Source organism: Canis lupus, unplaced genomic scaffold, assembly GCF_011100685.1.
Source record: "Canis lupus familiaris isolate Mischka breed German Shepherd unplaced genomic scaffold, alternate assembly UU_Cfam_GSD_1.0 chrUn_S1647H1840, whole genome shotgun sequence".
Lineage (NCBI taxonomy): Eukaryota > Metazoa > Chordata > Mammalia > Carnivora > Canidae > Canis > Canis lupus.
In genome coordinates this window covers 622-72,710 of record NW_023330491.1, presented here as the reverse complement: position 1 = coordinate 72,710, position 72,089 = coordinate 622, and the positions used below count along the sequence as shown (strand labels likewise).

Below are 72,089 nucleotides of genomic sequence, written 5' to 3'. Positions count from 1 at the left end.
CAAAAATAGAAATGAAAGGTACAATTCCAAAGTCATTCTACAAGGCCAGCATTACTTGATTCTAAAACCAAAGACCCCACTAAAAAGGAGGGGAGAATTATAGGCCAATAACCTTCATGACCATGGATGCAAAAATTCTCATCAAGATACTAGCAAATCAAATCCAACAGTACATTAAAAGAATTATTCACCATGATCAAGAGGGAATTATTCCTGGGCTGCCAGGATGGTTCAATATTCACAAGTCAATCAATGTGATATACCACCTTAATAAAAGAAAGGATAAGACCCATGTGATCCTCTCAGATGCAGAAGAAGCATTTGGCAAAATACAGCATCCATTCCTTATAAAAACCCTCAACAAAGTAGGGATAGATGGATAGATGGAACATACGTCGACATCATAAAAGCCATATTGGAAAGACCCACAGCTTATACCATCTTCCTGAGAGCTTTTCCTCCATGGTCAGGAACAAGGACAGGGATGCCTTGTTCTCACCACTACTATTTAACATAGTCCTGGCAGCCTTAGCCTCAGCAATCAGACAACAGAGAGAAGTAAAAGGCATCTAAATTGTCAAGGAAGTAGTCACTTTCACTATTTACAGATAACATGATACTCTATGTAGAAAACTTGAAAGACTCCATGAAAAAATTGCTAGAACAAACACATGAATTCAGTAAAGTCTCAGGATATAAAATCAACATACAAAAATCTCTTGCATTTCTATACAGCAATAATGAAGCAGCAGAAAAAGTCAAGGAATTGATCCCATTTACAATACACCAAAAATCGTAAGGTATCTAGGAATAAACCGAAGAGGATTAAACCGAACCCAAACCATAAGATGCCTAGGAATAAACTGAATCAAAGAACCAAAGACCTGTATTCTGAAAACTGTAGAACACTTATGAAAGAAATTAAAGAAGACACAAAGAAATGGAAAACATTCCATGCTTGTGGAAGAACAAACATTGTTAAAATGTCTATACTACCCAAAGCAATCCACACATTTAATGCAATCCCTATCAAAATACCACCAGCATTTTTCACAGAGCTAGACCAAACAATCCTAAAATTTGTACGGAAATTCAAAAGACCCTGAATAGCCAAAGCAATCCTGAAAATTTTAGAAAAGCAAAGCTGGAATCATCACGATTCCAGACTTCAAGCTCTATTGCAAAGCTGTGTCATCAAGACAGTATGGTACTAGCACAACAAATACAAGTACAACAAATGGTATGGTACTGGCACAACAAATACAGGTACATAGATCAATGGAACAGAACAGAGAATCCAGAAATGGACCTACAACTCTATGGTCAGCTATTCTTTGACAAAGCAGAAAGAATATCCAATGGGAAAAAAATCTCTTCAACACATGGTGTTGGGAAAACTGGACAGCAACATGCAGAAGAATGAAACTGGACCACTTTCTTGAAATAAATTCAAAATTGATGCAAGACTGAAATGTGAACCAGCAAACCACCAGAATCCTAGAGGAGAACACAGGCAGCAACCTCTTCACCCTGGGCCAGAGCAACTTCTTACTAGATACATCACTAGAGGAAAGGGAAACAAAAACAAAAATGAACTACTGGGAGTTAAGATAAAAATCTTCTGCACAGTGAAGAAAACAGTCAAAAAAACTAAAAGCCTATGTAATGGGAGAAGATATTTGCAAATGACATATCTGAAAAAGGGTTAGTATCCGAAATCTATAAAGAACTTAGCAAACTCGACACCCCAAAAACAAATAATCCAGTTAAAAAATGGGCAGAAGACAAAATAGACATTTTTTCCAAAGACCCAGATGGCTAACAGATATATGAAAAGATGCTCAACATCACTCATCATCAGGGAGATAAAATACAAATCAAAACCACAATCACCTCACCTGTCAGAATGGCTAAAATTAACAACTCAGGAAACAATGTTAGTGAGGATGCAGAGAAAAGGGAACCGTCTTGGCACTGTTGGTGGGAATGCAAGCTGGTGCAGCCACTCTGGAGAACATTTTGGAGGTTCCTCAAAAAGTTGAACTTTTTGCTCAAGGAATTGAGGAATTGCTACGCCCCAGCAATTGCACTACTAACGATACAAAAATACAGAAAGAATACATGCATCCCAATGTTTATAGCAGCATTATCAACAATAGCCAAACTATGGAAAGAGCCCAGGTATCCATCGACTGATGAATGGATAAAGAAGATGTGGCATATATACCATAGAATATTAGCCATCAAAAAGAATGAAATTTTGCCATTTGTAACAATGTGGATAGAGCTAGAGTGTTTTATAAGCAAAATAAGCTAAGCAAAATAAGTCAGAGAAAGACAAATATATGATTTCACTCATATGTGGAATTTAAGAAACAAAACAGATGAATATATGGGAATGGGGAAAATTAGGGGGAAGCAAACTGTAAGAGATACTTCATGATAGAGAACAAACCGAGGTTGCTGGAGGGGTGGTAGGAGGGGATGGGCTAGGTGGGTGATGGGTATTAAGGAGGGCATTTGTTGGGATCCCTGGGTGGCGCAGCGGTTTGCCGCCTGCCTTTGGCCCAGGGCGCGATCCTGGAGACCCAGGATCAAATCCCACGTCAGGCTCCCGGTGCATGGAGCCTGCTTCTCCCTCTGCCTGTGTCTCTGCCTCTCTGTGTGTGTGTGTGTGACTATCATAAATAAATAAAAATTAAAAAAAAAAAGGAGGGCATTTGTGATGAGCACTGGGTGTTGTATGTGATGAATCACTAAATTCTACTCCAGAAACCAATATTGCACTGTATGTTAACTAACTAAAATTTAAATAAAAATTTAAAAAGAAAAAAACTCTCAGAAAGAGTAAAAACATAAAGAGATGAAAAAAGGAAAGATAAAAATAAAAAAAAAAAAAAAAAACAGTGCAAAAGATCTAACTTCAGAATATTAGTTCCACAAAGGAATAACTGAGAAAATGGAGAGGAGGAAATGAAATGAAATAGTTCAATAGAATTTCCCAGAGTTGGAGTACATGACTTACCAGATTGAAATGATGCATCAGGTTCCCTGTATACAATGGATAAAAGTATACCTATCCACAAGATATAGCACTGTAAAATTTTAGAACATTAAGTATAATAATAATAATAGTAATAATAATAATGAAAGATTCTGTAATGTTCAGAAGAGAAAGGATAGAAAAAGAAGATAGAGTGAACAAGAGAAACCAAACATGAAGAACACTTTGGGCTTCTCAACAGTAACATTGGAAGCAAGAAGAAAATGGAGGAATGCCTTCAAAACTCTTCCAACTCTTCAAAAATTATTTCTCACCTAGAATCCTATATTCAGTAAAACTCTTAATCAAGTCATAGAAAAGACATGTGAGTCTTAAGAAGTTTACCTCCTTTGCACATTTGTCAAGAGGCTACTGGAGAGTGTGACTCTGCCAGTATCTTTAAATCTTCAAAGAGAATGTTGAGTTATACTTTTTGTTGGTGGTGGTGGTTGACTATGCATTTTTTTTTTTAAATTTATTGGAGTTCAATTTTCCAACATATAGCATAACACCCAGTGCTCATCCTGCCAAGGGCCCCTTCAGTGCCCATCACCCAGTCACCCCAACCCCCTGCCCCCCTCTCCTTCCACTACCCCTTGTTCATTTCCCAGAGTTAGGTGTCTCTCATGTTTTGTCACCCTCACTGATATTTTCAGAGAATGTTGAGTTACTCTGATTCAAACTTGATTTTGTCCTGACCACGTATTGATGAAGTTCCTGACTGCTTTATTTCCTAGATCATTTTACCCCACAAAAGTGTTCTTTGACTTCCTGCTAAAGAACCAGAGGAAAGTCATAGTGATAACCCAAGGCAGGAAATACAGAGTGGTCTATTCCTTCTACTATATTTCCATGGGACCTGCAGTAACCTGTCAGTACTACATCCTGCCAGCGTTCCCAATTGCAATGAGCCCGGTCTCTCAGGGCTCCCTCCTTTCTCCTTAGATCCCATCACAGAGGCAGAACTTGATGGGGACTCAGAGACTTTACCCTGCTGACCTTCCTCTGAGGGCCTCTTGCCTTTCCTTACAGAAGTGCCCACCCACGTGACTCTCAGCCTCCACTGGGTAGCAATAACCTGACTTCTTCATAAGAGGATATCATGCCAGCCAATACAGTGCTGAAAATGTTTTGTTACATCTCACTTGTTACTAGAATCAGAACAGTGCTTGAAGTATGTTTTCTATTAGAATAGTGCTTGAAGTATGTTTTCTATTGGAATAATAATGGCTAAGAACTAAAGAGTAGTTACTGTGAGCCAAACCTTGTTCTGGGATCCTTATCAGATATAACTTTGTCTCCTTTATGGATAATATTATAGAAAATAATAAACATGGGATTATCATAGGTGGCTTCCCCATGCACATTCCTCTTGGTCCCTATCATATACTCCATCTTTTCCCAGTTTATTACCTTTGTCTGAGAGCAGGAGCAGGCTGGGTGCGAATCTTTTCCTTAATGTGCCTTGTAAAGGTCAGGCAGGGGAAGAGACAATCATTTAAAATATTAAATTATCAGTGTACTTCATTTCGCTGTGGTCTTCTCCATGTTCCTTCGCTTAGATTGAATTTTTTAATTTCAACATCTTCCAACCCAATAGAAAGAAGTAGAAAATCTGACCAAAAAAGCATCTGAGTTCTGATCAAACTCATAAATGAGTTTATAGGATAGGGGCACCTGGGTGGCTCAGTGGTTAAGCGTTTGCCTTCAGCTCACTACATGGGGCTCCCCACAGGGAGCCTGCTTCTCCCTCCGATTCTCTCTCTCTGTGTCTCTCATGAATAAAGAAATAAAATCTAAAAAAAAATGAGTTTATAGGATAATCTTTTCCAAAATGAAGGTAGTTTTATTCAATTATTCTAATAGCAAAGGAGGTGTGATTGAGTTCTGGTTTTCTATAATATAAATTAATAAATAATACCGCTTAGCCTTAACTTTTTGTGAATATTTTGAATTATAGCCACTTCCCTATTCATCGAACTTCTCCCATTTCTCTTGCAAGCATATTCCATATCTAATGCTTTTGTCTCATTTTTATTAATAGCTACTTCATGCCTTTATTTAGCAATGGGGGTGATGTCCTTCTGGACTAGAGACTGATGCAGGAGGAAACTATAATTTGAGCAACTGATCCATCTATTACCATGAACACAGAGCTCTGCTAGTGCCACTTTCTTCCCTTATTTTTTTCACATAACAGGACATGACAAGCCCCTGTTAACATATTAATTGTCGATATAACTAGACCAAAATTATTTATTTGAGTCAATCCTACTGGAACTCTAGCAGAGAAAGTGGGCTGATAAAAAATTCATTTTACTCTCTCTACCCTACAACAAACAACTTCGCATTCCAGGTAATACCAACAATGGTAATTATAACAATCATCATGTATGAGCAAGTAGAGCAAGCACTTTACATTTGTTATTTCATTTAATCCTGGTGAAAAGGTACTACTGCCAATCCTAATTTTACTAATACGAAAAGTGAGGATCTGGGAGACTTAACCACATGTCATACACGTTAAGGAGAAACCAGGGTTCAGACCCAGACTATGAACTCAAAACCTGAACTCATAGCCACTGTACTCCATAATCTATGAGAACATGTTATTTTTTTTTATTTCCAGAGAATTTTCTTTGTCACTTTGATCTACTCAATAGCAAAATGCAATCCTCAACAGCCCTATCCTCATAAATCTTTTTATCCATTCCTAGCCTCTCACTTCTTTAGCATTCTTATCCAAGAAACTTCCATATGCACAGATATTCTTTGCATTTGATGGGAAGAAAAATTGAAGAGGAACTTGAAGCCATTCCAAACGATACCATGAATTTCTCTGCAGGGCACGCCAAGACTTACCACTTCCTTTTTCTTAAGGAATCTCCTGATGCTGCCAGTTATCGAGGCATTGTCCACTTCTAGAATTTCTAGCATTCTTTAGAGTTGTTAGGGCTTTATTATATGCCCCATTTCTACCTTCCAGTACTCTAGATCCAGCACTCCAATCTGTGTGTGTGTGTGTGTGTGTGTGTGTGTGTGTGTGCACAAAAGCTCCCTATGGGAAGGTTCATTGAAAAACAACGTGAATGAAAAACTAGAGGGTAGACCTACTCAAGTGTAAACAAACATATGCACAGAAGAGGCAGTAGATCAAACAAGTCAGACCCCACTTTCAAGCTCTGTGGACATGAACCTCAGTTCACATAAATAGGGCACACACTCCTGTCACTGGGATGCATGCAGACACCACTAGAAGGCAAACCCCTTGATTCACTTCACTGACTGAACAGAATCAAAGGTTTTGCCCCAACCAGCAAATGTAAAACGTGTTTTGAGGCCCATGGCTCTAGTGAGCCGTCATATGAAATGAATTACCAGGGCTTGAAGTCGGGATGTGAGAGAAACCACTGTGAAGCCTCAGCCAGCATGGATAGCTGGGAAGCCACTGTGCAGGGCAGACACAGTGCAAATGCATTTCTTGTTACTGGGCTGCACGTTTGTGCTACAGCCACACTGCAGTGCCTTGCGATTTGGAAAATAGCTAAAGGGTTCACAGTTCAAATGAGCTCTGGGAACTCAAAATCTTTCTGGAAAACTTGCTAAGCTGGGTGTGCATGCAGGTATTTCAGAGCTCATCCGGCTCTAATTAAAACTCATACTTCCCGTCTGTGTTCACCCAAACAATATTGAGTCAAACCACAAGAAAATCTGTTATCACTCAAATTGGGACCTATTTTTCATACAACTGAAATATTATATAAAATCATGAACTGTTAGGTATAAAAGTAAAAATTGAATACAGACACCGATTCCCATGCTACCTTTGCCTCACCTTCCAGGGGATGTGAATCATGGGTCACAGCTGCGTGCTCAGGGCATGCGCCTTGAGATCAAAGCCTTTGATGCTGGAGGAAGTATTCGAATTAGCCTGATCCACACACCACACCACGCTCTGTGCCCCTCCCCGTGTCCTCGTTCACGCCAATGCTGTAAAAACTAATGTGTTTGAATGATGTTTTAAAGTGTTCTATGCAATTAAGTTGGAAAGCAAGCAGGAGGGCTAGTTTTCCTCTGGTGTACATATGAAACTCCCAATAAATTTAAGGTCCTTGAATGTGTTTTGGGGGAGGGAAAGATTAAAACGGGGAAAGTTTTTGAAAGGAACAAACACTTCAAATAAAGTAAACCTGAGGTGTTTTCCCCCTTGTAATATCAAAACTGTTTTTATAGTTGGAAAATGTCTACGGATCAAAAAATATACACCCAAAGGAGTGTACCGATTCCATAATCACTTGTACCCAATTTGCAGTTCACTTTCCTAAGGAAAGTACTCCTTTATGTAATTATGGCGAAGTATTACAAACCGCCCTCACCTTGCCCCGTGTGTTAGTGATTGAAAAAAACCTGCTGCTCTCTCCTTTCTGTTAGCTGCCTGTCGAATGCAGAATTTTGCACTAAGTTTCTGTTGTGTGGATGTTTCTATTTATTTTAAAGCATTCCTGAGTGTCCTAATCTGTTTATGAGGCTCTTATGAAAAATAAAAGCATAGATTTCTGAGCCCGATTAACAACCAAGACACATATATAGTACATTTGTCCAGATAGTGGTTTGGGAAAGTAGTACATCCTTATTCAATTTGTAAAGCAGCATTAGTAACACAGCCTGTCGGTGTATTAATAAAGCAGTGAGTAACATCCATTTACAGCAGTAAATAAAATGCAGGAAAACCAATACATTCATAGAGCAGCATCACCAAAAGAGTCTCAGAAGGGCTTCTCAAATATCAAGCCATTCATGCCCGGAGAACACAGAAACTTCTGCACTTCCAACACTATACCCTTGATTGAGAATGTTCCTGGCTAAGGAAAATGGGTAGAGCAGGATAAATTAACTAGTGAAGAATAAATCACAGCGCCTGGCACATACTAAGCATGGTAGCTAATAAAATCATTTCACGTTGTACAAACGTTAGGTAACTTGTAGGCCCAATGCCAGTGAGGTACATTTAAGCAACTCTCACTGCCTATCACAGGTATTGTTCTAGGCCATCCTTTTCTTCTTTTATTTATTCTTTTAAAATTTCACCCTTGCTTCTACCTTAGGCCTTTAAAATACTGGACTGCTAGGTTCCACTGGTTTAATTTTTAGATTAAACATTTACTAACCATCATAGGTCATGCAGAATGAAACCTCGTGGTTAATGCAAGAAACTTAGACTAAATTAATTCCCCAAAGAGTAGTAGTCCTCTTAATGCATTCAGGACTAGAGGTTGCTCAGGTCCTAGAAAAAGTCATTTACGGAGTAGACTCATAAAAAGGACCCTGTACTGATTTAACATATTCTAATGGAAAGCATGTGAGTGCATAGTAGATCCTCCCCTCTGCAACCTTTATCTAGCTGACTCCTGGCATTGCCAACACACTGCAGGCTCTCTGTGAAACACCAAGATGCCAACAGCCTGCCAAACGTATGACTAGTACATTTCACACTCACAGTTCATTAGTTTATGTAATATGAAATTATATAACTGGCATCAAGGGTTTGGGAATAAATGCAACTGACTTGGAAAGCCAGAAGAGGGGGGAACCACAGAGCAACAAGTTCTGAGGGCATAGGAGCAAAATGCAGGTTCAGTTTGGGCAGGCATCCAGCCAAGACACTGCTTTCCAAGGGAGCCATGCAAGGCCTGGTAGCAACAGCTGATACCAAGTGAAGCCTGGGCCACTGGTGCCCATAGGGGTCAACCAGAGATGAGGTGGGGACTGCAGCAAGTGCTGACAGGGCTAGCCTGACCTTAGGGCCAAGATTCCTGCTTCCTCATTCCTCCCAAACTAACCAGGGCTGGACTCCAGGGAATAGAAGCCAGAACCAGACTTCAGAACTGGCAAAATAATCACCATGATAATGAATACCACTTATGGAGCTCTTACTTTGTACTAAGCATGGGTTTATGTGATTCAAATGCATAACCTGTGAAGCCAAGCTGCCTTGTGGTCCAGTCCTGACATGGAAATGCAGTCAGACACAAAAGCCTGGCAACTAGGTAGCAATTGAAAGTAATTTTAATTCTAGTTTCCCTCTTGAAAAACAGCACAATTGTACACTGTTAAACTTCTTTAAAATCCTCTTATCTTTTTTTATACTCAGTACATCTGTCTCACCCTAAAGTTGCTCCTAAAATAACACCCCCCCCCCATTCAAACCTTTCCAAACTCTCTATTCAAAACAGGGTGGAAGCTCTTCCCTCTCTCCACTTTCCTCCTTTCCTTCCCCATTTGTTGTTTCTTTCTCTCCCACAAAGAATCCTCTGCCCTTTCTGGTATGAGTTCTCCCTGCCTGAGTTTCTCTAGTTTTTCCTCTCACACTGCATGCTTGGGTCCTTACAAGGTTCAGGAAACAGACAAAATAGGAAGAGAGCAGGGGAAGATAAAAAATGTAAAGACAGGAAGAAGCTGTGAATACTGGCGCACATTCAACACGTTTTAAAGGTCTCTATTATCTTACTCATCTTCTCAAGAAGCCTCAGAGGCAGGTGATCCCCTTAAACTTATGAGATGATAGGGTTTACAGATTCAATAGTAACCTACCCAGTAAGTAGAAGAGTCAAGATACAAATCTAAGGAGCTATGACTTCAAAACCCACCTTTTTGATGACTGTTTGCCTTTTCTAGAAAGCAGCTAAAATGCATAAGGCAATTGTCTAGTTTCTGCTCAGATAGTCTGTGTTCACAGCTAGAAATCTATTACATCTCTTCCTAGACTTAAAAACTATCAACAACAGAGTCTACTGGAGGAGAGACCAAGGACCAAAGCAAAAGCAAGGCAGGCTGGCCTTGTGAGATAGGCATTAGCTGGGCTTGATGGAGCTGGCAATCTATGTTCCTTCAACTTCCTAAACAACTCTTCATATATATAGGGAAGTTGGACGGTAGTTTATTATCCATCCCATTTTCTTGTGGAAATCAAGATTTTAATGTAGCATCAGGCCCTCTCTCATTGAGGGCCCAGAAAAGTCTACAGGTAACTGACATTATTCATTATAATGACATGGCTATAATAAAAAAAATAATATAGTAATAAATAAATAAGCTGTTGGAACAGTTTAATGCTGTATTTATAAAATAATGGAATCAATGAGGGAATTCATGAATTCTTTTGAGTCATCTACTTAGGGGATGGAGGGAGAAAATACATTATGTAAAGGGAAATTATTAACTTGTTAAAATCCTCAAGGGATTATATAATTTACCAAAGAAATGATTGGAATGTTTTGTTTTGATTAAAGAACCAATTTAAAGTTTGGAAAGCAGAAATTGAAAGAAAAAATAGGTCCACTTAAGAATAGAGAAGTATCAATATCAGGCTCCCTTGGCATCCAGACTGGGACTGCTCTTGTTTATTGATTCTGTAACGACATACAGGAGCAAAATCTCCACATTTATAGCTAATACTCAATACTCAAGAGTGATAGAAGGCTATAGGGATGGGGGTGGACAACTAAAATGTGTGTGTGTGAAAAGAGAGTGGTGGATGAAAGTCTGTGTTGAGTATATATTTAGAAGAAGTAGCCGAAGCCTCATATAGCTGTGTCTGCTTTAGCAGCTTTCATATGATAATAAAATGAGGTACAAGAAAATAAATAAATTGATAAAAATATTGAATTGTTGATCAAGAGTTAAAAGTTGCAAGCTAGAAAAGGGATTTAAGTGTGAGTTATAATACCGAGACACCTAAGCCATGTGTTATAGTAACCAAGGAGAGCTGGCTACTCTGTTCTTCCTTCTCATTATTTTTCAATAATGTTCATAGAGCACTATTTGCTCTTTTTGCAGAGAGAATAAGAATATAAATTAAATAAATGTGTTCATAGAGGTGTGTGTGTGTATGCATGTGCACATATGTATAAAACTGCCTAACAATCTTATATTGACGTATGTTCCCATGGTCACATCCTGGACCCTGTCAATAAGCAATACAAGTTTATCTATAAAATCTTAAACTCCACATAATCCATTCTCAAACTCTAATGTCCTATTTTTCAACTTCCTGAGCTTCCATCTCACTGTTTTCTCACTTCACAGAGATCTGCCTTCCTACCTTCCTAATTCTTACAGGTCATCCTCCCAGATTATAAGTAGGCTTCTTTTTATTTTTTATTTATTTATTTTTTTTTTTAGATTTATCTATTCATGAGAGACACACAAAAAGAGAGGAGGCAGAGACACAAGCAGATTCCTTGCCGGGAGCCCAATGCGGGACTCAATCTTAGATCCCAGGATCATGCCCTGAGCCAAAGGCAGATGCTAAACCACTGAGCCACCCAGGCATCCCTATGAGTAGCCTTTTCTGTTTGTCCTTTCAGTCAGCTCAGACTGTATGACTATTCCAATGAGTTGCAGTGCTATAACCTATTTCCTCCATCTTACACCTCAGTGATCGGATGATGCTGGAGAAAAACACTAGTAATGTTATTAAAAAGATAAACTGAGGCATGATTCAAACCAGGCAGTGCCAAACTGAAAGTGGTTAGGAGCACTCCAGGAGCTAGGGGAAAGTTTTTAACAAGATACAGAAGCAAAGCAAGGAAATTATTTGATTGGCTATAGCATAAGCTCTTGCCTTATTTGGGAAAGCCTATTTGTGATTGGTTAGCCTCAGGTTTCATATTCTTAGATTCAAGTGTGTTGATTCTGGATTAGGTTTTGGTTTGCTTACATAGGCCACCAAATCTTTAGAGACACTTTATCTAATGGCCTCCTGTTTAATTACTTTAACAATGCAAAACTCTCAAGTCAGGAGCTCCCCCAAACAGCTCTGTTTCCCTTATTCAGAAGACGGTATTTCTTTCTCTTGACTCTTAGAAGACTGATCATGTCTTATTCCCTTTGCTTCTCTAGAATTTTGCCCCTTGTCAGTGAACTTCACAATTTAGGACATTACTCTGGATACAGTATGAATGATTGACTGGGGGCCAGGCAAGAGAGGGTGCAAGGACAGTGGGAAAGTGCTGTAGGCTTTACAGGGGTGATGACAATGGCAATAGAGAGAAGCAAATGACTTTGGAATAAGTGTAGGCAGTTGAATCACAAAGATATAATTGTTGGATAGAAGCAGGGGAGATGAGGTGGGAGTGTGAGGTGAGGAGATTTCTGGCTTGAGCAACTAAGTGGTGATATCTTCACTGATATAGGAGAATAATGGGGATGGGGGACCCAGGTTTAGATAGGAAAAAAATTAGAAATTTTATCGGTAATATATTAGGTTCGAGATAGTTCTGAGATTGCCTAATATAGAGATGTCCAAGAAGCACTGGTGGGACTGTTGAACATGATGAAAAATAAGGACCAGGATGTGACCCTGGAAGTGGAGGACAATTCCATGGACAATGAGGAGGTCGAGGACCTGAGTTGCCAGACATCCTTCAGTACCTCAATTTTATCAGGGTTTTCTCAACTCCAACTTTCCAAATGTTTTATATTTTTCATTTTTATTTCAATCATTAATTCACCTGGACATAATGTTTATGTATGATGAAAGATTACCATCTTTATTTTCTTCTTTTTGGATAACCAGATATCCTTGGGCCATTTGTGTTCAACACAAGCTTAACCCCCAAATGTCCCTTGAATTCATTTTGCCCTGAAGGACTTCAGGATCCTTCCCTTTCTTTTCTATAATCCATATTCTGCATGGTGTCATGAAATTTGTCTTTCTAAAATACAAATGTGATCATGTCACTCTGCTGATTAAACTGTTTAAATAACTTCTTTTTATTGCCTACAGAATAAAAGTCCAATCCCTAAGCCTGTCATATTTAAGGTATTTCACATTTATCTTTACAATATCTCTTTGCTTATCACATCTTTTCTGTCATCAACATTTGTACCCAAATGCTACTGTGTAGAAAATAGATGACTCGAATTAAATTTTCAAATCCTTTGTCAGAACTACTCATCTGATTCATAACTGATAGACTTTTTTAAAGTTCTAATTAATTTCTTTGTCAGTTTTTGGTGTCTACATTTTTTATGTCATTTTTTGGTGTATTAGGCATGATACAGTATTATAAGTTTTAGAGTTTATAATCTAAAGGACAGAAAGCATTAATCTACATATCTATTTAATAGGAAAGATATAGGGGCACGTGTCTGGCTCAGTTGGAAGAGCATGCAACTCTTGATCTCGGGGTTGTAGGTTTGAATCCCACATTGGGTGTAGAGATTACTTAAATACATAAAAAACAAAACTTAAAAAAAATAAAAGGGATGATATAAGGATAGTAATAGGCATTTGAGTAAACTGCTATGATAGTTCTGATAAAGCAAAGATAGCATCTTATTTGATGAAAATCAGTGGAGGCTTCGTGGAAAAGTTAACTGGGTCATGAAAGATAGGTAAAATTTAGAAATTCAGAGAAGAGAATGAGAGGGCCTTTTAGGAAGAGGGATGGCATCAATCAGGGCAAAAGAAGTGGAGAAGTGTGTGACCTTGGAGTACAGGATAGAGCAGGAGAAAGATAAGCGGCTAGAAAGGTAAACTGAGGCCAAAGCACAAAAATCCTTTAAAGGATGAGTTAACAGACTGTTTAACTCGTTAGTTAACTAACTGTCCCAAGCTGTAGTTATTTAGCACTGGGAGTCAATGCAGTTAGGGGATTGACATAATTAAGTTGTGACATGATCAAGTGGGTTGGAATGCAGAGAAATCATATCTAAGAGGTTGTACTAATAGCCGAGGCATGGTGTGCTGTTGGCTTGGCCTAGAGGCAGAAAAGTCAGAAAGAATGCAAGACAAATTTCAAAGCAGACTCCATAGCAGTTAGATGACCAAAGAAAGGTGGGAGAAATAGGTCTATCTCAGCTTCAGGAAATAAAATGGTAAGCATTTCATGAGAAATCTCGGTCTGGTTAAGTACCATTTATATTTGCATTTGCCTAAATGGCATTTCTTGTCCTTTTTCTTTTCTTTTCTTTGTTTTTTTTTTTTTTTTTGGTGACTTTTAAAAACATTTAATATTAAAAATTGTTTTCAAAGCCTAACTTTATGCCTTGAGATTAATGGTTTTATACTTTGTTTCCCTCTCCGCCCTCCTCTTTTACATGTGACAGCTACTGCTGGGTATGATTGGGTCTTCTGACCACGACCTCCAGGAAGCCGCAGCTGGATGTATATCCAACATACGCAGACTGGCTCTTGCTATAGACAAGGCAAGATACACTTGAAATGTGCACAGACGTTACAAACTACCAAATTTTACATGACAGGGAACATGTCAGTCCCATGGCCAAGAAGCCTAGATCAGGAAGCATGTTGAGCAAATGCTTTACAGACAGATAAATGTCTGAATGAAAACACAGGAATTAAAAATGCAAAGGGTACTCTTCATCCAAAAATTGCATAGATATTTGTGTTCTATTTAATATTTTGGGGATATGCCATGTAATGAAATGTAAAGCTAATAAATTTGTGGTAATTTTCCAGATAGATATGTATACAGTACATATATCTATTTCAGTGATACTTTTGAATTTGTGATGATTTTAATAAAAGATATGGCCTTCCTGGTGTGCAGTCCTATAGTCATTCTGCATGTCTTTAGAATTCTTCTGTTAAACCTATCTCACTGCCCTGTCATTATGGTTTTGTCTGTTTGATCACTTGCAACCCACGGGAGAGCTCTAAGGAGATGTGCTGATTTCACGAACTGTTATTAAATAGAATTTAGAGTCAGGCAGCGGGACCTAGAGAGATCATCCTGAGGTCATTCTAGATTTCTCCTAAATACTATCAGACATCGGAGAAGTTAATGTATGGCTGTCACTGTACCAGATAATGTAAATCACAAAAACATAAGCAATGAGTGGGATTTTTACTTTTAGACTTACGAAGCATAAACAATTATGTTTTATTTCCCTCACAGGACTGACCAACACTTTTATTGAAGAATTAATTTATGTTGCTGTAAGGATAATATTACTTCACATAAAATTGCTTTGAATTTCTGAACTCGCCTTTAGCACACAGAGTACATTTTTTTAAGTGGCCACAAAAGATTAATAGCATTTTATCAGGTTATGGAAACATTAGAGGCCACTTTAAGGAATCGCATATGTAACCTTGGTGTGCTAAAATGTTTGGGAACTAACTGTCCCAAGCATCCAGTACTAGCCAGGAAAATCATTTTGTATGCATCAGTTCCATAAACTGACTATCTCAGTTAATTCTTTGAAGAACAGGCTAAGCGGTTTTTATTAAGAAAAATACTAAGTGCTGTCTATGTTTGTCATAATTTGGAGAAGATCATAAACTTAATTGAATTAAATGTAAATAATTTGTATGAAATGAGAAGCCTGTAAAGGATGAAAATTATACTAGTGATAGATTATCTGATAAAAAAAATAAGACGTTTCTGAGAATTTCAAGGTTTTGTAAAACATCAATCCTATTCCGTCCTCTGAAAAAGAGGTCATAAAAGAAGATAATAAGAACAAGGCAATAGTATTAATGCTAACTAAGAACTGGATTTAAATAATAGTGTAAATCCTTTAACTTTCAACATATTTCTAATGGTAAAGTTACTGTTTGCCTGTGCTTCACAAAAATTAAAAATACATCTTAGAAATCATGGATTATGAAAGCTGTAGAAACTGAACAAACATTATTGTTATATTTTTATTAAAGGAAGCTTTTACCACTATCTTAAAATATCAAAATATTCTTGATATTAGGGAGACCTAGGAGCCAAGGGAAGCAGCAGGTAGAAAACAGCAGCACAGAAAGAATTGGAAGAGTCATTGGAAGTGAAGGACTGTTCTTTCACAATATGCTTCATAGAAGGAAGCTGGGGTTTTCATTTTTTATGGTTAATAAATGCATAAAAGAAAAGCAACAGTGCCATTTGAAATGAAACTAAGGGGACACCTGGGTGGCTCAGTGGTTAAGCGTCTGCCTTCCAGCTCAAGGAGTGATCCTGGAGTCCTGGGATTGAGTCCCACATCAGGCTCCCTGTATGGAGCCCGCTTCTCCATGCCTATGTGTCTCTCTCTCTCTCTCTCTCTCTCTGTCTCATGAATAAATAAATAAAATCTTTTTAAAAAGTGAAATGAAACTAAGCACTTGAAAACAGTTCAGGGAAATTAACGTGAAAATCGTCTTGTGTGTTCCTAAGAATTCTTTTAAATTCTTTTTTTTTTTTTTCTTTCTTTTTTTTTTCTTTTTTTTTTTTTTCTTTTAAATTCTTAACTCCAGGAAGGTAGTATCTTTAGGTACTACAAATGAGAACCTGAAGTTAAGGGTTAATTTTGGTTTGTGTGTGTGTGTGTGTGTGTGTGTGCATCTGTGTGAGAAATGACATCACAGAAAACTCTGAACTCGTGAGAAAAATGTCAAAGACAGTGAAAGTACCCAGAGCTATCAGAGAACAAGCAAGGGACAGTCACACCATATCTTTGCTACTATATGCTACAATAGCATTCATCTTTTCTTTCTTTCTTTTTTTTTTCATTAGTTTTTGGTAAGATTTTGTGTGTTATAATTTATTTTCTGCTATTTAAAGCTGGCAACCTTAATTCCTTATTAGTTTTCAGCAACAGTTCTTTTTTAGATTTTACTCTTCCCCAGGACATCCTGGGAATCCAATATACTCTTGGTGATAGCCGGCTGTTTCATTTTGAAAGGAATTTAAGGTGGAAGGAATTTTAAATAGATATTCTTTGATCTTCCACCATCTTCAGTTTTCAGGGCTTCCTTTTAGAAATCTTGCCGTGATCATTCTGCTGTTTAGAGTGAATGTTCTTTTGCCACTATCAGAATGACTTGCACTAAAAATAACTTGTCTCTTTTTATAACTGTCTTAGGTTCTGACAGTTAACAGGAATTTGGTTTTCATTTATGGAATGGCATTGCAAATCCTGTTATTTTGAGAGATTTTGGTATTATCATTATGCCTCCCTAAGGCATGGAATTAAGAGACTATGATCCAAAATACTCAGAAAATGCATTTCCAGTTAGGAAAATGAGAATCTCAGTTGTTGATAAACAGACAACTGAAATCATTGGGTAAATCTTTTCTTTTTCTTTTACCTAATGGGAGTAGGTTTAAAAGATGATTTCACAGTTCAGTAATTCAAGATATTTAATCTCATCCCACGGAAGACTTGGGAAATAAATAGGCTATGTTTATTCCTATAATTCAGTGAAAACAGTAAGGAAACCCACTTTTTTAAGAATCTCACTGCCTCAAATGCACTAAATTCCCCCCTAAAAAACACTTTCTCATGTACTCAAATGTAGAATTCTGTCCCTTGATGACACTGGAGTAGAAAGAGAACCAAATTGTACATAATGCTAATTAATATATACAGGCACTGTATTATATACTTCTTCCTACTTGTGATCTTATTTGAAATACAGAAGAATTGGTAAAAATAGATAATCTCGTATCATACTAGGGTCTATCTAAATGGGCACAATCATCCTGCAAGGGCAATTTGGCAATGCATACCAAAAGCTTCATAATTTTGTGTGCGTTTTGGATTATGCCCAAGAGTTATTCTACAAGAGTATTTACCACATCATTGCTTATAATGGTACAAATGTTAGGGGAAATTTTGGCTAATCCAATTATGGTCCAACCATACAACAAAAACATGTTGTAGAATATTAACTAATGACATAGAAGGCCTTTCACAAAATATTGTTAAATTGGATAGCAGGTTCTGAAGCAGTATATACACCCTGAGCCACATTTTTAGAAAATTATTAGTATGTAGCTAGACACAATGAAAGAAGAAAGAACTTAAATACACCAATCTGTGATTAAACAAATGATTATATCTGAATAGAGCAACAAGAATGATTTTTGCTTTCTCTTTACCCATCTGTGTTTTCTAATCTGTCCAAAATGAACATGAATTACTTTTTTTCAATAAAAACACCCAATGAATTTACTTTTCTATTATTTGGAAACTGCTAGGATAGACATTCTTCCTAATACTAACTTTAAAAGAGAGATCCTCCATCAACAAATGGGATACACAACCCGTAGATCAAATTAATGAGCAGGGTTTGTTTGTTTTTTTTGTTGTTGTTTTTGTTTTTTTTTTTTTTTGATGAAATAAACATCTAACCTACTATCAGAATATTTTTAATCTGCAAAATTTTGAACATTTCCTTATTTGGTCTTTGTAAATTCAGCAGATCAGTTCTATTCTCAAGCATATAGGAAGTAGACAAATGAAATAACTCAGAAGGTCATTGACAGATTGCTTCATAAAACGTTGTTGTTTTGAAAAGAATGATTTTACCCATTCATTTATTTACTTCATTATAGATAGCTAAGACAAACGATATAGTAATTTACTAACATATTTTGCCCGTATAGTAGAAATACAGTATAAGTCTAATAAGAAATACAGTCCCAACAAAATTTGCCAGCCAGTAAGTAAATTCTGTAGACTATCATAGAATTCTGATCTCCCCTTTTGTGTGCTATTCTTTTATGCTCTAATTGTTAAGATTAATTTCCTTGCCTTCAAGCTTTTATTTTCCTTTTTTCTCTCCACTCAAATCTCTGTCTCTAGCTTCTGTTCCCATTTTCTCTGATGAATGGCTCTTACATCTTCTGCCTCTTAAAAAGTTTTATGCTTTAGTTTCTATAAATGCAAGATGTAAAGTTAATATTTCAATATGCTTTCAATACACAACTGTCATGCTGACTTGAACTCGTCTAACAGATGGAATCCTTATACTCCCAATTCATTATTTTCAAATATTCAAGTAAAAATAATTTATTCTTTATTTGCATCTGTCAAGACTAAAAGGAATTTTTCTTCTCCAGTTCATGCCACCCTGATTTATTAGTTGATAAAAAGACATCCTTTGCAAATTACATAATTGGCTCATGATGTTCAGAGTTAAGATTTGTCAGAAGTTTAGATTTATGTCCCAATTTATTTTAATGATTGAAAGGTACATTAGTGTACATCAGCATGGTTCATACAGTCTTAGAGAATCTATAGCTGGTTGGCTTGCTCATAGAGAATGACTATTATCAAAAATGAAATTTAGATAAAGTGTGGATAGTTAAATGCAAATTGTTTTCACTATTGAAAACTGACCTTTGTCAGTAGATATGTTACATCAGGAATTATAAACTTAGGGTCACCTGGGTGGCTCTGTGGTTGAGCGTCTGCCTTTGTTTCAGGTCATGATCCCAGGGTCCTGGAATTGAGTCCCGCATCAGGCTTCCTGCAGGGAGCGTGCTTCTGCCTCTATCTATGTCTCTGCCTTTCTCTATGTCTCTCATGAATAAGCAAATAAAACCCTTTCCTTAAAATCCTTTTCTTAAACCTAAGTGTTCACAAGGGCTAGGCAAGTAACATAAGTGAGTGTAAATAGCTAGATATGTTGTTGTTGTTGTTTTTAATGGTTCGTGTATCTTTTATTTTTTTATTTTATTTTTATATATATATATTTTTTATTGGTGTTCAATTTACCAACATACAGAATAACCCCCAGTGCCCGTCACCCAATCACTCCCACCCCCCGCCCTCCTCCCCTTCTACCACCCCTAGTTCGTTTCCCAGAGTTAGCAGTCTTTACGTTATGTCTCCCTTTCTGATATTTCCCACACATTTCTTCTCCCTTCCCTTATATTCCCTTTCACTATTATTTATATTCCCCACATGAATGAGAACATATAATGTTTGTCCTTCTCCGACTGACTTACTTCACTCAGCTGTTGTTGTTGTTTTTAAAATAATATTGACATGAGAGGGTGGGGGTGGGGGAAATAGGTAATGGGGATTAAGGAGTGCACCTGTCATGATGAGCACCGGGTGATGTGTGGAAGTGTTGAATCACTAGATTGTACACCTGAAACTAATATAACACTGTATGTTAACTATACTGAAATTAAAATAAAAACAATAAAAATAAAATAAGAGTGACACAATTGGCAATGGACCTTTAGCCTTCATGTCTGGGGGACAGAGACTGGAGAACTAGGGAGTGCAAACAAATTACTATTCATCTCTAGCCAGTTGTTGCCAAATCTTACAACTTCTCAAAAGAAATTCAGATTTTTACAGGCATCCTCCCAAATTTTAAATATTGGCTATTCTATCAGTCTGCTAGGGCTGCCATAACAGAATACCATAGTGGCTTAAACATCAGACATTTATTTTCTCACAGTTCTAGAGACTAGAAGTCCAAGATCAAGCTGCCAGCAGGTTGGTTTCTGATGAGGCCTTTCTTTCTGGCTTGCAGACAGATGCTTTTTTTTTTTTTTTCTGTGTCCTCATATGCCCTTTCCTCTGTGTGCATGCAAAGAGAGACAAGTCTCTGATGGCTCTTCCTCCTCTTATGAGGACCCTAGTCCAGTGGGATCAGGCCCCACCCTTCTGACCTTATTTAACCATAATTAACTCCTTAAAAGGCTTTCTTCAAATTCTGAGATTGGAAGTTAGGGCTTCAACATATGAATTTTTATGAGATACAGTCTATAACAACAAACATGCAGAAAAATCAAAATGATTCTTTGAACCAGATATGGTTCACAAGTCTGCAACATCATAATCTTTATCTAGTAGGATGAAAGATTATTTGACTAAATCCTGACAATTGCATCCCTAAAGATGCCTGGTGTTAATCAATAGAAAACCAAAGAAAATAATTAGTGCAAAAGGACACATGTCAAAACTATCTTGGTCTATGTAGATTCATATTATGATAGCAGCACTATAAAATGCGGTACTGAAGAGATTGGCTTCCTCAAATTCAGATAGAAGCTGAGAAAAATTACTCTGAAGAAATAGATTATCATAATGGTAAGTGTAGGGTCATAGAATAGCTGTGGTGGAGATATCTTTAGGGTCAAATCACTTCCCTCAATTAGGCAAGTATTAAAGCTGCTCAGACAGAAGCTTATTTTTTTCCAGAGGTTCTCTAGATATTGAGTGTTTCCATTCTCCCTCAGACAGATTGAACTAACCAGACTATGAAGGTGAAAAGAGTCTTGAAAATTACTTTGAGGAATCTGAGCTTAATCCTACAGGCTATTGTTCTTCAGACCTGTTTAATACAGTCTAGGGTACCTGTTACAATGTGAAGTCTGGGCCCCACCCCAACCTACTGATTCAGAATCTCTGGGGAAACCCAGAATCTGCAAACTCCCTAGACTGTAGTCACCGGGTGTTGAGCACAGAAAAAAATATCTACACATGGGTTTCCTAAAAGTTAATCTGGTTAGGGTATAGTGAATAGATTATAGAAGAGGAATTGAAGCCAATAATTATTGGTTATACGGGATCTAGTTCAAAGCCACAGAGAGCCAACACTAGGGAATAGAAATGGAAAGGAAAAAGTATGAGAAAAAGATGTTAAGAAAAAATTGGCAGGACTGATAAAGTCTTAAAAGTAACAAATAATGCTATTCTCTTATATGTTAGAGATTGAATCCACAATCATGAAATGAACTCTATTTCTATACTGTTATACTGGGAAGCACCCTAGTATACCTCCAAAGCAGTGCTGTCCCATAGAAATAAAAGACAAGCCACTCTGTTTTAAATATTTTTCTGCTCAATATCACTAACCATCAGGCAAATGCAAATCAAAACCACAATGAGATATCAGCTCACAACTGTCAGAATGACTAACATTGAAAAAATAACACGTTTTGGTGAGAATGTGAAGAACCCTCATGCACTATTTGGTGAAAATAAAAATTGGAAAAGTGTATGGAGTTTTCTCAAAATATTAGAAGTATCACATGATCCAGCAAACCCACTTCTGGTTATTTATCTGAAGAAAGCGAAAACACTAAAGAGATAAATACACCCCCATGTTCCTTTCGGCCTTATTTATAATACCCAAGATATGGAAGCAACCTAAGCTGTCCATTGATGGATGAATAGATAAAGAAAATGGCGTAGGGGTGTGTGTGTGTGTGTGTGTGTGTGTGTGTGTGTGTAATGGAATACTATTCAGCTATTAAAAACCAGAGAAATCTTGCCATTTGTGACAATATGGGTAAACCTGGAGGAGCTTAGCCTAAGTAAAGCAAGGTACATGGAGAAAGACAAATGCCACATGCTCTCCCTTATATGTGGACTCGAAACAACGAAACAAGAACCCAAGCTCATAGATACAGAGAACAGACTGGTGTGAGTGAAATGGGTGAAAGAAGTAAAAAAGTCACAAACTTCCATTTATAAAATAAATAGTCCTAAAAAAAAAAATAGTCCTGAGGATGTGATGTACAACATAGTGACTATAGTTAAAACTACTGGATTGTTTGTTTATTTGAAAGTTGCTATGAGAGATCTTAAAAGTTCACATCACAAGAAAAACTTTTTTGTAACCATGGTTGGATGTAACTAGACTCCTTGAGGTGATCATTTCACAACACATGCAAATATTGGATCAATATGTTGTACATCTGAGACTAATAAATGTATGTCAATTATATCTCAATTAAAAGGCAATAAACGCAGGGGTGGCTGGCTGGTTCAGTCGGAAGGGCATGCAACTCTTCATCTCAGGGTGGTGAGTTTGTGCCCCACGTTGGGTGTAGAGATTAAACAAACTTTTAAAAAAGTAACAAATACATAAATAAAATAAAATTTCTAGTAGCCCTATTAAAAAGTGTTAAAACAGGTGAAATTAAGTTTACTATGTTTAACCCAATGCATCCAAAATATTCTCATTAAAACATTTAATCAATATAAAAACTATTGAGATCCGTTACATTTTCTTTTTCACTAAATCTTTGGAGTTGATGTATATTTTACACCTATAGCACAGTTCAACTCAGACCAGCCTCAAATCAAAGGCTCTCTAGTCTCATATAGCCAGGGGGATGCCATGTTGGATAAGTCTTAGTCTATCCACTTGGCTAGGGTAAGGGGTTTCTTTAATTAATACTATTGCTTTAATTTATACAAGTTTTCATTATTTAGGTTATGTTAGATCATTCGCCATCTTGTTGAGTGTTGTTTCCCTTCTGACAGATGTTTCAGTCATGCTCTTTCTATTGCATGATGATTTTTTAAATTTAAATTTGTATGAATTTTGAATTTCAATGAAATTCATCTAGAAGGCTATAGTCAGCATTATATTTGGGGTAAAGTTATTTTTTAAAAAGATTTTTTATTTATTTGAGAGAGAGAATGAGCTGGGTAGGGGCAGAGGGAGATGGAGAAGCAGGCTCCCTTGCTGAGCAGAGAGCCCAATGTGGGGCTCCATCCCAGGACTCTGGGGTCATGACCTGAGTTGAAGGCAGATGCTTAACCAACTGAGTCACCCAAGCGCCCCTGATACAGTTATTTTTAAATGTTTTTTATTATGGTAAAATATAAATGACATAAAATTTACCAGTGTGGCCATTTTTCAATGTACAGTTCAGTGGCATTAAGTTCATTCACATTGTTGTGTGACCATCACCACAACCCATCTCCAGAACCCCAAATTGAAACTACCCATTAAACAATAACTCCTCCTTCAGCCCCTGGTAATCACCATTCTACTTTCTGTCTCCATGAATTTGACAGTTCTAGGAACCTCATATAAGTGGAATCATATAGTATTTGGTCTTTTGTGTTTGGTTTATTTCACTCAGCATGTCTTCAGAATTTCCTTCCATTTCAGGGATGGATTCTATTCCATTGTAAGTATATACCACCTTTTCTTTAACCATTCACCCACTGAGGGGCACTCAGGTTGTTCCCATCATTTGGCTACTCTGAACGTGGGTGTACAAATATCTGTTCAAGCCCTTGCTTTGAGTTCTTTTGGGTAGACAAGCAGGAGTGGAATTGCTGAATTAGATACAGTTATTTTTAAGACTTAACTCCTCAAATTTATCATTAGAAAAGGTGGTTTGGGGCATCCTTACCAGCAGAGTCAGTGGACTTGAGATACACTCACACACTGTCTCTCTAGAAGGACCTCTCTTTCCTAAGCATTCCAACAGCTTCACGGTCACTGACTCATAGACAAAGAATCCCCTCAAGCTGCTTCAGTAGGTTCAGTATATTTTAAATCCTGAAGGAGCCAAGTTCTTCCAGTGTGTGATTCAGTGAGTGCAAATTAGGCATTTAAGAAGGTATAGTCATACTTTTGGGAAAATAGTAAGGCCTTGCAACTATGCCACTAATAGTACCAAAATGGCCTAAAAAATGAACATTAACTCTCATAAGTTCCACTGTGTGATGTCTAGGTTGTGCTAAAGGGGAAATATGTCTCTTCTGCAACTACCATGTATAATACTGCACTTTTTGAGAGAGAAAAAGGCTGAAGGCCTCTGAAAAGTTTGTTCTGGAGCTATTAGAGCTCTTTCCTCGGTGAGAGCTGCGATGAGAATTTGTGCAATTTGCACTGTGGATGCAATCCAAACTTCCATACAAATAGTCCTGTAAAGACAGTAAGGCCGGTTTCCTGACTGCTTGCAAATGCTGCTGTCTGCACCTGCGCGCTCTTCCCCTCCAGCTTTATGCACCTCCACTGCAAGGCCATGGTAGCACCAACCAAACCTCGTCTTATTGGAGTGTTGTGCACACATCGGGAGGAGCTCACAGCTAGACCCATGTGTTGCTTTTTAAAAGCTTTGGCTGTTATTCCCAATCTTCACTTGCAAGGTGTAAAACCTTAAGGGGTCATCTTAGTTACACTGTCTTGTTGAAGCAATAAACACCAGCTGATGCTGATTTAAAACAGAAGATGAGCTAACACATTGTGCTCTCTGAAGTCAATTTATTTGGGTTATTCTTTTAATCTGAACTAATTATGAGCTAAAACAACAAATGTGAAGGTGTAAAGGAGAGTCCTGTCTTCTTCTCTGCCTATGAATGCATCAGACAAATGTGTGAGACAGATGTGCTCTTGCCAAGACTTGCGGTCCAGCTTCTCAGCTCTGCAGATTCTGCTTGTGAGCCCAACAGAGCTCAAATGGACCTGCCCTGGATGGTGGCTGTGTGAGATTTTCATTTTTGGATAATACTGGTAATAATTTCCTGAGAAAGAATATTTCTCTTTTAGCCCTTTAGGCAGAGGACTGATGTTCCAAAGAAGGAATGAGGAATTCCTTTTTTTTTAATTTATTTTTTATTGGTGTTCAATTTGCCAACATATAGAATAACACCCAGTGCTCATCCCATCAAGTGCTCCCCTCAGTGCCCATCACCCAGTCACCCCATCCCCCTGCCCACCTCCCCTTCCACCACTCCTGGTTCGTTTCCCAGAGTTAGGAGTCTCATGTTCTGTCACCCTCGCTGATATTTCCCACTCATTTTTTCTCCTTTCCCCTTTATTCCCTGTCACTATTTTTTATATTCTCCAAATGAATGAGACCATATAATGTCTGTCCTTCTCTGATTGACTTATTTCACTCAGCATAATACCCTCCAGTTCCATCCACGTCGAAGCAAAAGGTGGGTATTTGTCGTTTCTAATGGCTGAGGAATATTCCATTGGATACATCAACCACATCTTCTTTATCCATTCATCTGTCAATGGACACCGAGGCTCCTTCCACAGTTTGGCTATTGTGGACATTGCTGCTAGAAACATCGGGGTGCAGGTGTCCCGGCGTTTCATTGCATCTGTATCTATGGGGTAAATCCCCAGCAGTGCAATTGCTGGGTCATAGGGCAGATCTATTTTTAAGGAATGAGGAATTCCTTATTGAGCATTGGAAAACCCTCAATTTATTCTTTAAAAAAAAAAAACTCTATTGAATTTTAATTAATATGCAAATAACTGCATAGATTTAATCTGTACAGTTTGATGAGTTTGGACATATGCAAACACTCATGATACCAGCACCACAGTTAAGGTAATACACATAGCCAACACCTTCCAAAGTTTCCTTGTGTCGGGGATCCCTGGGTGGCTCAGAGGTTTAGTGCCTGCCTTCAGTCCAGAGGTGGTCCTGGAGGCCCGGGATCGAGTCCCCCATCGGGCTCCCTGCGTGGAGCCTGCTTCTCCCTCTGCCTGCGTCTCTGTCTCTCTGTCTCATAAATAAATAAAATATTTAAAAACAAAGTTTCCTTGTGTCACGTGTGTGTGTGTGTGTGTGTATAGTAACATGAAACCTACCTGCTTAACAAATTGTTAACTATAGGCAATGTGTTGTAGTTTCTAGAATATTCTAGAATTTTTTAAAACTTATTCATGTATCATAAGTGAAACTTTATAGCCATTGACCATCTTCCCATTCCCTCCCAGCCCCCACCCCTGGCAACTACTATTTGTTTTTCTGCTTCTCTGAGTTCATTTTAGAATAGTCACAGAAAATCTCATTGAAGTGGAATCATTCAGTATTTGTCCTTCTGTGAGTGGCTTATTTCACTTAGCATAATGTCTCCCAGGAAAAAAAACATTAATAATAACCTTCTAAAAGTAATAATTATGATGATGATAATAATAATAACATTCTAAATAAATATTCTTAGATGATCAGATGTAGTCCTGGCCCTTCTATTCAGAGATCAAGGAAACTAACATAAATGTCTTCGATTTCCCTTCCTTTATAGAATACTTTTGTGTTCTAATTTCAATCTACCTCACCGGTCTTCTCTCCCACTATTCTCTTTCAAATATATTCTACATGTACTCTGGTCCAAAACAACAAAAAAAAATCACATATGTTGACTTGATGTGCAGAAATTCATAGAACTTTAATTTTTACATGCCTTTCTGTTGATGGTTGAAAAACTTGATTTTGCCAAATAAAAGTGTCCAGCCTCTCTTGATTTAGAAGAATAGCTCTTTTGGATTAACTTTGGCATTTTTCAGGGTTTGCCCACTTCTTGAGTGTTCTCCCTTTTCTCACCTGCTTCCCTCACTGGCACCTTGTAGGCAGGGAGGATTCCTGGGAGGCATAGAGGAGCCTCTAGGTAAGTTATGTTTCCCTGATGGTTGCATCACCAGTCTGCCTCCCTGTCACACTGCAGGGAGTTTGGGCTCTCATGGTCGCTGGGCATATTGTGTTGGTGGCTGCTGATGTGTGGCTGGAGTTTGGGGTGTTGTGCTGGCAACTGTGCTGATGCCTGGAGGCCTCCATGGATCCTAGTCAAGAGGGAAGGCCTCATCTCAGCAGCTTCTCTTGAGGACCCCTGGCCTCTTCTGGCATCCAGGTCACCACACTGCTGGGCCCTCTTGAAGGGCTGGGATGTGTCGGCAACTTTCCCAGCATCTTAAAGCTGTAAGAGGATCTTATGAGGCTGCTCTGAGCTCACCAACTTAGATGTCCCTCCCAGCCAGGTGTGCTGGGGCATCTTCCTCTGGGATGCTTTGCTGACACAGGAACTTGTCTGAGGCTTGCCCCTACTCAAGCTATCCCTAATATTGTTTTGTTTCCCTCAAACTCCAAGTGGGACAAGAGCTTGCAAGCAACCTCTTCCCCTTTTCTTCCTTGCATTCCCAGGCATCTCCTCCCAAAGTAGAGGGTTTTCATTCTCCTCTATGTTTGGGCACATTTTTTAATGGTATTCTTCATCTTTCTCTGAGGCCACCTCTCAAAACTTTGGTTCTTCAAATAAAAACTCTGCTCCAAGACATTTGAGAAAACATTCCTCTATTGCTTGAAAGGCTATTTTTTTTCTATTGATTATTCATTCAGTTATTTATACAATTATGAGTATGTAGCTCAATTAAAGTTCTCACAGCAAACACATCCATATAAGATCAAGATCATACAGATCAATGAGTGGACACCAACAGCACCCCCAGTTCTCTTTCATACCCTCTCCCCATCACTGCACAAAAGCACTCTTTTGATTTTCTAGCACTGCAGAGTATTTGAAAGTCTAATTTTTTGAGACTATTATTTATCTCCAGACTTTATTTTAAAAATCTAGTTTGAAACTTAAAGCAGAGCGAGGACTTTGTTCTGGACAGTGTTCAGTCTCCCTTTCCCTGCAAAAAATTATCTTCATCTTCTTTGTTTAATGGAGGGAAGGCTGCAGGGTTTTCAAAACAACCAACTACCCGAACAAACAAATAAAAAATACTAACTCTGGAAATAATAGGGAGGAAAAATACATCATATGGTATTTCAAACAACTGTCCACTATAATCAGCCAGACTAAACTGTTTCTCTTCCCCAAATATGCTGTACTGTCCTGCTTCTACATCTTGCCTGCATTGTTCCCTCTACCTCAAACACACCCAAGAATTCAGTTTTAACTTCACACCTGTTTTGCTGTTGCCTGGCTTTTTACATTGGTTGGTGAGCAGATTTCTCTTTTGATCCCAGATGTACTAAAAGAAACATTAGCAATGAATTAATTAAAATGACTTCTTACCAATGCCAGAGCTGAACTGGTGTGCCATACCATGTTTTCAGTAGCCACCTTAAGCTTTTGAAACAAATGAAGACACAACGTATCTGATAGACAGAAGTTTGTATTACCTGATGGCTCCTGGTGACTGAACATTCTCTGGTTTGTGGGGTGATCTTATGCACTAAGATTTAGATAAAATTGGCTTGAACCTACATAAGACAAAAAAACTCAACACTTTGAATATTTCCAGGAATTCTTGGGTGGGACCTATCTTTCTGACTTACTGCACAATTCTAATCATTGCTTGGTTCTTCTAGATGTTCAGTTAACCCAAGTCTCACTTCTGGCAACTACTCCCCTTTCCTTCCTCCCTTCATACCCTTGTGATTGCAGATATGAAACACAACCTCTTTTCTTTGATTCTGAAAAATACCACGCATCCAAGGCAAACATGAGTAGGAGTCATTTGTGGGAGATTCTGGGGTTAGGGCAGGACTAAAGAAAACTTACTCTGTAATACCAACCTCAGCTCTGCCTCCCAGCCATTCTCACAGTTGACCTCTGACTGACATTGCCTGCCCTGTTGGGCTCTTTCTTCCTTACCACCAATTTTCCTTTCCCATAGCCTCCCCCATTCCTAGCACTCTCCTTCCATGATGGTATCCTCAGAGATTTAAATATTTCTCTATCAATTAGCTTTTGTTGGTTAACAAACCATTCCAAACAACCACTTATTTAGCTAGTAATTCTGCTGGTCAGCAATTTGGACTAGACTCAGCTGGGCACCCTCATGCATCTGCTATCATCGGGAGGTTAGCTTTGCTTTTACTAGCTGGGCTCTCATATGTCTAGGGCCTCACCTGGGACAGATGAGCTGACATGAATCTCCCATGGAGTCTCTCATCCTCCAGTAAGCTAACCAGTGTTTGTTCACATGGAGGCTGGGCCAAGTTCTAAGAGAACAAGCACATGTATACAAGGCTTCTTGAATCCTAGGAAAAACTAGTACATCACCTCTGCTGCATTTGAAGTCATGGGTCTCCACTTGATAGAGCTACAAAGTCACTTTGAAAAGAGGTATGCATATGATGAGCTAGGAGTGGGGTGGGGGATAATTATAGCTATTTTAGCGGATTATACAAGGACAGGAATCCAAATACCCCAGTGTAGTGATCAGACAGGTTTCTAACTTCCCCGATATTGTCTGTAGAAAATGGGTCAACCACAAACTGTGAAATAGATTTAAAATATACTGGAGATAGTTACTTGCTTAAAAATGCATCATAAGGGAAAAGTCCTTTTAAAATCAATTCTCAATAATGGCAGAGTTAATAAAGACTTAAAAGAGAACTAAAGCTTCTGTAAAAGTAATAAAAAAAAGTTCCTTTCCTAAGGAAAAGGAAAGAAGCTGATGAGGGAAAAATAATCAGTTCTGGGAAAGCAAATTTCAACAAGTGTAGGGCACTGACGAGGAAAAAAAAAAAAGACTTGATGGGAAGAAAGGATTCCAGAAGAGCTGGATGCTCTTTAAACAAACAATTTTGGCAGGTGAACAAACTATATGGGAAGTGCAGGACAGGGAAAAGCCTGCCAAATTGGAGGAGCAGAACTGTGCAAAGTTCTGAAAGGCAATTTAGAGAACCAAGGAAAGATGTTGAGCCAGATCACCAAGGATGAACAAAAAGAAGGAACACAAATGTGTACGGACCACATCAAAAGTGAGAAAGATAATACAATGTAGGGTACACACAAAAGACATCAGGAAGCAGTTAATCAGCTGCAATAATAAAAACCAAGTTATTATTGACTATGTTACCATATGGCTAAATAAACAGTCCTGGATTTCATACATTTCTCTACAAGCCTGTTGTCTGACACCACTGTCAGCACTGACTAAGATGCATGTAGTTGCAAAGCAGAAACCCTAACTCAAAATGGCATTTAAAATAAAGGGAGGGATCCCTGGGTGGCGCAGCAGTTTGGCGCCTGCCTTTGGCCCAGGGCGCGATCCTGGAGACCCGGGATCGAATCCCACGTCGGGCTTCCAGTGCATGGAGCCTGCTTCTCTCTCTGCCTGTGTCTCTGCCCCTCTCTCTCTCTCTGTGTGTGTGACTATCATGAATAAATAAATAAAATCTTTAAAACAAATAAAAATAAAATAAAATAAAATAAAGGGAATTTACTGGACCTTGTAACCACTCTCCAAAGGTAGAGTGATCTTCAAGTAAACTTCCATTATAGTTTGAATTTTATTGTCTGAAATTATGTTGGCTGTCCCCTCTACTGTATGTTGTCTTCCTCAGCTGGGTTCCCTCATAGTTGCAAAAGGGCTGCAGCAATTCCAAAAGTCATATCCTCACATCACTCCATTCAAAAGAGTTTCACTTCCTCAAGCCACTGAGTAAACCTCTGGGCTTTCCGCTGATTGAACGGACTCAGGTAATGACAACATAGATTGCTTTAGACTTAACTGTATCCATCCCTGAGGAACCAAGGCAAGGAATGGATTTATGCTGATTTCATTGGGTTCTGTAGAGACTACAACATGGAGACTCCATCTCACTCACCTCACATAGCAGGTACTCAGTGGGGAAGTGTGCAGTGGAGGGAGCCAGTAAATTGCCTGCTTCAGGTAATGCAGGTGACAGAAGGGGAGCAGGAATAAACTGTCCTTGACTGGGCTCTGATTTGGGTGAATAAGTAGGCAAATAGTAAGAAACAAGGCTATTGTGTAACAAACCATGGCAGGTTATAGAACATTCTCAGGGAGTAAACCTTAGCTTGGATCTCTTGCATTTCTCTCTTAAAGAAAAGCAACAATTCTATGTATTAAAAAGCATAATAGGTGCTACAAAGCCTTCTCCTCTTCTCAGTTATTGTGTCACTAAATGTGTGAGAGTGTGAATCCCATTTCTCACAATGGGTCTTCCACAGAGTCAAAGGTTCTTGTGCGGGACACCTGGGTGGCTCAGCGGGTTAGCACCTGCCTTCACACCCAGGGCGTGATCCTGGAGTCCCAGGATCAAGTCCCATATCGGGCTCCCTGTAGGGAGCCTGCTTCTCCCTCTGCCTAGGTCTCTGCCTCTCTCTCATGAATAAATAAATAAAATCTTTAAATCAAAACAAAGGTTCTTGTGCTTCCTGCTCAATTCCAAATAAAACCAAAAACATTTCAATGCAAATAGTTGTCCCGTATGCAATTATCATGTCAATAAATTCTATTTTCATTTCAACAAAATGTAATTGGTGAGAACAACTGTGGATGATACATTTATTCTTAAATTAACAGTAACTTTGGCCTTCTAAAAAAGCATAATTTCAGGTTTTTTTCCCTGTAATTACTAGTCTTCATATCTTTGAAATTTCTAGGGAAAAAAAAATTTATTTCCTGGGGAAAATGTTTTGAGTAAGCCTCTAAACCTCATCTGCAAAATAAGAAAGATCACACTGACTTCATAGGGTACATGAGGATTAAAGGGGCTAGCTAACATATGAAAAGTAAGTACAAAGTGCCTGACATATTAATATAATATCATTATATAATAGAATTTATTAATATCATGTAGTAATATGTAATATCATTATAATATATAATAGCTATGTCATTATTACTCCATTTGCCTGTATTTACTCAATCCTTAGGCTAGACCTAGAAGGGTCACAATTTTTTTTTTAGCCCATTTTACAGAGGAAACTGAAGCATAGATAATTAAAAGGCTATTGATTTTCTTACATAGTGACATGGCAGGATTTTCCTGGTAAGTTGTAGAATAAGATTCACACCTTGAAACCAGCTTTAAACTGGGGCATCTGGGTGGCTCAGTTAAGTATTAGTGATTTCAGCTCAGGTCATGATCTCATGGGTCATGACATTGAGCTCTGCGTTGGGTTCTTGGGCGCAGCAGGGAGGCTGCTTGGGATTCTCGCCCTCTGTCTCTCCCTTCCCACTTGCTGGGAAGAAATCTTTAAAAATAAAGAAATCTTTAAAAAAAAATAATAAGAGGAACTTCAGATTTACTAATCTCTTACTTTCCTTGAACTCTCTTCTGATCACTACTCTACTTACTCAGTTGGAAAACAACAAATACATAATGAGAAGTTATCTCTCCTATTCATTCATAGTCAAAGCTACCTTATTGGGCTTTTATTTTCTAACACCTTCTATCTTCCAGCCTCTTTTGTTTTTAGTTTATAGATGATAAAATATTACAATTAAGCATAAATACTTAACCTTAACACTTAAATACCTGGCACTTAGTTGGTAGTCACTATTATTTATTGAAGGAACAAATGAATGAAACCCAACACTAAAGGGAAAAAAAGACTTACAGAAGAAATAAAAACTCTAATTCTTACACCACCACTCAGGCTAATGATAGGACCAAAGGAAGATAAAAATAGAAGAAAGCCTGAACTAGATGTGGAAACTAGGAAAAGTGGCGTTACATGCCAGAAACATAACAGAATTTCTGCTAAATATAAAGGGAATGGGAACAAACTATAGGAAGTCACAAAAGGTCAACTGTACATAGAATTTTACAAACTGTTTTTATCATTATCTCTTAAAATTTTTTTCCAGGTGAATATCAATATTACCACTTCATTTGCTTATCAACATCTCATTACATGTATATATATGATTTATTTCATTCTTGCTACCATTTAATTGTATCAATTTTTGCTTTTATAAAGCTGGCATTGAACATTGAGAATTTTTCTTATTTTTAAAGGCACCTGCTTGCAGAATGAAAACATGATTACAAAAGTTTTTTTTAAAGATTTTATTTATTTATTCATGACAGACACAGACAGAGAGAGAAAGCGAGGCAGAGACACAGGCAGAGGGAGAAGCAGGCTCCATGCAGGGAGCTCGACGTGTGACTCGATCCCAGGTCTCCAGGATCACATCCCAGGCGGAAGGCGGCACTAAACCACTGGGCCACCGGGGCTGCCCTGATTACAAAAGTTATCAAGAAAAAAATAGATAAAAGTTAGTATATATGACAAAAGATTAAAAGCAAAAGAAGTTGAAAACAGCAAAATAAGATGACAGAAGAGCAAATATATTAGTAAATGAATATAAATGGAAGAATGTACCTCTTAAGAGGTTAAGAAAAAAACCTGTGTTCAGGTCTGAAGCTAATCAACTTCATTCAGGTATATAAGGCACTAGAAGGAAAGTTTACACATAAAAAATTAAAAGGATATGCAAGAAGAAATTAGGCAAATGGTTGTATAAAGGACCCAGGTCTTTTCCATCTCTGTGCTCTGACATCCCTGTTTGGGTTTTTAGGCTTCTAACGAGATGGTTGCAGCGATTCTGGGTGTCATACCAGAAACAGCAATATCCAGGTGGAAATAAGAGACCCCAGCTCTTGCTCAGAAGAAGGACACTTTCCCAAAGACTCCCTACCTACCCACACACTTCATTTTGGCCAGCACTGAATCCCACGCCTAATGATCTATCAACTGAAAAAAAGAATGGATTCACCCTTAAACCAAACAAACCTTCTCCTGAGACACTTAGCTGTGTGAGAAAGAGGTGGCTACCTGAACAAAACTGAGGTCCTGGTTCTACTAGAAGAGGGATAAATGGATGCTGGTTGAGCAACCAGTGATGATCACAACACCAGATAAATAGGAACCAAAGAAAAGGTGATGTATACTAAACAGATTTAAGCACAAAACAGCATTATTAAAGATCAAGAGCTACTTAGTGATAAATTTACCAGGAAGACATAATTATTCTGATTATGTATCCACCTAAAAACATAACCTCAAAATACATGCCAAAAAGTAAGCAGAAAAACAAGAGGTGGCAGGAAGGGGTGGCTAACAATTTAGATCATAGTGGAAAATCATATAGATCATAGCAGAAAAAGGTTAACATACCTTTCTGAGAGGCAGATTGAATAGATCAAAATTAAGTAGAAATTGAGAAAATCTGAACAACAGAATTATTAAGCTTGTCATAACATATATATGTGTGTGTATACATATATATGTTGTATATGTATACAGTCCTATAAATAAATATGGCATATACATATTAATTTCAAGCACACATTGAACATTTTCAAAAACTGATCACCACTTGACCACAAACACAACTCAAAAATACAATGCAACAAAGTTACAATGCAATCAATAGCTAAAGAGAGCCAAGAAATTGATAAATTCAGAAATTTTAAAACCTACTTCTAAATAATTCATGGGTTAAAAAGAAATCATACTGAAAATTACCAAATAGAACTGATTGGCAATGTAACCCGACATATTAAAAACACACAGGATTATTTTCAGGGAAAATTCTTTCTAAGCAAACTGGAGTTAATCTTTTTCCTACAGCATATTTCCATCCCAAATGCTGACAGTGATAGAAAAACTTAGGAAAACATCTTACTTCTTCTATATACATTGGAAAGATTGCCCTTTGTTCTTTCTTTCCCTGAATGTTTTCATGAAGCCTCAACCAGAGTCCATATGCTGTTCATTTTCTCTTTATTAAGCATTTTTGTGGCAATTTTATACAATAGCCAGTCCAGTAATGGTCAGCCTTTCTCCACTGCCACCCCATAGAGAAATGTTTTCCTTATTCAATCAGGTACCTATCAGAAAAATCTCCTACTCTCTTGACCCCTCCACAAAGAAATCTAATTGCCTTCCTTGGTGGACTCTTCACAACTCTACACATTGGTAACCTCCTCTTTCTAGAACACCCACATGTGAATTTAAAACTCTATAGACAGGAGAGATATTGGTTCAAAGCCATGCAACATTTACCTTCTAACAGTAATTCAAATGTGTTGCATGGTCAACCTGACACAAGGAAGGAGGAAGAAAGAAATTAGCAGTTTGGTGTCTGCTCTATATACAGAGAGGGTGTGCAGAGAGGCTCCACTTGACTTATCAAATGTGTAGGATAATAAACCCAAGTAAGGAAGATGAATGGGATGACTTCAGCCTCCAGGTATATTATAAAAATAATACATTATTATTTTACTTGAAATTGATTTGTTCTATGGGTATCTAAATATGCACAAATATTTTTATGGATCATATGTTTGGGTAAAGAGTGATTCTGCACATGGTTGCATTAAGGAAAACCCATTTTAGTTTCCTTTGACTTCATTCTAAGATCACAAATGTTGGCACTCTTTACCCGAACAAAGGATACACTTCCTTAAGCATGTTTCATGATAATAGCTTTCATTTTATTTTGGTTGGCTAGATGTATATGGCCTCTCCAAGTCCTCAATTATATAACCTGGGATTTCCACATTGTTTTTGACAGAAAAGTAGAACAAAAATAAGTTATGCAGACAAAATTTGAAACACATGATATGGAATTGAAAGGACTTAGTGATGAAAAGTCTGAGTTAGTGGTAATCAAATCTTGAAATAGATTTGTTCTTAAGCAAACAGTTCAAAGTATTTGGCTATGCATCACTGTTTTTTCAAGCTTGAAAAGATTATATTGCTCTGTTTCTCAACTATAGTATATTTACAGCTGGACTTTGAAACTGATGCAGTAAACATCAAACTCTTATTCCAATCTTGAGTTATATTCTCCATTAAGCAGCCACTGCAGGGCTCTGGCTTCAGTATCACAGTATCAAGACTTGGTACAACTGAGGAAAAATAATAAGTTTGAAAACGGTGGGCTGTTGCAATAGATATTTTGCTTTCATCATTGCAAAAGGATTGAACTGTTTTAATATTTTAATGGTATGGAGCCAGGTTATATTAAACACTTATTTAGTATCTATTATCCAATATCTTATAAGCTCTTAGTCTATTTGGGGGTTATGAATGTTTGTGTGAATCTGATGAAAGCTATGGCTCTGCATCCTCAAAATTTTGATGTAATTTCAGTGAGTGGGCTCATAGACTCATAAATTCACTCATGGATCCCAGTTAAGAATCTTAGCCCTAAAGAATCTGAAAATGTAAACTCTGAAAAAAAAGGTTTTCCTTGACTTTTGGAACACAAGATGCTCTTATTAGACACTAGATGTACATAGGAGACATCCATTTTAGGTAATTTTTAAAAGAACACTCATGAGAATATTAAAGAGAAACTATGTAATTGTTAGAAAGATTTTAAGATTTGAAATCTTTTCACCAAAAATTGACATCAACCTCAAAAATGGATAGCTAAAGTGCTAGATTAGATTCCAAGTTCAAATGGTTTTATTTTTCATTTTTTATTCTATTAGATAAAAAAAATGCTAACTCACAATTATAGGTCATCAGAACTGGCAGAAAATGTTTTATGGATCTGACAAATGGCTCTGGATATTTGGATTGAAATTATGGACAAACTTCCAATTGAGGACTACTTTCAGCATTCTGTCAAAGACCAAATCAAGGAACATACCACACTCAAGAGCTGGACTGTTGTATGCTTTGAGTTGGAAGTTAGGGGCAAATGATTTCCATTCTTTGGTTCCATTTGACTCTGAAAAGCATTCCCACTTCTGTTACAGCATATGTATGTGGTTTTATAATGTGCCCAATATGATGTCATTATTTTTTTTCCTCTGAAGATGGAAGAAAATTGAGTATTTGATGTTTGAAAGGACTTATACACAGCATGATAGAGCTGTTTGCACCAGAGTTTGATTTTATTAAGAAATTCTCTTTTTTTCTCTTAACATCAAGAAATTAAGTTGTTTTTGGCTCTGAAGTGATAGGATCAGGCCATTAACAAAACCCACTATACTGCAATACAAGCTACTTTGGCAAACCTCTTGAAATCATGGCAATGCTCTTTGCTAGCATTTTTTAAGAGGAATTGAAATATATAATATAACATTTCTTACTGAAGTTGAGGGCCTTCCTCTCACTTTCAACATATGATAAAAGTGAATATTGTACATGTTCATCGTTCACTGAGCATGTTGAATACAACTCATTACCAACAGTTCTAATTTGGTTATAGTCCCATTTACCACTATTACCCCCATATTTTTTTAAAGATTTTTATTTATTTATTCATGAGAGAGAGAGAGAGAGAAGTAGAGGGAGAAGTAGGCTCCATGCAGGGAGACTGATGTGGGACTCGATCCCGGGTCTCCAGGATCACAGCGTGGGCTGAAGGCGGCCTAAACCACTGAGCCACCCGGGCTGCTCTATTACCCCCATATTTAATCAAGGATAAAAAGCATATTAATGGCCACTATATCAGATAGGACATAGATACTGTTGCAGGTTAAACCAAAATACAGAGCCTAAAACAACAGAGAAGCTTATTTTTTTTTTGAGAAGCTTATTTTTCTCCAATACTAAGGATCTTAGTATTCAAGGTGGTGCCAAGGGTCTGTCCCATAAAATCAGCAGATGGCCATGTTCCTTCTCTCTTGGCCTAGTGCTCTTCTAGATGTTGCCCTTGCCTGCATTGTCTAATAGAGCCCACTAGATCCATAATTAGTCATGGCAAGGAATAAAAGAGAAGGGGAGGGTACAAACCATAAAACTGTCCATGTAACTCATCCAATAGCTATAGTCATATGGCCACAACTGGCTGCAAGAGAGGCTGGAAGATGTCACCTTTATTCCGGGTGGCCATGGACCCAACTAAAATAGTCTAATACCATAAAAAGGGGAGATAGAGGATGAACATTGAGTATAAATAGTAGTCTTTGTCAGAGCCACCCTGTAAATCAAGCATTATGGGTTTGACTTTCACTCGAAACCTTTTATTACCAAGCAACACATTTCTTACCAGAGAATTTGTGTTCTGTCCGTTTAGCCCAACTTTTTTTCCTGGTCTTCATAAGGGAACTTTCACAATTGTTAACTAAACCAAAAAAAATAAGGTTTTTCAGTGATAAATAGAATTTTTTTTTAAAAAAGAGCACTTTCTCCTAATCCTTTCCCAGCATATATTCTTTGAACAAATTATTATTAAGCATATAAGTAATTTAATTCACTCATAAAGTAAAATATCTGCACACATACACAATTAGGGAGTTTTCTTTTTTTTTTTTTTTAAAGATTTTATTTATTTATTCATGAGAGACACACAGAGAGAGAGGCAGAGACACAGGCAGAGGGAGAAGCAGGCTCCATGCACGGGGAGCCCGACGTGGGATTCGATCCCGGGTCTCCGGGATCACGCCCTGGGCCAAAGGCAGGCGCTAAACCGCTGCGCCACCCAGGGATATAGGGAGTTTTCTTTTGGTCCAACTCAAATTGGGAATTTGTTGGTTCTGGTCACAAGGACTTCCAAAGGGTGATGCCACCTTTCGGCACAAGTTGTCTAGAGTCCACACTTGGGGAACAAACTTCAGGGTATGTGTCAGAGGTTTTTTTTTTTGTTTAGTTTTGTTTTTTTTATTGCAAACAATAGAAATTAATTCTGGCTAGCTTAAAGGGAAAAGAAAAGAGTGCATCACGTGGAATGGGGATTGCTCATAAAAAAAAGAGAAAGCAAAGGACCAAGTCTCACGAAGGACAGAAGTCAAGTCAGGGCAGCCCTGGGTACTAATGGAAAGACGCTCAAAGAAACCCTACCTCAATGAATCAGCTCTAGCTGTGTTCTGTCCTTGGTCACTATGCTCTGGTTTCATACTCTGGGAGAAGATTCCAAAGCTTTTTGTTATGGGCTTAATTGTGCTCCTGCCTCAAATTCATATGTCAATGTCCTAACACCCAGTACTTCAGAATATGACTGCAGTCACTGGAAGTTCTGAGAAAATATATAATGGCCTAAATATCGTACAGAGCTGCCAAGCAATATAAAATAGAATGATTGCCTTATGATATAATAGTAATTAAAATAACTATTATCATTATTATAGATAACATGTATTGAGTACTACTGTCTGCCAAGAACTGTGAAGGACACTTTTCTGCGACATGTTATTTAATACATTCAGCAACCTCATGAGCAACTGACCATTAACTATTATCTCCATTTTTAAAATGACAAAACCAAAATTAGTGATAAAACCAGATTTTGAATCTAAACCTATCTGAACTTAAAACTAGAATTCTTGGGCAGCCTGGGTGGCTCAGCGGTTTAGCACAGGCTTCAGCCCGTGCCTTCAGCCCAGGACCTGATTCTGGGGACCTGGGATAGAGTCCCACGTCGGGCTCCCTGCAGGGAGCCTGCTTTTCCCTCTGCCTGTGTCTCTGCCTCTCTGTGTCTCTCATTAATAAATAAGAAATCTTTTTTTAAAAAAACTAGAATTCTTATGCTAGCAAGCAATATTACCACTTAAAGTATTCAAACAGTAGTTCAACTTGCTATGGAGGCAGAAATCATAATTACCATTTTCCAAACCCATAATCTTTGTGGGAGTTTTTGATTTATAGAAGCACTATACTTTTCTTTGCTTCAGCTTTGGTTAGTACATTCTTGGGGGAAGGAGACTGAGGGGCTTAAGGAGCAATTGTTAATGAAAAGCTTTTGAAAGTTACAAGATTATTGAACTGTGTGCTACACTGAACAAGACAGGTAGAAATTATTAGATCAAAACATATGCTGACAACACAAAGAGAAATTGAGGAGTCAATCCCATTTACAATTGCACCAAAAACCATAAGAAACCTATGAATAAACCTAACCAAGGAGGTGAAAGAAAGACCTTTACTCTGAAAAGTATAAAACATTGATGAAAGAAATTCAAGATGACACAAAGAATGGAAAGACATTCTATCTTCATGGGTTGGAAGAACATATATACTAGCCAAAACAACCTAAACATTTAATGTAATACCTATCAATACCAAGAACATTTCTCACAGAACTAGAATAAACAATCCTAAAATGTGTATGCAACCACAGAAGATCCTAAATAGCCAAAGCAATATTGAAAAAGAAAAGTAAAGCTGGAGGATGCCAATCCCGGACTTCAAGTTATATGACAAAGCTATAGTGATCAAAACAGTATGGTTCTGGCACAAAAATAGATATAGAGATCAATGGAACAGAAGAGAAAACACAGAAATGAACCTACAACTGTATGGTCAGTTAATCTTTGACAAAGAAGAGAAGAATATCCAGTAGGAAAAAGTCTCTTCAACTAATGCTTCTGGGAAAACTGGACAGCCACATGCAATAGAATGAAACTGGACTACTTTCTTACAGCATACACAAAAATAAATTCAAAATAGATGAAAGACCTAAATGTGAGACATGAAATCAAAATCCTAGAGGAGGATACAGGCAGTAACTTCTGTGATATCAGCTGCAGCAACTTCTTTCTAGAAATGTCTCCTGACACAAGGGAAACAAAAGCAAAGATAAACTCTTGTGACTTCATCAAAATAGAAAGCTTTTGCAAAGGGAAGGAAACAATAAAAAAAAAAAACTAAAAGGCAAACTACAGAATGGGAGAAGATATTTACAAATGACAAATCTGATAAAGGGTTAATAGCCAAACTATATGAAGAAGTTCTAAAACTCAACACCCTCAAAACAAACAATCCAATTAACAAATGAGCAGATATGCACACATAATGGAATATTACTCAGCAATGAAATCTTGGGGCGCCTGGGTGGCTCATTCAGTTAAGTGTCTGCCTTCACTTCAGGTCATGCTCCTGGGGTCCTGGGATTGAGCCCCGCATCAAGCTCCCTGCTCAGCAGAGAACTTGCTTCTCCCACTCCCTCTGCCCCTTCTCCTGCTGGTGCTCTCTCCCTCTCTCAAATAATATCTAAGGAAAAAAAAATCTTGCCACTTGCAATGCTGTGGATGGAGCTAGAGAGTATTATGCTAAGTGAAGTAAGTCAGTCAGAGAAAGACATATACCGTATGATTTCACTCATATGTGGAAACAAAAAAAAAAAAAAGAGAGAGAGAGAAAGAGGCCAACTAAGAAACAGACTTTTCACTCTAGAGAACACACTGATGGTTCCCAAAGGAGAGGTGGGGGGTGAAATAGGTGATGGGGATTAAGGAGTGCACTTGTGATGAGTGCCAGGTGATGTATGGAAGCTGAATCACTATATTGTCCACCTGAAACTAATATTACACTATATGTTAACTAAGTTGAATTTAAATAAAAACTTAAATAAAACCTACATGCCAACAATGTTCACAAGACAGTGAGCTCTAACTACTCTGGAAGACCTTCCAGTGTCCATATGTTTCAAGTCTTTAAATCATTCTGCTCTGTACCTTGTCACCAAAGAACTGACCGACCACTACCTTTTTTGCAAAAAAAGGGTAGAAGCCTACTCTTGTAAGAAACCTACTTTTTGAGGTCAGAATGAAATGTTTAGCATTATCTCTTATATAATGCAATCATTCCTCTTAGGGTAATATCTGCCAGCCTGGCCTGCATATTAGAAAACCCGAAGGGCTGTTAAACAATGTATAAACCTGGGCCTCATTCCCAGACATGCCGGTGCAGGGGGTCTGGGATGGGCTTGAACATGGGTATTTTTGGAACCCTCCTCTTGTGCTTCTGATATGCAGCCAGGGTTGAGAACCAATGCCTTGTAACTATATCACCTAACTGCACTTCAAACAAACAATAAACTCCAATTTTTCTTTAAGACACCTACCTGAATTTATTTAAGTCAGAAAAGCATCAGACTTGTCACTGGCTTTTATCCTTTTTATCCTAATGAAAGTTCTGATGGTATTAATCAATCCATCTTGTCAAACAATGTGGGTATAAAACTTTTTCTCATTCACCATCAACAGCATAGGAGATTCCTGGCATACTTGCAAAATTTGACCAAAAGATATCCATACCTTTTTGTTCTAGACTGTTCTACCCTTATAGTCTGTTTAAGGGTTATTATTATTTTTTTTTTAAAAAAAGGTTTTATTTATTTATTCATGAGAGCCATGGAGAGAGAGGCAGAGACACAGGCAGGGGGGAAGCAGGCTTTATGCAGGGAGCCTGATGTGGGACTCAGTCCCAGGACCCCGGGATCATGACCTGAGCCAAAGGCAGATGCTCAGCCACTCCAAATAGTCTCTTTAGTTGTTTTTTTTTTTTTTAATATTATATATGTGAAGAGAAGTTGCTTAAGGATAGGACTTGGTAGTGTGTCCTTGTCTATTGTGACAATAACACTGCATTGCTGGAGAGAATGTTGTGTTTATTGCTCATGCATCTGGGGTGATTTGAGGATTGGTTTAGCAGTTCTGCCAACCTTTGCTGGACCAGTTCACACAACTGGGGGTCAGCTGGCCATTGCCTGATCCAGGTGACTGGGCATAAGCAGGGTGACTCTGGCTGTGCCCACTTTCTCACATCCTCCAGCAGGCTAGCCCAAAGATATTCTCGTGGTGATGTCCACAGTGTTAGCAAGCCACAGACACCTTCTTCAAGACTTGGCTTGTGTCAGTCAGGTCAGCTAACATCCCACTAACCAAAGAAAGTTAGCTGGCTGAGTTGCTTATTGAGGGATGAACAGTCACCCCACTCACAATGAGATGGCCAAGGGTGTGAATACAGTCAGGGAGAAAAAACTGGAGCTATCATTGTAATTCTACAACTGTTGTAAAAACAAATCCAATAATATCAAGCCCGGAAATGGGAATAATGAAACTAAAATAAGACAGTGAAATGATGAAATAAAATATTGGAAAAACAGAATTCTTATGCAGAAATGGGAGGCCACTGGTTTAACTTTGTCAGCTTTCAACTGCTAAATACTGGAGAATATGAAGGAAGGAATTGGCTCCTGCTTGCTACTGTTTCTCTCCAATCTAATAGATGACTGTTGAACTCTATGGAATATGGACAAATCATAATGTACTCAGGAAGACTTAAAGAAAAAACATGTCACTGTGAGTATATTTCAAACCGAGCAGTTAAACTGCATCAAAATATAATGAAGTCATTGAAATTATGAGGGAATTAACATGTTTAGGTCAATTGCTAAGAAATACATTAGATACAACAAGTTATATCCTTAAATCTCTAAATAATTTAAAAAGCAACTTTGAGATGCTATTCTATCAAATCTCTTATTATTTGTTTACGTGATTTTAAGCAATAAAACAGATGTTTGGCAGAACATTATTAAAATAGGGAACCTCGAATCCTCCAATAGTTTCATAGCACAGTTCCCTTGATCCCAATTCCAATTAGGTGTTCCTTTAAATGATTTCATTTATATGCAAATCCAGATAGAAGTGATTCCTAGACCTTTTATCATCCCAAAATTTGGCCTGGCTCTTGATCTGAATAAGCAGGCAGAGTTTTGTTTTGTTTTTAAAGATTTCATTTATTCATGAGAGACACACAGAGAGGCAGAGACCTAGGCAGAGGGAGAAGCAGGTTCCCTGGGGGGAGCCTGATGTAATCCCGGGACATGGGGAGCGCAATCTGAGCCAAAGGCAGACACTCAACCACTGAGCCACCCAGGTGCCCCAGCAGATAAAGTTTTTTAAACTTCACAAAAATGCCTTAAACTGCATGATATTTAGTGAAATGACCACATTATTTTGAATATTTTGAATTCCATATATTTGGAATAGAGGATGAACTTGTGTATGAATACTAAAATTTCTTTCTCTCTGGATCAGAGTAGTTACAGAGATGAAGGAAGGTCTTATTAGTAACCACCTCCACATAAGACACAGAAAAATAGAAATCTGTGTTAAAATTCTAAAATATGGCGTAGCTAAGATAATAAGAAATTATAAAGTTTGCATTTTTTAATGTTTTGCTATCATTTTTTCCACATTAAGGAGTACTTTTCCATAAATGTGTTATATATATATGTGGTATTGGAACATCAGTATATTTTTTAGACAAGAACATTTTTGTACTTGAAGGAAACTTAGAGGTCACCTTATTTAGCCTCAATTTACAGAACTGGAAAGTAATCCTCAAATAAGTTGAAGTGATTTGCCCAAAATCATGCAGCAATTTAACCATCATAATGATAATATCTATTACTTATGTAATTTGCAAAGCATTTTACATTTGCAATGTCCATGAATTTTAATAACAACTTTTTTGAAGTATATGGTACAGTTTTCTTCATCTATATATTTTTAGATAAATAAACCAAGGCACAGAGAGATCGAATAATGTATCCAGCATCACAAAACTATATAAAGGGACACAACAGTTCCACTGTATCACTAGGCATCCATAAAGCACCAAATAACCCAGTTGGAAATGCAAGTTAAAATCACAATGGGATGCCACTACCCACCCATTAGAATCAGAATGTCTGAACTCAAAAAAACTGACATACCAAGTGTTGGTGATGATGTGGAAGAAATGGAGCTCTCATACCCTGCTGGTAGGATGTGACATGGCATAGACACTTTGGATAACAGTTTGGCAGCTTATTTGGAAATTAAGCATATACCTACCATATGACCCAGACTTTTCACTTTTAAGTATTTACCCTAAAGAAGAGAAAGCCTATGTCCATGCAAAGTCTTGTACAGAAATGTTCATAGCAACTCTTTGGTAATGTCCTCAAACTGGAAACATGACAATATAAATGACTCTCAAAATAGTTACACTGATTGAAAGAGCCAGACAAAAAAAAAAAAGAGCATGTAATTTATGATTTCATTTATTTAACTCTACTAAATTCAAACTAATCTTCAGTGACAAAAAAAGCAGATGAGGGGTGGGAGTGCTGGAAAGACCTGGAAAGAATACAAGACCAAGAAGAAACTTAGAAATTATGGAAATATTCTTTGTCTTGATTGTGCTGATGGTTTCATGGGCATATACATATGTCAAATGTACCAAATTAAGCACTTTAAAATATGCACTATACTATATGTTTCAATATGTATGTCTACCCTAATAAAACTGTTCAGAACAAAAAGTGACCTAGCTGAAGTCAAGATTCTGAAAAATCTACTTACGTATACCCAAACTTGGTGGATCATGCTGATCCAACATGTATCTTTCTACTGTTTTCATTGAAATAAAGACTAGCCACCAAAAAGTAGGCAGATATACAAAACAAAATAATAGCATTGTCACACCTTTATGCCTTGTAAGGCAGTTACAACGAATTTTATGCTTTTTCTAACTCATAGTTCCATAAATTCTAACAAGAAGTTAGTTACATGTTTCATTGATTTGTTTTGTTTAAATAAGAGCAAAAATTCAATCAGAGAGTCATGTAACCCATACTGTTGGGAGTGCAAATGAGAAATCTTTTAGGGACATAATTTTGCATAGATGTTTCAAGTAACTTAAAAACCATCTTATTCTTTGGTCAGATAATTACACATCTGGCAGTTTAGCCTAAGAAAATGATCTCGAAACAAAAAGATTTATGGAAAATTTGCTCCTCCAAGCATTATTTATAATAGCCAAAAAGGGAAACAAACCTAATGTCCAAAAATAAGGGAATTCTGGAATAAATCATGTCACATTGAACCATGGACTATTAAATAGCAATTAAATAAATAATTTATAACAGTTTTTGGAGAATCACTTGAAGACTTTCTGAAAAAAAAAGCCAAATCACAAAATGTCTCTCCCTCCTCTTAAAACTAATAAAATGAAAAAAAAAAAAAAAGATTACAAACAGAAGGAAAAAAGCAATGCATAGAGAGAAGGCCAATTTCATATAATAATGCTTGAAAAGTGGTAGTCAGGGCAAGAAACAGACCAATAAATAATGTCATTTGGATGAACTCCTAACTCTCCATTCTAGAACAGTGGAAAGTGAGAGGGAGGAAGAAGGTAAATACATGAAATCCTAAATATTCTTGTGACTCCTACTCAGTTGAGGAGAGGTTATTTGGGACAGAGGGGAGCAGTATGGAACAAGAAATGCAGCAAACTCTTGTAGAAGGGAGAACTCCTTTGCCCAAGCCAGTGTCTGGCTAGTAACAAAGAATGGTGGCTCACCATTCTTGTTTTTCTTGATAGAACACATAGAGGGCTCTGCAGAGCAGTCCCTTGTGAGGCACAGACAAATAGCTCAGTGACAAACAAGGATTTGCTGGAACAGAAAGCAAAGGAGCAGGGTGCCTGGATGGCTCAGATGCTCAGATGCTCATTAAGCATCTGACTCTTGATTTTGGCTCAGATCATGATTTCAAGGTCGTGAGATTGAGTCTCACATCTTGCTCTATACTGGGCATGGAACCTGCTTAAGATTGTCTCTCTCCCTAACCCTCAGCCGCTACCTCCACCTCGTGCTCTCACTCTCTCTCTCTCTCTCTCTCTCTCTTTCTCTCTCTCTCTCTCTCAAAAAAAAAAATCAAACAAAGCAGGGGCATCTGGGTGGCTCAGTGGGTTAAGCATCTACCTTCAGCTCAGGTCATGATCTCAGAGTCCTGGGATCGAGCCCCACATCAGGCTCCCTGCTCCACGGGGAGCCTGCTTCTCCCTCTTCCTATCCCTGCCACTCCCCCTGCTTGTTGCTCTTTCTGTCTCTCTCTTTCTCTCTCCATCAAATAAATAAATAAAATCTTAAAACAAATAAAACAAAAAGAAAGAAAGCAAAGGAGAAGAAGGCAAATTCATTGTTAGAGTGAGAGCACAGGGCAGAGAAGTCTAAGGAGATTCCCACCACCCATCCCCTTCCATACCCCATCAAAGAATGTCTGTATCAAAACTCATGAGATATTCCCCCTCTTAAAACCCCTGAGACATAGCAGCATTATTCATAATAGCCAAAAAAGTAGAAACAACCCCAACGTTCATTAACTGATGATGCGAAATGTGGCCTATCCCCACAACAGAATAAAGAAACAACCTGAATAAGGAAAATGTGGTATATAAGTACCATGAAATATTATTCAGCTTTAAAAAAGAGAGAAATCCTGTAATATGTGACAAATGGGTGAAACTTAAGGACATTATGCTAAGTTCAATAAGCCAGTCACAGAAGGACAAATGTTGCATGATTCCACTTCTATGAAGAATCTAATACAATAGAACTCATAGAAACAAAGAATAGAATGGTGGGTGCCAGTGGGGAGGAGGAAATGGGGAGTCGCTAATCAATGTGTATAAATTTTCAATTGTAAAGGATGAATAAGTTCTAGATATCTGCTGCACAACCTCGTGTCTATAGACAATACCATATCATACATTTAGAATTTTGTTAAGGATGTAGCTCTCATATTAAGGATTCTTACCACAATTTTTAAAAAGTCGATGGATAGGGGCACCTGGGTGGCTTAGTCAGTTAAGCATCTACCTCTTGATTTTGGCTCAAGTCATGATCTTGAGGTCGTGAGATCGAACCTTGTAGGGGCTCCATGCTGGGCATAGAGCCTACTTAAAGTTCTCTCTCTCCCTCTCCCTTCTGCCCCTTCTCTCTCGCCCTCTCTCTCTTCTCTCTCCCTCTCTCTCTCTCTCTCTCTCTCTCTCCCTTTCTCTCTCTCTCTTCTCTCTCTCTCTTTCCCTCTCTCTCTCTTTTTCTCTCTCTCTTTTTCTCTCTCCTCTCTCTCTCAAATAAAGAAATAAATAGTACATGGATAAACCTTGAAAATATCGTGCTAAGTGACAAGAGGTCACATACAGTATGATTCCACATATATGTAGTGTCCCAAACAGGCAAATCAATAGAAAGTAGATTGGCAATTCCCAGGAAAGTAGGGGGATGAGGGAGGAGGAAGACAATGAGGAAGGATTACTAATGGGTGGGGGGTTTCTTTGGGGGATAAGGAAAAGTGCTAAAATTAGTGCTGATGGTTGCACAGCTCTGTGAATATACTAAAAAACAACGAATTGTATGCCTAAAAATGAAGAATTTTATGGTATGTCAATTTTATATTTTAAAAAAATCCTATTATTAAAAAAAAAAAAAAGGAGCCAGAGAAGAGTGTGAACAGCTTCTGGGGAGAGCTGGGGGAAGTGCAAGAAGTGGCTCTGCTGAAGTGCTATAGCCTGAGTCGAGAAGGATGTGAAGCTTAAGGAAATTACTGAAGGGAGTAAGAAATGCCGCTGTTTAGATGTAATTAATCCCATTACAGGGCTTTAAATTATAGAAGAAAGATCACGACTCATTCACTAAAGATCAGAACCAGGCTTCTGAAAGTATTTGGAACACCAGCACTCGGTCCTCGAATTCTCAGGTTTCAGATAAGTGATAAGGGAATCGAGATGACTCACTTATATTCAGATGTGAGAGAACACTTTGGTAGGGCTGCCTTCAGCAACAAAATAACATATCAAGTATATATAAATTCACTACAGCAAAGAAAATAATGGAAAAGATCATAGAAAGAGAAAAGGTGAGCAATCATTGCTCATAGAAAGCACAACCCAAGGACTAGTAGAAAATCCTGTAAAAACAGAAAAATGGAATGCTATAAGCAACATCAAAGACCATCATTAGATTTTAAAAATTAGATACTAGAATCATGAAAACAGTGACTTCAAAAATGACACTATCATTACAAAACAAGCAATAGCACTAAAAGAGAATTCTGGTATAACACTAAATAAAAAAAGATATACAGGGTCACCTGGGTGGCTCAGTCTGTTAAGTATATGACTCTTGATTTTGGCTCAGGATATGATCTCAGGGTTCTGGAAGCGAGCCTAACACAGGGCTCTGTGCTCAGCATGGAGTCTGTTTGTCCCTTTCCCTCTGCTCCTTCCCTCCGCTCAAGCTCTTTCTCTCACTCTCTCTCAAAAAAAAAAAAAAAAGATATAAAAATATATGTATGATTACAAATATTTAACAGAATTACAAGAAAATACCAGGTCTGATACAAGCCATTATTTTGAGGTGTTTGGTCAATGGATCTTTTTTCCTTCTTTTCACATTTTTGCATTTTCCACGTTTTCTATAGTATGCATATGTTATTTTTATAATGTATATATTAAAAGATAATGGATTCTAAATACCATAGTTGTGGACATGCTTGTGTGGAGGTCAAGTTCTATGTGCATAGTAAGTAGCAGCAACAGACTCGTAGTCTAAATGGCAGGTTGGATGGACAACACGAAGGTTTATTATCCTTCCTCCCAAAAGCTCATTGAAATTTCCAAAGAGTAAAAGGAATAAATCCATTAAGTGCTAGAAATCAAGGACGAGTATCACCAGTAAAACAGGTATCGGGAAGGGTTTCTGTAGTATACAAAGCAAATGAGGTCCCCTTTATGAAGAAACCAGCACCAAGTGCTCATAAGTGAGTCCAAGCACTAACAGGAGAAAATTGCCAGAGAAGTGTGTTACCATCTTCCCAACAAGAACTCTCTCAGCCACCTTGGGTAGAGTCAGGATATCCATGGAGCCAAAGGGAATCATGCACTGAGAGGGAGGGATGCCTACTTAAAACTTTGCAAAAGTACTAGGCTAGAGTTCCACAGAAACTGTCACATTTTTAGCAGAATAAAGTCTGAAAAACTGTTCCCTAAATAAATCAGAGGGACTGTAACTGTGGGATCCTTGTGAAACGAGAAGCTAAATATGATTATTAGAGAGAAAAAAAGGCAGTGGTTGAAAACACCACACTCTTAAGAAAGACAAATTTTCAAATTAAAAGATATCCCTGGAGCCAAAAAAGGCTAAGCAAGGACAGCAAAAAGAGAGAGAGCAAGAGAGACAGCTAGACATGGTTTATTTTTCAGAGAATAGAAAAAGAGGAAAGGCTTCCCAAATCATTTTATGAGGTTAACATATCTTTAATACCACAACCTGACAAGACAATAGAAGAATAAAGAAGAAATGCATCTCACCTTTGAACACAGGTGCAACATCAAATAAGCAATGTACAAAAAATAATAATACAGAATGACAATAAAGATTTATCCCACTACTAATAAGGTGCTTCAGCATTAGAAAAATCTAAGAATATAATCCAACACATTAAAAGAGAAAAAAGTTCCATTTGCTTCTATAATTGAAATGATTTTTGATAAAATTCAAGTGTACACAATCTTTAAAAACCTAGCAAACCAAGAATGGAAGGTAAAAAAAAATAATCAATTGTCTCATCAGCCACCCTCATTTCTTCTCTTGTGAAAGAGCTGCCGCACTTACTTTTCTCTGATGGTTTTGAAATATATCCACAAATTTTTTGATACTTGTTTCTGTAAGAGACAGAACCTAATGGTGACTCACTTCTGATGAATAGAATAAAGTAGAAGTGACAGTGCATGACTTGGGGTACTAGGTCGCTAAAGGCAGTGCAGCTTACTACTCACTCCCTCGCAATGCTTGCCCTCCGGGAAGTTAGCTGCCAAGCATGAGCAGCCCAGATGTGGAGAGGCTCAGATGGCATGGACCTGACACCCCACCAACATCCAGCAAGGAGCCGACACCCCAGCCAAAGCCAACCAGGAACTGAGCTCCCCTCACCCCCAACAGCCATGTTACTGAGTCATTCTGAATGCAGATACTCCAGTCATAGTCAAGCCTTCAGATTACTGCCACTCAGTCTGACAACTGTTTTTTTATAAATTTCTTTTTTATTGGTGTTCAATTTGCCAACATATAGAATAACACCCCGTGCTCATCCCATCAAGTGCCCCCCTCAGTGCCCGTCACCCAGTCACCCCCATCCCCCCCGCCCTCCTCCCCTTCCACCACCCCTAGTTCATTTCCCAGAGTTAGGAGTCTCTCATGTTCTGTCTCCCTCCCTGATATTTCCCACTAATTTTTTCTCCTTTCCCCATTTATTCCCTTTCACTATTTTTTATATTCCCCAAATGAATGAGACCATATAATGTTTGTCCTTCTCCGATTGACTTATTTCACCCAGCATAATAGCCTCCAGTTCCATCCATGTGGAAGCAAATGGTGGGTATTTGTCGTTTCTAATGACTGAGGAATATTCCATTGGATACATAAACCACATCTTCTTTATCCATTCATCTTTCGATGGACACCGAGGCTCCTTCCACAGTTTGGCTATTGTGGACATTGCTGCTAGAAACATCGGGGTGCAGGTGTCCCGGCGTTTCATTGCATCTGTATCTTTGGGTAAATCCCCAGCAGTGCAATTGCTGGGTCGTAGGGCAGGTCTATTTTTAACTCTTTGAAGAACCTCCACACAGTTTTCCAGAGTGGCTGCTCCAGTTCCCATTCCCACCAACAGTGCAAGAGGGTTCCCTTTTCTCCGCATCCTCTCCAACATTTGTGGTTTCCTGCCTTGTTAATTTTCCCCATTCTCACTGGTGTGAGGTGGGATCTCATTGTGGTTTTGATTTGTATTTCCCTGATGGCCAGTGATGTGGAGCATTTTCTCATGTGCTTGCTGACAACTTCTTTGTAACCTCATTAAAGACCTTCAACTGGCACCACCACCCTGCTAAGCCACTCCCAGATTCCAACTCTCACAAACTGTGTGATATAATAAATGTTTGTTCTTTAAAGCTGCTAAATTCAGGGGGTAATTTGTTTTCTAGCAATACAGAACTAAAGCAATCAATTTTACAAGAAGGGTAGGCTTCTTCCCAGCCCAGAGGGCAAGTCTTCACTGAAGCAAGATAATCATGGCAATCTCATTGTCTATGACTACATTTTGCATAGTGAGACATTAGCGATAAATATGCTAGAGAGGGCTGCAAAGGTTTCCTCACTCTGAGAATGTCACACATATTACCATTTCTGCCTCAAAAAGTTGTTATCTGGGGGTGACCATATGGCTCAGTCATTAAGTGGCTGCCTTGGCCTCATGTCACTATCCTGGGGTGCTGGGATCGAACCCCACATCGGGCTCAGTGGAGGGCCTGCTGTTCCCTCTCCCTTTGCTGTTCTCCCTACTTGTACTCTCTGGTTCTCCTTCTGTGTCAAATAAATACATAAAATCTTAAAATAAATAAATAAATAAATAAATAAATAAATAAATAAATAAATAAAAAAAAATTGTCTGAATATGACACCTAGAACTGTGGCAGCAATTTCGAGATCATGAGAAAAGGCAGGAATTCCTACATATGTGTAGGAACACAGTGTGAACAATGAAGTGCAAAGATAAAGGAACCCAGGCCCCTGATAGATTTGTGAGGTTATCAAGCCCTGGAGTTCCCTGAAACCCTGAAGTTCTTAAGGGGTGGGGCGGGGGGAGGGTAACAAATGTCTTTAATGCTTAAGCCCCACCTAATTAGGCTTTCTATCACTTGCAGCTGAGAACACCCTAACTGGAAAGAAAACTCTTGTATTTGTCAGTTGGCTTTGCCAAAACAAATACTATAAACTGGGTGACAAACAATGGAAATCCATTTCTCTGAGAAGTCTGAGATCAGGGTGTGAAGCATGTTGAGAATGTAATGAGAATCCTCCTCATAGTTTGCAGATGCCTGCCTTTTCACACTGTCCCCACACAGCAGAGAGAAGAGGAGGGGGATGAAAGAGGGATGGAGAGAGTTCATGCTCTTCCTTTTCTTATAAGGACGCTCATCTCATCATGGGAACTTCACACTTATAACCACTTCTAAACCTAATTACCCCCCAAGGGCTCTACTTCCAAATACCATTACTTTGGAGGTTAGGAATATAAATGTCCTTTTTTTAAATGAATTCTATGATTGCATAAAAATTCAAAGGAATTTGGAAGAAAATTTATCTATTTTTTAAAAGATTTTATTTATTTATTTGTGAGAGACACAGAGAGAGAGGCAGAGACACAGGCAGAGGGAGAAGCAGGCTCCCTTTGGGGAGCCTGATGTGGGACTCAATCCCAGGACCCTGGGATCATGACCTGAGCCAAAGACAGATGCTCAACCACTGAGCCACCCAGCCATCCCAAAATTTATCTATTTTTGATGCATTTATAAGCTAGTAAAATTCTTGGAAAATAATCAGATAGCATCTATGAATATTTTAAAAGCACACAAAGGCCAATCAAATATATCATTTCTAGGAATCTTTCCTATAGAGAATTTTCTAAGTGAGTAAAAAAGTATTTCTACATAGTTGTTTTTCAACATTGTTTATAATATAAATTTAATTAGAAGTAACCTAAATGCCCAATCGATAAAGGGATGATTAAATAAATTCTAGTACATACAATTCTGTGTAATTGTTTAGAAGAATGAATTATATGACATAAACTCACATGGGAAGAGCATCAATGAAAACTAGAGGGAGAAAAGCTTGTTAAAGTCCATTTATATATGGAGGTATGTGTAATGTCTGGGAGAATATACACCAAAGTGTTAAACTGTTATCAGAGAGATTGAACATTTTTTATGTACCTCTAAATAACTTGAAATATTTCAACAAAAATGTTGTTTTTTTAAAAAGAAAACCTGATTGAAGTATAATTAATATAGTGTTATATTAGTTTCAGGTGCACAATATAATGATTCAGCAGTTTTATACATTTCTCATCACTCTTCATGATAAGTCTATATTCTTAATCCCCTTTATCTATTTCACCATTCCCCTCCCCAAAAAACCTCACCTCTGGCAACTACCAGTTTGTCCTCTGTATTTGTTAAAACAGAATAATTTTCCTGATTTTAAAAGAATTTTAAAATAAAAATAATGCAATGTATCTATCCAAAATTAATTACTCAAGTTAAGGATATGTACAGTGGTCTACATAAGACATAGCTATATCTAATTTCAGAGTTATGTATTAGTAATATTTTTGTCAGGTATCCCTGCTCAATGTAATTTTTAAAGGAAATCTACTGTAAAAACTGCACTGAAAATAAGATCCATACCCCCACTCCTTCCATAATTGCAGCCACTCTCTTTTTCCATTACCACCCCCACAACACAAATAATTGGATTAGCATCCCCAAAAAAAGGAGCTAAGGAGAATGTAGAAAAGGTAAAGATGGAAACGAAGTGGTCTCACCTATGATCATGGGAAAAGCAATCAATCAACCAATAATAAAGATAACTGTGCGAGTCTTAATTTTGACCAAAAATCCATGAATTTTTTTGATAGGAATTTGATTTGAAGTATTATTTTTCTCACAGTGGTTCCAGAACAGAGTTTGCCCTGGCTAAACAGCTGCTCTCTTTATCCCTCGGGCTACCAATGACAAAGAAGCCTGGACACAAGGGCTTGCTGAGAGCCTCCAAACCAGAATGACCTCCCCAGGACCCTGAATCTGCAAGAGCAACCTTTCTAAGTTTCACCTCCTGAAACTGAATGACTTTGCATCATTCCCTGAAAGAGACCCCACATTTGTGGGATAACCATTCTTCTCTGATTCCAAACTGCTTCCAGAGCAAATGTGCCCCAACATGTCATATGAAGGAGGTGAGTACCCTTACCCAAGAGATGGTCAGTAAATTAAGAAGTGGGCAGGTTTTTGAGAGCTTTCAGAAATGAAGTTTTCTAAAGTGAGAAAATTGGCTCTAGATGGCTGGAGGTGGAGGACTTAACCTCCTTTCCTTGTTAGTTTTTCCTTTCCTTCTTTTTACCACGTTAGTATCCCCACAACACTCCTTGAGGAAGTAATGCTCATAAACAAGACATTCTTGTTATCAGCCTACCTGTGTGTAAGCAACCTGTGTAGTCACTATAGTTCCCTCTAGACTGGGAGGTGCTTGAGCTGCTCTAGCCTTTCCTCTCCGCTCACCTAAAGGAGGTAAAGACTGAAGGAAGCCACAGCTCCCTTCATGGAGTGACTGACCACAGGGTTCTGTATGGCCCACCTTAGGAACAGTTTGTGCAAATCCCCAAGGAGCTTTCAAGTTTTTTCTAAATATAAAAAAGTTTGTTAACAGTGAGACACATAAAAAATAAATCAGGGGTGGGGGGCGGTTCACCCCTCCATGATGTGATTAATGTCTGAAGCTACTCAAATTATGGTCTAGTGAGGAAAACTTCAACAAAAAAATGTCTCTTGAATATTAAAAGATTCTATTTGTTTTGTAATCTGCATTTTTATTCCCCAAGGGCCTCTCATTCCTGGTCTAATTCTGCAAGATTCTATCTTTTTTTTTTTTTTTTTTTTTTTTTTGTAGGCTGCACATTTTGACATTTTGATGTTAGTATCAGCCTTATTGATGAATAGTCCCAAGTTTGGAAGTATTTTGAAAGCTGCCCTTGTCTGCCGCAGTAGGGATGCGCAAACCTGGTACGTCAATCCTTTGATGGTGAAAATCTCTGACAGGGTTTGGACATTCACAGTTCTGCTTATATTATTCTGCCAAATTGCATCATCTGAATTCAGCAGTTTAGCTTTTTCCTTTCTATCTTTCTTCTTAGAAAACTTTTTTCTTTCTTTTAATCTCTTTATGCCCTTAGAGCAAATTTTAATAGTCACCTAACCAAAAGAGAAGATACTTAAAACTAATAAAAGAGGCAGAAAGACAGATAGTAGAAAATGGGTTTAATCAGAACTCTCTAAGGCAGAGTTTCTAAAACTTGATAAATCCATGGAGATCTTTAAAAAAAATTGAACTCTATTGTTAACTCAAAATGTTTTCTAACTTAATGACATGAGCGATGTATAAACATAAAATGAGGTATGAATTCTTTATACTTATATTCCTTATGTGAATTTTATTAGTCAACTAATACTGATTGCATAAATGAAAGCACCAAAGATCTCTGTTGCTTGCACATTAAATTTTTTTTTTTTTTTTTTTTTTTTTTTATTCACAGCTGGGTTTGGCTGATGTCAGGTAGACTAGGTAAAGACTAGCCCCAGGTTACAAGTAGAATCAGTTCTCCTCAAGTCTTCATTTTGAGATCAGAGGCTACACGGAGTATGGGGTTTTTGTTGTTGTTATTGTTTGGGTTTTTTGGCTCTTTGAGTTTTGTTTAGGTTTTTTTTAATGATGTATTACTGGACTAAAGAGGCAATGCCAAACCATGCACACATATTTAAAGCCTCATCATGTTTATTAACATTCCAGCCAGGTCCAGCTTCAATGGGGCAAGGAAATATCTTAGTTTACTCTAGTCAAGGTACTGCAAAGTCCCAAGGCAAAGAGCATGGATGAATAGATCTATAAGAGGAAGTATATGAAGAATTGAGAATGACAGCTGCTTAATCCACCACAGTCTCCTTCAAATAATAATTATTCACTTTGCTCCCTTTTGCAACATACTCCCCCCACCCCTGCCTCTCAAGACATTTTAATTAAAAAGTCTCATCCAGTCATAGCATGGGGTTCAAAGTTCAGGATCTGTGCTTTACCCTGGGGCCAGATGTGGCTCTTCCCAATCTAGATATTTACAAGCCAAAACAAAACCAAGGAATCTGTCACCCTCTGCCAACATACAATCATAAAACAGGGACAAGATTTAGCAGTAAACTCTCCTATCTGAAAAAAGGGAAGATTGGAAGGCATATGGGGTCAACTGGTCCACAGACACTCTGAAACAGGGATATATCAGCCAGTTTCTCCACTAGGGTAGGGAACAGTCCTTTATTCGGGCCCTGGCTCTGCTCCCTGGGACAAAGGGCCCAGTCCATTGTTCTCCACAGCCCTGCTCTGCCTCCGGTGTGATTTTTCTTTCCACCCTTTGGGGCCACATCTGAAATAGTATTGCCGAACATGAGCAGTTCTCTCACCCACTTGCTACCCTTAGAAAGTTGGGATCCCAGAGCTTTTTGATCCATCTCAAAGTCAACCTCTTCATCTAGCATGGCAGCACTTTTGCAAACATGGCTCTTGAAAACCTGTTGGATTTTTGATGCCGTTAATTACAGCCACTCCATGTGCCAAAATCCACACTGTAGTTTTTGTGAGGCCTGTCTCTCTCTAGACTTAATTACAAGTACTTTGAGTTCATAATCACTTTTCTCAAAAGTCATTTTGTCCAGGTGAAGGTATCTACTGCCAGACATTGCCTTAAGGTCGGTCTTAAGGAGGTTGTGCCTGGATTTTGTCATTTCTGTGAGGCTATTTTTTAGTAGGTCTTTCAAATACAAGGTGTTTTTAAATTTTATCTCTTACTGAATGGAAAGGAGAAACAATTTTATTTATCAACCCTACAGCTTCTGGAATTTCTAGGTTCTCTACATCCCCTCTCAATTTTGCCTGCAAAGTGGCCAGTTTTTCTGAGCTCATCACTTTCTTGTTGTACCTTTTTGAATGCAGCAAATTACAGTCTGTTCACATTATCAAGATTCTGATTGAGAACCTTTCTGTCTGCCACAGGTTCATTAAGTACTTTTTTTTTGCCTTTGGGCCACTGAAAGCAACGGTTTTGCCAGTGTTTTGCTGCCACATAAACAGCTTGCCTCTTTTCCAGCTTCCTACGGCATTCTGCCTTCTCTAGTGAGGGGTGCTGCGAAGTCACAAGACATAAGCTTGGCTTGTAGAACAGAGAATGCTGGGATAGAGAGAGATGAAAAATTGGGAAGAATGATATAAATCATTCTGATATACCGCCCTGATATAAATCAACACATTTTGTAAATTTGTTTAAATACTCACAAAAACAACAAACCTCAAGGAAATAGCATTAACAATGTGATGACTTTTTTTTTTTTTTGGTTTATATCAAATCACAGCTCAAATGTTAATACTGCTTCTAGGCGTGTTCTTTAGAATATGACTTTACCACCATATGCCGGGTGATGACTCAAATCTCAGCCCAATTCTGAATTTTAGCTCTTACAAAGTCATCATTTATTTCATACAGTATGAGATATTTTGGCCTTCACTTGGCTTACACATGTCATTTACAGATCAAGTCTGACTGCATGCCTTTCTCACTAGTCTACCTCAATTACAGTAGCATACAGTCATATGACTCTTTGGTTAGAATTATTTGATTATAAGATAATCTTCCTGATGATCTAGAACATGCCCCTGTGTTCCTGTCAGTGCCAGCCAATTGTTAGTAATGCGTTGGCCCAGGAATGCCCGAGGCCAATCACCTGGGTCCATATTATTTATGCCAAGGTCCCATAGACATTTTCGCTGACCAGAGTCAATGGTGGTGGCTGTACCAGCCTTTGTGTTTTTACATTTGCAAAATGCACCTCAGTGCCAAAGATAAGGGAGCACTGGAGGTCCTGGAGGGTACACAGCACATCCAAGGGCCATATAGTGAGGTCATGGGTAGAGAGAGAGGGAAGAAGTGTGGATCTGGGGCTTTGACTTTATTGGCATCCAAGTGTGGTTCCCTAGGGTTTCTTGGGTTCACTCTTTATTGGAGAATTTACAGCATCCCAAGCAGGAATTGGGGTGCAAGAAAGAAAAATTGGGTTGACTCAAGCAATCATCTATCTAGGTGACACAGGGCTTTCTGAAAAGGGACCTTCACAGGTGAGGGCAGCCTAACTCCTTAGCACAGTTGTTTAGCTAGTAGCTGTGTCATACAGCTGGCAGTATGTTTATTTGAGATGGACTTATTTGAAATGAATACCTCAGCAATCAAAAGCTTGATGTCAGGCACCTACATTACAATCAAAAAGGTTAATGTCAGGCACTCACACTATATCGTGTTAAACATTTTCATGCTATTTTTGGTATGAAAACACAAGCATTTTTCAATCTCAGCACTCACATATGAGTGAGAATATGGTCTATAGATCCCCAAGCCGAGAACACTGATCTGAAGGGTTATGGGGGGATTTTAAATAACATGACATTCTTTAAAGAGCTTAACCCAATACTGAGTAAGTGCTCAGTAATTTTCAGTTTCCTTCTCTTCCCTTTTCACTTTATAGATTAGACTTTCATAGTCCACAGTGAGCATTAATTTGTTCAGCGCTGTCTTCAGGTGGAACATCTGCATAAATCTAGCTTTGTGAATATTTTTAAACTGAGAGATTTTCCATCTGTTTTGGAGTTATAGCAGTCCACATTATCCTCACTTGAGCTCTTAATGATATATGTGTGATGGAAACAAGACGTCTTAACGTGTAAGTATTCACTGCCTCCCCAGTCCTGTCTGTGCAGATTCTACCCTTCCCCCACCACCTTAAGCAAGTCTTTCTTTGCCAGTCTAGTTCTTGGTGTTTTTGTAATGCAAAATTAGAAGACAGGGAGAGCAACTGGGCCAGAGCTGCAGTCAAGTAAGGGAAAGGATATTTGCTTTCTGGGTCAGCCCTGGGTTCTTTCTTGTGGAGAATCCAGGTAATGAGCAAAGCAGAAATGAAACCATAAAAAGAAGCTCAATTCTAAATTGATCTAAATAAGAAAGAGCTTAAGGTGGGGGCAGGAGGAAGAAGACAGAAAAGCCATAAAAGGTGGGTGTCAGGGGAATTGGGGGATTTTGAGAAGACTGCAAAAAACACGGAGTACGAAAGAAGTGTGGAAGACAGATAATATTTTTTAAAGTATTGTTGTGGGTTATGGCACAGATCTCCCTAACAGTTCTTGAGAAATGCACATAAAATATTAAAATGTCTTTTAATTTCTGTTGGGCTACTGGAGTATATATTTCTTCAAATGGAATGCTATGCTAAAATTGATTCATCTGAGCCCTGTACACACATATACACACTTTATATTTGGATCATATACAATCCTTCCTAACTAAACAGCCAGGATCCGGTTACATATTCTCTTTGAACTCAGCCTGGGGCTCTATCTGATCTTTTGCCCACCCCAACCTGGGCAACCATCTCCTTCCAGACTGTAAGAGAGAGAAATAATCTTCTATTATATTTGAACCAATGATTTATGGAAGTATCTGTTATTGCAGCTTAGCCTATACCACAATCAATACATTTAGAATATGTTGCTTTCAGTTTAAGGAATTATTAATTAATAAATAATGCAACTTTTATATACCACTTTCCATATTATGCAAATAATATGATGTTCAGTCCAAAAGTTCAGTCATCAGAGAAGTGCCATTCACTGGCATGAGAATTCATCTCTTCCTGTATAATTATGTTGTGATTGATTAAAATAAAGTTCAGATTTACAAAACTAGAATAGTGAGCCAGCTGATAGCTGTACATTCTTATAGCATTTATTCACTTATTTAGTAAAATTTTTGAATGGTTTCCAGTGTCCAGTCCAGCACAAAAAGAACTTGGAAGTTATCTCTCCTATCCACATAAAAATAGCTGAATCAACAACAATTCTGGGATCCATTAGAGAACTGAGGTCATAGGGCAAACCCCTGCCTCAAAAATTATAGAGACAGATAGGTGAATCCCACGCAGGAAAAACCTTCTAGAGACCCATTTATGGCATAGGAAACCTAAATTGTAATTGACAAATTGCTGGAGGCTCTGTGCAAATTTGAGAATTAAAAACTCCAGAGTGGGATCCAGCCTTGGGAAGGTGGAATGAGTTTTATCTCCAAAAGCCCTACCAGGTTCTCATAGAAAAGATCAGAGGAAACTCTCCACTGTGTCTGGCAAAGAACCATAGGAAATATAAGAAATATTGAATTCTTACTATGTAATGTACCAGGCAATGTATTTGTTGGAGTTACAGTGATGTTAAACAAAAGCTCTCTCTTTGTGGAGCTTTTTTTTTTTTTTTTTTTTTTTAAACATTTATTTGAGTGAGAGAATGAGCAAATGAGGGGAGGGGAGGGAATCTCAAGCAGATTCTGTGCTGAGTACAGAGCCTGATACAGGACTTGATCTCATGACCTGAGCTAAAACCAAGAGTCAGATGCTCAATTTATTGAACCACCCAGGTGCACCTCTCTTTGTGGGGCTTACGTGCTAGTGAAGAAATAGGACAATAAACAATAGAATTTCAATCAGTGATAAGTGGTATGAAGAAAATAAGGTAAAGCGAGGGCTAGAAAGTGATCAGGGAGGAAAGTACAGCTATTTCAGATAAGGTGGTCAGGGAAGATCTCCCTAAGAGGTGGCATCTGAGCTGAGGTGTGAATGGATTAGAAGCTTGCTTTGTAAATGCAGATAGATCCATATTCAGTCCATTAACATTCTTCCTTCTGACCTTCTAGACATTCATGGACACCATGGATCCCAGAGAGAAGCTGACAGAAACAGTCTGACCTCCACTGTATCAGTGAGGTCAACTGCTTGATCTCTGGTGCCTAAGATTATTGCAGGGAAATGTTTGATGAGGAAAAGAAAGTAATCAAATTCCTGGATGAGTTATGCAATAGGTCTGTTCCCCCCAAAACCTGTCAATCTTTCAAATAAACCCTTCTGAATTTTGTGATCTATTTGTTGAGATTGCTTTTCATGAGCTGATTAATTATAGTATATTATGATAATGTTCTTCATTAGGTAGAATGTTCTGTGATTGATTAATATAGCTCCCATTTATTTGATTAATATAACTTTATTTCTATTGCTAGTCAAATATACTATTTTCAAGTGGTTAGATATAGTATCTGTAGTAATTTTTATTTCAGAAATTGGGACCCCTTGTGCCTATTTTAACATCATTTCTACCCCACTCCTATCCTCCATTTATCTATAAAGTAATACTCATTTATCACACAGTTTTTTATATTTTTAAAACCAGAGGAGGGGGTACTTGAAAAGCCGAGAGTAATGGTTTACAAACTGTGCACCCGGAAGTAGCGATGTAGATTTGCCTTGGGAGGCAAGTAGAAAGCAGAGAGAAAAGGAGAGGCAAAGAGGCTGGCATTGGAAGAATGAGAGGTGGAGACTGCAGGACTTCAGGCCCACATTTGTCAAGAGAGCCAGGCTATGCTGCAATGACATACGATCTCAATGGTATCCTATCATGAATGTTTATTTCTCTCCCCACAAACACCAGCATAAGGCAAAAGACCTCTTCCATCTAGTAAGCGTAGGGTCCAGCTGTCATCATAGTGTGATGCTATTATGTATCAATACACAGACTCCACTGTCTGTAATGGGAAGAAAGGAATGGAGGATCCACAGGGGTTTTAGGGCCGGAAAGCCATCACATGGTCTCAAGCTAACTTTAAGGGAATCTGGAAGACCTAAGCAACCACCTGGAATACACAGAAAGCCCAAAATATTTCTGCCAACAAGCCCTACCGCCACTTTGAGGAGGGTAGCTATTTATTTATTTACTTATGTATAATGTTTCCAAGGGATATTTTACCTGAAGAATGCATTTTCTAGCTAACAAAAAAAAAAAAAAAAAAAAAAAATATATATATATATATATATATATATATATATATATATATATATATAAAGGCACCGATCCAAAAATAAAGTGATTATTTCAAGGGGCGCCTGGGTGTCTCAGTCAGTTAAGTGTCTGGCTTTGGCCCAGGTCATGATCTCACACTGGGCTCCCCGCTTCTCCTTCTGCCTCTGCCCCTCCCCACTCCCACTTGTGCTTACTCTCTCCTTCTCAAATAAATAAAATCTTTAAATAACACGATTATTTCAAATCTAAGATTGCCTCATTCTGGTATGTTTCTGAGAATATCAACTTTTATGGTTTGACCAAGATCAGGAAGACTGTTGATAGATTGATATACTGACTTGTCAGAATTGACAAAAAAGAACATCATCCCATGTAGATGTTGAGCTTCTATTCTAGAACAATAGTCCTAGGACAGGGTATAAAGTATTGGTGACCACCATTCATTCCACCCCTTTTCTAGTTGGCCTTCTCAGGTCATAGAGACTAGAAACTTAAGATCTACATTTTCCAGACTGCCTTGCAGCTTGAATTCTGAATGTGATCTAGGCTTGACAAATCAGATGTACTCTGCGGGAGACTTGGCATTTGGAAGTACGATAGAGGCCTTGCCTCTGCAGTTTTGATATGTCTTCTGGTAGGCCTCCTCACAGAGACATTTGAGGTTTTCCATGCTGCCCTCAGCTGTTCCAGTGGAGTGGGGCAGAGGGAGAGAGGAAATCTAAGCAGACTCCACGCTCAGGATGGAGCCACAGGCTGGGCTCAATCTCACAGCCCTGAGATCAGGACCTGAGACAAAATCAAGAGTCCCATGTACAACTGACTGAGCCACCCAGGCACCCCAATCTAAATGTTAGCTTGAATTACAAAATATAAAAATGTATTTGGTTTATGGTATTTGCAATACTGCATTTCCACATGTGAACTTTCTTTGTATAAAGTAATTTCATATATTCATGTTATGAAAAATTGGGACACCTGGGTAGCTCAGCAGTTGAACGTCTGCCTTGGGCTCAGGTCACGGTTCTGGGGTCCTGGGATCGAGTCCCCCTTTAGGCTCCCTGCAAGGAACCTGCTTCTCTCTCTGTCTATGTCTCTGCCTCTCTCTCTCTCTGTCATGAACAAATAAAATCATTTAAAAAAAAAAAGAAAAAGAAAAAATAAGTAGAGAAAAATAATTTCATCAAAGGGGAGTAAAATAAGTCTAAATCTAGTTATAAAGTGTGAATTAAAAATTCATAACTAAAGCAATCAGCAATTACAGGATAAGTCACCATTGTATATAGTATTCATATTTATATCGCAGTCTAGTCACTATGCTACAGAAATAGCTTTCTTATTTTGTTTTTACAAATATTTCTCTATACCAATAATACCCTTAAAATAGTTTTTCCATCTCTATCTATGTCCACTGCTTTCTGTAAAGACTGTATCTAACTGGGTACTATTTGTCTTTCTAGGTTAAGAAGAAAAGTCTGAAGTAAGCTATAACTAAGTTCTTTGCAACCTTGCTCTTCAACGTGTGGTTAAAAAAAAAAACACAAAGCAAATAAACAAAAAAAAGCAAAAATAGACCCATAAATACAGAATAAGCAAACTGGTGGATGCCAGAGGGCAAGGCAGTGGGGGGAGGGGCAAATGGGTGAAGGGGAGTGGGAGGTATATAGGTTTCCAGTTACAGAATGAATAAATCACAGGTATGAAAGTTACAGCATAGGGAATGTAGTCAGCGGTGTTGTAACAGTGTTGTATGGTGACAGATGGTAGTTATCCTTGTGGTGAACATAGGATAATGTACAGAGTTGCTGAATCACTATGTTGTACATTTAAAACTTATGTAACATTGTGTGTCAACTATACTTCAATTAAGCAAGCAAGCAAGACTATGGTCCTTGAACCATCAGCATCACCTAGGAGCTATTAGGAATGCAGAACATACCCAAATGTATGCATTAGGGATTTGGAGCAGAGCACAGATGTAATCAAAAGTTTAAAAGTACAAACTTTGAAGAAAAGTTAAAAGCTTCTAGAATTAAAATACTTAAAGGAAATTGAAAAATAATCTTCTAACCTTTGTCAGAGAATGGTTTCTGGCTATTCACACTCTCTAGCATCAACCAGAAAAGTAATTAGTTCCATATAAAGGATGAGAGTTTCAGGCGAGGCATAAAATTAATAATGGAACATCTCTTTATTTGAGGGTCTTTAAAAATATATTGGGTAGAATCCCATCATGATCTAATTGTGGCCTTGACTAGATGTGGAAAGATAGATTATATAACTCTTTAAGGTCTTTTCTAACTAAACAGTCAATGAATGGTCTCTGTATAAATAAAATTCCATCGTGAAAATCAACTCAAGTACCTCGTACCTTCCGCCATGCTATTTTCCAAGCTTTGGCTGGAATATTCAGAAATACTGGCAGCTATATTACCTCTTCTGAAGAAAAAATAGGGAGTACAATTCTTGATCCTTTTCATACTGGCAGTTTTAAAGACTTTTAGTGCATTCCTCATACTTACTTGAATTCATATTCTTATGTACTTAATAAGTTATTTTCCTGCCAGTTTGACATATTAACTCATGTCTGAATTAAAGGCCTTATTAAATGTCTGAGTCAAGAACAGGAAGACTGATCAGAGATCTGTTGCTGAATCCCATGTGGTTTCTATCTGGTAACTTTAGGGTGGCCAACCATCCCTTTTTGCCTGGGACTGGAGTGTTTACCCAGACACGAGACTTTCAGTGCTGAAGTCAAGACATTCAGTAACATTACAATTCAATAATACATCTTTCTGTGAATGCATGCATGTATGCATGCTTATATATACCCGCTCACACACGTTTGTCATTTTCATGTTCTTCTTGGTTTACCGCTGCGCCACCCAGGGATCCCTGACTTCACTTTAGAAGACAGAATAACAAGCAAATAAATATATACCTCTTTCCAATGTATGTGCTATGTGATGAGCTGCACCACTAAGCCAGTAGTCAGCTGTTTATCAACTCATTTTTTTAAAATGGGTAAGAAAAAATCTGAAGTTCCATATCTGCATTGTGAAATAAAAAAGAAAAATTCTCTAAATAGAGACATCTTATCTTGCCTATGGTACAAGAGAACAGTTAGTGAAATGGTGCCTCCCTTTCAGCCTTGTAAATCCATTTTTCCAAGAGTAAATTCATTTTCATCTTGTGAGGCTGACAGACTGAACTTCACACACTGCAACCGGGGAAGGGCATACTCTGAGCCAGGTGGCTCGTCATGTGTAATGAAAGGGATTTTCACCATCTTGTCAATCTCATTTTTTCAAAATATTCATAAAATTGTAGAATTGGCTGTATCTGTTTCTCTTAAGTAGCACTTCAGTGTAAAACAACTGATACTGAATTACTCAACTTAAAACTTTTTAGACCAGAAATGTTTCAAGGATATAGGAACATTGATTGAATCAGTGAAAATCCATGAATAGAGAATGATACTGAAAAAAGAAGCCCTCCTCACCAGATGTCACCATTTGAGGCAGTTATTAAGTTTTTTCCTTTGAAAACATGTATCTAATGGGGAATATTAAACATTTATTTTGCTGCCCCAGTTAGACTATATTACAGAGTAACCAAAACAAAACAAAACAAAACAACACCACTTGATGAAAGAAAGTGTTATTTCATAGAAAAGTATTACCTACTAAGAGAAAAGGAAGGATTGAATTAGATTTTAATCATTGTTGATCCCTAATGAAATTATTGACCTAGGCAAGGGTTGTCAAGTAGTGTTAAAAAGCATTAAGTGCATGTTTTATGGGGAATCTAACTGTTATAAAGTGCCAAAGCAATACTACAAAGATTTCTTTCTAGTCACAGGAGAAAAACATAAGTGTACGTTCACAAAGCGACCAGATTTTCAACACCCGAATCCAGTGCTCAAATTTAGCCCCCTGAATGGTGGAGCCATCAAACATTATGTCTCCTGATGTGACACACAAAAAAACACAAACTGTCACCTGTGGCATATTCTAGCCAAAATGTTTAACATAACCTGAGCAGAAGTTTATTTTTTTATTTTTTTATTTTTTTTTGAGCAGAAGTTTAAACCAAACTTTCAGCATAAGAAAATAGTGTGGATGGGGGAAGTTCAATGATAGCACCAGAAGACGCCCAGACAAAACCAAGACGAATCATTCTGTTGGGGTCCTTGGTCGGATCTGTTCAACAAGTCAGTGTACAATGGGGGAAAAAATTAAGGATGATGCTAGAATATAAGAAAACCAAGAGCCATAAAAGCTAGATTCAACACGTAGGACCTACTAGCTCTAAATGGTATTATGAAGATAATTGAGAAAATCTGATTCAAGATAGACTATTAGATAAGATTAAAATTTTGACTCACAAAGGGAAAGATCATTAGAAAACCAAGATACAAAACAACTTGCTTTGCAATCATTTCATTTTTTATAAAAATACATCCATATATAAAAAAGTATCTGAAAGCAAATCAAAAAGATATTAAAGATAATCTCCAATGGTGGGAATATAGTGCTTTTCTTTTCTTAATTTTTGCTTATCTTGTTTTCTAGCTTTCTCAAGGTAGCAGTGTTTGTAACAATAAGATTGTGTGTGTGTGTGTGTGTGTGTGTGTGTGTGTGGTTTAAAAACTATAAGAATTAAACACTGAGGGTGGGAGTGCCCATGATTTAATGCCCTTAGAATTTTAGACCTCTCTGGTACCTCACACTGATTACTGCAATAATTTTCAATGACTTTAAACAGAGAACTCTTAATCTTCGGTAAGGACTATTGGTGAAGATTTGCTCATCTCCTTTTGTTTATTGCTAATAATATACTTCTGAACATAAGAAAGTGATTCTGTTTTAAAGGAAGAAAGGAATTAAAAACAGAAGAACAATGAAAGGAAATCTGTGAAGAGGGTATTGGGCAAGGACAGAAGTGAGGAAAGAGATAGGAAGCACATGATACCTATTTTGAAGTATGATGATACACACGTGAATGAAGTCTCTGCAGCCCGTACCTCTCCACCTAGCTATCTTCAAATCATCCCTTTGGGAAACTTTCTGTCTTTCCAAGTCTCTGCACGCTGTTTTAGCCCTAAAAACAATCTCAACGTGCTATATTAACTACCTACCCACTTACCTCTTTCTGTCTAGACTGAGGGCAAGGGACAGATTTTTGAAACCACTGTATCTCAAGAATCAAGCACAATGCCTGGAATAGAATGGATGCTAAAGTATTGACTCAATCAGAGGAAGCCCTCCAAGAAAACATAAACTAATATTTATAATGGGGCAAGAAATTGCCCCAGCCACTAATATTGCATCTCTATATGTCACAGAAATTAAAGAAACACATTCTGAAGTAAATGAGATCCAAAACAACCGGGGAAATCCTGCCAAGAAGGCTGTAGTCAAAAAAAAAAAAAAAAAAAGAAGGCTGTAGTCTTCAGGAAATCAATGCTCCACAAGATCAGCTGACAAGATCAGCTATTTTAGCCTCTGCTCTATTTGCAGATTTAAGATTGCAGAGGGCACCTTCCACAGGAGATTGGTCGGTTTCCTGAGTGTGTAGCATTCAGCCCCCCAGGCACCCTCTAGTACCTCCTCCATCTTACTGGGAAGTCAGAGTTGAGTCATAATCGTAGGTCCAGGGCCAGGCCTGCATTTTAAATCCCCAGATCCACAAATGAAATCCCTAACATGCCAGACTCCTGGCTCCATTATTTAGTAGCTATATGACCTTGAACTCAGATTCCTCATCCAGAAAAACCTGATTCTAGGACTGTGCCAGGACATTGTGTAAGAAATGAAGTGATTCATATAAAACCCTGGACAGTGCCTGGCACCTAAGGGTTCCATAATTATGAGCTCTTGCTATTGTTACTATTCTCCCTCACAGTAAAGAATTCCACTACGCACCCAATTATCCCAGAGGCCTCCATACCCTTCCCACAGTGAATTGGCAATGTCAGCAATTAGCATCCATGACTGCTCTTTTTTTATGGGATACAAATGAAAGCAGTGGACATAAAACACAGGTCTCCCAATATCTAGCTTATGCTCACTTCTTGGCAGCCTCATCATTTTCACCATTTCCTTTACAACTCTGAAACTTCAGCTTTAAAAGCCATGGTCATTTGTTTATCTTCTTGAGGATATGACTTTCAATGGGAATCTACCTTAGCTGTTATTTAAGAACAAAAAGCATAAAACACTCTTCATCTGCCCCCTTCAGGTAAAGATGACATTTAACAATAATTGAGAAAGTAACTGTTTTCCAAAAGACACTCATGATTTACAAGTGTACCCACCATTGTGTGATTTTGCTCCTTAAAATGACTTGTATTGCCTATTGAAACTCCGATCACACTTTAAAAACTTGAAAACAGAAATTTTCACATCTTTTTAAAAATTTCTCAAAGAGTTTAAGCGAATTATTAAAGTCAGTTGTTGAAAATAAAAATGCAACATGTGATTAATTTATAAGAACTGATTGATATCAAGGAAGACTTGTAAGCATAATTTTTTTAAAAAGATTTTATTTATTTATTCATGAGAGACACAGAGAGAGACAGAGACACAAGCAAAGGGAGAAGCAAGCTCCATGCAGGAAGCCTGATGTAGGACTCGATCCTGGGACTCCAGGATCACACCCTAGGCCGGTGCTAAACCGCTGAGCCACCCAGGGATCCCCAAAGACTTGTAAGCATAATTTTAAGCAAACTCTTCTTTTAATTGTGGGTGGGCCGAAAACAAATGGTAAATGTGGTCTGAAATTGACCTATTCTGTGTGAATCTGTCTTGTCTTGAAGTATCTTTTTTTGAGATGACATGAAAAACAAGTCTCTAATTAACCTGAACTTGAGCCCCAACTTTTAAATTATTATTAAGCCAAGATTTTTTTAATTATGAAGCAATTCAAATTATAAAACTTTCACTAAAACCTGTTGATCATATTAATATATATTTACTTATTAACAATTATATTTTGCTGGAAGCAAAAAATATTTTGTTTCACTGAGAGAAAAAGATATTTTAAAAATATTACTTACCTTTGCCTTTAAAAAAATTTTTTTTTGTGTTTTAGAATTAACATGATATAATAGGACAATAGTGCACATAGACTATTTACAAATACATGATTATATATTAGAGACGTCTGCCCAAAATATTTTTTACTAATCAGGGTGTATAATTTAAAAAGCTTAAGCGCCACTGCCCTAAATCAATTTTTTCCCTAAGTATGGTTTGAGAAACATCTGTGTTAGCATTGCCATAGGGCCTAAGCCCAGGAAACCTGACTTTCAGCATGTATAGTTGGGATCTGGAATGTGCATTTTTAACAAGTACCCCTGCTTAAGGCAGTTCACAAGCTACATGTTGAAAAACATGGTGTTGAAGGAAATAAAAAGCATTTTGTGGAGCTCATGATTGCCTGTGAATAAGGCTGGTAAGTGGTAGTAGCCATATGCAGTGCCCATAATCAGCTGTCTCCTCATTCATCTTAAGGGAAATAATTTGCAAAGCTGACTTCGTGGGATCCCTGGGTGGCGCAGCGGTTTGGCGCCTGCCTTTGGCCCAGGGCGCGATCCTGGAGACCCGGGATCGGATCCCACGTCGGGCTCCCGGTGCATGGAGCCTGCTTCTCCCTCTGCCTGTGTCTCTGCCTCTCTCTCTCTCTCTCTGTGACTATCATGAATAAATAAATAAAATCTTTAAAAAAAAAACAGAAAAGCTGACTTCGCTCAAGTGTATAATCCCCTGACCCTCAGTGAAAATATTGTTTCCTAAGAACGGCTCTGTAATAATTGCCCCTCTTAAAAATGTATGTTGCCCTGTTAAAATGACACTCCTTTCTGTCACTTCAGGTGTTGTCACATGCATTAATCATTGTAGGCTCATCAGAGGATAAACTCATGGGAATTATTCAGTAAGTGTGATTTCATTTTGATTCATCAGAGAACCCAAGTTTAATAAATTTTTTAGAAGTCAGTTAATCAGTACGTAAATAAATGCAAAAAATTTAAAAGCACTCGAAACAACCAGTATCACCCTTAGACCCAGGTAAGGGGCCACTGTCCTGAACCTTTCTTTGAAAGTACCTACATCACACACATGTGTGCAGGTAACTATATTAAAGAGCACACAGTGCCTCTGTTGTATAGGACTTAGCACTCATTAGAATGACTTTAAACCAAAAAATCTGCTGTTGTGACCAATACCATTCAGGGCCCATAGGAATTCTTCTACACATTGTTTGTTGTATAACCTGAGGATAAAAGGTAATCACTTCCAAATATTGGAAAGGTTTTGGTTATCCTGCTAAGAACATTAGAGGTGAGCATTTCTTTCAAGAGCAGAGAGAAAAGATAAGTTAATCAACTCAGCAAATCCTCTGAATGCAATCTAGCCTTGCTTCATATAGTATTTGTTTTCCAGAAGTGCCTGGCATCACTTTCTTGCTTCTCCAATACAAGATATTCAATGTTTAGCAAATCTTTGCAGTGGTTGCACCTGGCAGTGACAGAACATTTTGCAATATTAAACAATTTATAACACTTAAAGATTGATAAGTGTGTAGATCTAGACTGTCATTCATGAAATCAGATATCAATACTTTACACTGACAACCAGCTATGCCTTGAACACTAGCATGAACAGATAATTTTATTTATATGGAATATTCTAAATTAATTTTCCAAAATATTAAATAAAATTTCAGCTTTATTTAAAATCCTATATTCATTAATTATTAATTTTTCTTTTCTATTTGAATGTTACATATAATGTTTTAGAATGAAATAGCACTTCATAACAATATATATTAAAAATATATAAACTATATTAAAATAACTTTAAACCTAAAATTTTCTATATTTGCTTTAATGTACATTCTTGATGAAAATATATTCACTTATTTCATATATTCAATATATCTTGGACACTTTTAGTAGAATTACTTTTTATTTGAATTCCTTCAGAACACAAGTTATGAGAGCATATCTATCATAATAACACAGTGATCTTTACTGAAATGAAGACAAGGAAAATAAATTTAACTAAATAAATACATAATAAATTACAAATTGTGTCTCTTTCATTTATTACTCATTTAACATTGCTAGTCCAACAACAAAACATCCAGACATGTGCAGTAACAATTAAACAAACTTGTCTTCAATATTTTTCAAGAAAAATCATAACTTTAAATAGTTTTGATTTTTCATCATGATAGTATAGTTGTCAAGGTAGAGGGATGTGAATATTTATTTAACAGTGTTTTAGCTTGATTTGTAACTTTTAATATTTAGACATATGGGTGTAGGCGTCCATTTGTACTTTTGCCTTGGACTACTACAATATTAGAGGGAGGCCTAGAAGCTATCCCAACAAAAACAAGACAAGACAAAACAGCAAGAAATTCATGAAGTTGTAGGAGCCACTATCATCTCTTTAGGCCTCTCAGTCAAACGACTGGTTTTTCACCCCACTTGGGATATGCCACTTACAATCATGCTGTGTCTATTCCTATAACAGAGCAAATTTCCAGATCGCTGGGGTGTTCCAAAGTATGTTGTTTTTCATTGCTGAACCACTTCACCGCCTGGTAGGAAGGATGTTCTCCAGATTGAGAGAACCCACAGAAGAGTCAGCAGTTATTAGCTTTTGAGTGTGAACACACATGAAATTTAACAGGAAGTACAGCCTTTTGCAATGATGTCGGAGCTGTGGGAAGTCAGCACATTCTGGGTGACACTGAGAGTCTATCTGCTCCCCACCAAGGTCACATACAGAAAGGAAAGCAAACACACTGGTGTCAAATTTCCTGCTGCTGCATGAGGAGCCAAAAGGTGTGCAACCACGTATTTAGCTGTGCCTACAATGATGCAGTCAAGTAACGTTCTTTCTCTCTACCCTT

The 72,089-nt window shown here is 37.9% G+C and overlaps 1 non-coding gene across 3 annotated transcripts; it reads left to right on the top strand.

Moving 5' to 3' along the window:
* Positions 1 to 31,701: 31,701 nt before the first annotated feature.
* Positions 31,702 to 63,751, top strand: LOC607539. Of its 3 annotated transcripts, none has more exons than XR_005386928.1 (5): positions 31,702 to 31,831; positions 54,135 to 54,420; positions 55,131 to 55,243; positions 58,799 to 58,993; positions 61,009 to 61,252. It is a non-coding gene; the product is annotated as an armadillo repeat-containing protein 4-like (transcript). The 3 variants fall into 3 exon arrangements; XR_005386929.1 differs by lacking the exons at positions 31,702 to 31,831; positions 61,009 to 61,252 and adding exons at positions 33,639 to 33,988; positions 63,623 to 63,751; XR_005386927.1 differs by lacking the exon at positions 31,702 to 31,831 and adding an exon at positions 33,640 to 33,988.
* The last annotated feature ends 8,338 nt before the right edge of the window (positions 63,752 to 72,089 follow it).